At 43.0% G+C, this 60,948-nt stretch overlaps 1 protein-coding gene across 1 annotated transcript; it reads right to left on the bottom strand.

Annotated features, from left to right (window-relative positions):
• Positions 1 to 2,207: 2,207 nt before the first annotated feature.
• Positions 2,208 to 55,044, bottom strand: LOC144782393 (zinc finger protein ZXDC-like). Its single transcript, XM_078661720.1, has 10 exons — positions 53,935 to 55,044; positions 39,336 to 39,488; positions 39,126 to 39,204; positions 38,006 to 38,136; positions 37,484 to 37,654; positions 31,757 to 32,427; positions 19,394 to 19,478; positions 8,837 to 8,997; positions 6,717 to 6,818; positions 2,208 to 4,624 (listed from the first exon to the last, which is right to left on the bottom strand). The coding sequence occupies exons 1-10, from the start codon at positions 54,929 to 54,931 to the stop codon at positions 4,538 to 4,540; spliced, it is 2,637 nt and encodes an 878-aa protein (XP_078517846.1). The 5' UTR covers positions 54,932 to 55,044; the 3' UTR covers positions 2,208 to 4,537.
• Between the last annotated feature and the right edge of the window lie 5,904 nt (positions 55,045 to 60,948).

Here is a 60,948-nt window from a genome sequence, read left to right as displayed (position 1 = left end):
AACTAAGAGAAGGGGTTCATGATTGCTGAGGAAATCCAACAGAAGGAAGGGGCGTCGTAACCTCTTTATGATCTCTACTATAAAGAAGTAAATTCATCCAGATCCCCAGTTTAGATTAAACCAGTTATGCACAGTGCTGTCCAATTTGGGCAAAGAAAATGCAACAGCTGACAAAAACTGATAATTCTTCATGCATTCTGCTAAGAAACGGATTGTTAGAATTATATGTGCACCACTGGAGACCAAATATGATATATAGAATTCCACCTGTATACTAGCCATGGCAGGGATGAATAAAAGCAGAACGTCATCAAAATACTATTCCAGAAACATCTCTAGCCAAATCCCAAAATATAACATTTCATTTTTGCTTTTATGGACGGTTTCCTAGCATGGATATGTTGTCACATTGTGAAATGCCAATAAATGTGTTCCTCTGGAAGGTTGGCGAGGAGAGGATTTTAAAAGCTCCACAGATAAGGAGTCATGAAAGACTAGGGCTCTTGGTCTACAGGAAAAGATTTCCCCTCACCTGGAAGGGTGTAGCACTCACTGAATATAAAGAACTGACACAGATTATGGCCATAGGGCAACCCATCAGAATAACCAAAGAATACTTTTTCAATATTATTACTAACCAAAGAAGGACCCTCATCCAAGAAAAAGTCACCTAGGATGAAAGGAAACTTCTTTATCATTCAAGGTACAACCCAAGTGCACTCAACTGGCTGGTGTAGTATCCTAAACATATGCACTTATGAGCCATCACAGTCGTCTAAGAGTTGAAGTGGTTGTAAATATCAATAGTCAAATCCTTACCCAGAAGGCGGATCATTTGCCCAAATTTCAAATCCATACTAAGGGAAAAGTGCAAAGATAGAACCTGAGCAAATTTGGAGATTTCGGCAGAAATTGCCAAATAAAATAAGAGCTCAAAGACAAGGAAGAAATTATCTGTAACCTTTAGGGCAGAGAAAGACCTGACCACCAAGCAAGTCCACTCACAGAGGTCAATGTGCATTACAGGTAACAGTGGATGTCCAGCACGGAGGGGATGACATTATGGAAGACCTGAGGAATGGAGTTTAAACCAGCAAATCTCAGAAACGTCTGCTTTGAGTTACAGATAGAAATGGGGATGTGTCCATCTCCGAACTTAATAGGGTCTGAAGCCACGGACTACCAAGGACAAAGTTCGAGGATTCACTGGGATTGCTCACCGGTCAATGGATGGTTGGAAGCCTTTGCTCTTCCCGGGGTTGGGTACCCCACAATCACCTTTAGGTCAAGAAAAGTAGATAAATGAGAGGAACGCGGACAATTTCAAGAGATCCTGCGGTCACCTGTCAAGCCCAGTGCTCAACTTCAGCTGTTTACTTCAGCAGTCCAAGAAGCTTGATCTGACTGTGGAGGAGGACCCCAGACAACCTGAAGTTTTCTGAAAGTGCTTTTCTTTAGATTTGCCAGATACCTGGTAGTCCTCTCCCTTTGACTTACACTAACGGGTAGCCCTTGTAGCTCCTCTCCATTAAAAAAAAAAATCATAAAACAGTAAAAGCAGGCTTGCTTGACAAGCCAACAATCCACGTGCACAGCTGTGGCATCATGATCAACATTTTATAGGGCATGGCTGAGCAGAAAAATATTTGCCATATGTTGTCATCACTCATAGAAAGCATTGCGTACCACTGATGCTTGAATCAATGTATTTGTATCTTAATGGAGGGTGAAAATGAAGACAAAGCTCAGTGCTGCTTAGACTGAAAACAACTGTGCAGGTAGCTCGAATGAACAATCAAAAAACTGGCCCACCAGAGTGTTATGCCTGGTGTACATTTTCTATTTTATAACTACAACAGAAAGCAAATTTATCAAGATCTGTCAGCAACATAATGTCCAGTTGTAAGGGAATTACAGTCCTTGCACATAACCGGAGGAGCCATCCTTCAACCCTGGCCAAATAAGCCTGTAGTCTGGAATGGCATGAATGACAAGTCATTTGGCTGGTTGCCAATACCCAAAGAATCCAGTTTGTAGTATGACCCTAGGTCATCAACCATTGGTGTATCAATAAAGCAGTGTCAACACAGGGAAAGTAACTTGTGGGTTTACCCACAGGCTATGATCAAGTTCTTGCACAGAAGGCCCCTCAGGGACATTGCTCATGGTTTCTTTTTTGCTTTGAAGCCTCATCAGGGCACACATAAGGGAATCTGTGTATCTCAAGGAAACACCAAAAAGAATAACATACTACAATCTATACCGAGGCTCAGGTAGCAATTTCCACTTTGCAGAGTTCAACTGTCCAGAAAATAATCTTTGGGTCGAGCTGCTTGGAAAAACAGATTGTCTGACCAATCTCTTCTTCTGCGGGGTGACGTCCTGGAGATCCCCTAAGCAGCAAACTCAAAAATCAAGGTCCAGCAAAGACATTGGTCAAGCAGAAAATAAGGTGAACCACAAAAAGTCACAGTATGGCCATGGACTTGTTGGGACGGGCACTCTAGACACACACATAATGAAGTTAAACAGGGCAGACAAAAGCAGTGTGAAATGAAACCAGTTATGAAATAATTTGCAGACTTGTCACTGTGGGAGGCACTCTTGACTCCTGTATTTTCCACATGGTGAATCCCTTTATTTATTGCAGGGGGAGGGTGCCCCACAAATTCCTCTGCTACCCCCCTCACACCACGCCCAGTGGCATCTCACCGCCTCAAAAAAACAATGTTGTGTAATCAGACGCTGCAGTGCAGGCAGCGAAATATCAGTTGGCCGTAATAAGGTGGTAAAAAGACCTCATACCTTATGAATTACGGAAACTATAGGCCAAATCAGAAATTGGTAGTCTGCGGTGAAGGCCGAAGACTATCCTAGAATAAAGGAAAAGTGGGGGGGGGGGAAGCTATGCATAGGACATACAGCTGCAAGCAGTGGGTGACAAAGGCAGGTTGCATTAAAAGGGCAAGCTCAAAAGGAGGGATGTTTGCCAGGCTAACATCTAAACTATTTTACAGAGCAGAAGATGTTCTAAATCTTCATCCTGCAAGTTTGGCCTAGTGTGACCCAAAGAAGCAAGATCAAGTATCCTTGCAGGCCCTTTGCATTAAATGTACGCTTATTCAAGTTAAATGAGGTAAGACTGTCATCCCCTCCCAGACAATCCAATTAAAGATTAACACAAATGCTCTACGGTGGTCAACATAATAATAATAGGTACAGTTCAGAGACAAATATACTTCCCTACCAATCGATGAGGCAGCCTGCTGTACAAAACCGTTACTTACTGGTAGGAGTAGCTTTGCAGCTTGAAGAATTTTCTTTGTTCACATGCTGCGCATTATTCTGCCATCTAGTACCCCAAACATTGGATGACGGTATAAAGCACAGCATGTGAATCCAGAAAAAATTCACACTGCAAAACATTGCTTATTTTAAGCAGATACAGAATATTCCTGAATAACACCATGAGTTGTCCAGGCACCGTGATGGGTTGGGAATTAAGTGCATGCAAGTGATAATCCTTTTATGGATTAAAAAATAATAATAATCAAAATACATTAATAAGACTAATTCATCGCTAACAATTAACTTTTGAACAAGTTGGTGCAGAGATGTCATCTTTTGTTTGGTGCAAAAGAATTCTGTAATGTATATTATTTTTTATATTCAAGTAACTGAAAGAACTGAACAAACAAAAAAGGGCCTACTGACAAGAAATTAAAGAGTGAAGAGCTTTGCATAACTAAGAAAAACATGGCCTGTGGTATCAGTTTTATCTGCGCACCCTGTTCCCTTTGCTTAACACACTGAGGCAAACACAGAGGTGGAACCCATATTTAGAAATCTTTTTATGCTGAATGCAGCAGGAGTGTGGTGACAATATGCTTATACTTTGGGGGAAAAAGAGAGAAAGCTACACCATCTTAGAAACTCACAGGTGGAAGGTTGTAAAGTGCATTTGATGATAACAGCATTCTTTTAATAACATTTACAATAATCCCACCGTGGAGTTCTGCGAACAATGGTGCATTGCTTCGAATACTCTTGACAACAGGAACGCTCAAGTTAACTCACGGACTACTACTTTTTATGGTACAACCAACAAATGACAGCATTTCAGATGAATAGAGAAGAATTCCCAGCTGGCTTCCAGGAAGGTGGGACAGTAGATGCAAAGGACAGGCAAAACATGAGCAACTCTACCAGTCACGGCTACAAAAAGAAGGTTCTTCAGGATGGAACAGTTGTGCTCTGGACAGCATACCTGGATCACTTTTAAAACACATTTTAAAGTCCATTCTATTCCTCCTTTTGTAGCCTTGTAATATCGTCCAATAAATACCCCATCCACCCACGCGAAAGCACACAGATGAACACCCTCCACCACGATCATTCTGTAGAAGTGCACTTTTCTATGTGTATTTTCCCATGTCAAAACTTTGCGCAGATTTATCTTTTGTGCTTGTAGTCTTTATATAAATACCAATATCAACATGATACAATTTCACCGCTTCCTTTTCCTACTTCCAATGGGTCATTGAAGATCTTGTAGGTTGATAGTGCTTCCAGTGAACTGAGAGCTGGTGTGGACAGTGGCCTCTTCTGTGGATGCTGGAGGCTCCTGAAAAAGCAGGGAAACAGGTCACTATTCCACGTCACAGCACGTCGCTATAAATAGAGCATGCAGAAAAATTGATAGGAACTCCATCATATCCCACTGCACCCAAGCAACATTAGAAAAGCTGGCACACATGCTCTAGTCACCAGCAAGTTAGACTATGGAAGCACCCTCTACACTAGGAATACTCTACTTCGGGATCTCCAAGCAACTCATTAGAGTACTACAAACCATCCAGAACTCAGCAGCCAGACTTATCCTTAATCTCCCACGCAGAACTCGCATCACACCACACCTCAGAGAACAACACTGTGCTCAATTCGAACTCCTCACACAAACATTCAAGGCACTACACAAAATTGGCCCGCCTACATGAACAATCACATTTCTGTCCACCAACCACCCAGACACCACCGCTCCGCAGGACTCCTACTCGCACACATCAAATGCATTTACAGAACCAGACTAGGACAGATGTTCTCTTAGATTGTTCGTAAAGCATGGAGGGACCTCCCACTGCACATCAGAGCCGCCTCCTCTCTTCTTAAATTCGGCAAGCGGCAGTAGACCTTTTCAATTAACCAATCTACCATAGGCACGGCTTTGCACACACATCTGCCATGGGCTAGAATACCCTCGTAGACAGTAATGTACTTTACAAATACACATAACTTAACATATATTTATATTTACACATTCGTCAGGTGTCACCAAATGTTACTGTGAATCTGAATGAAGGCAAGTTTACAGATCAGTTGCAAGTCACAGGGTTGAACAAAAATAATGCGCACTTGGGGAGGGGGGGGGGGGTTAATGGGGTGGGGGCTACAAAACATTTCCTTCTCCATTATGGGAGCATGAGGATCAACTGGACTGGCACTTTATGGCAGCTTTAACGCTCAGCAAATCAGTTTTCACAACTCAACAAAGTAATGGTTAGTGAACATATGTACTGACCACCAAAGTAGCAGCAACGGATATTATCGCAGCAACGGATATTATGGCAGTAACACCATGCCTAACGAAACGGGCTAGCGGAATTTTGGTAATGAAGCTATATGCAAAGATATATCAACCAATTAGGAACATGGGCCCCAGTCCCTTACATTGCATACAAACAAAAAAGTGTTTACATTTTTTCAACTCAAGAGTTCTGCATAGGTAATATTTCACAGCTTGTTTGACATCATTTGTATAAAAACTTGCTCTTCAAAGGGTGTGGCTTGCAAACAACACGAGTAAATGAAAAGCTTGGTTCATATGCAAACGTGAATGTTTTGGATGAAAATGGTGCATATGGAATGGTCTCTGAATTAACATTCATGGAATACCTCACCACCAAAGCAATTGGTAGAGTTAATTTTCCAGTGCTACACAGGTTTAAACAGCTGATAAGATATATCACTTAAAAATGGCCTGAGACCTTTGACCTGGCCGTGCAGTTGCCTTGCAGAGTTGCCTTGCAGAACACATGGCCGAAAGTTATTTGCATTTAAATAAAAGTTGTGTGCCAACACTAACATATGACCAATAGTAAATGATCTATGTAACCGGGCCAGTTTCCAGGGCATGTCGAAAACAGCAAAAGGAGAGACAAACATACACGAGTCGCCAACGAAAACAGAATTTCGAAAGGCACATGAAGGGAAGAATCAAAAGGGACGGGAGTGTTGAAAGCCCATACAGTAGATACAGCAGGTCTTGAAAGGCTGCATAAGCGCGGCCTAGAGCCCTAAAAAAGTAGTTCCATAAATACGAACAGTGCAACGACACAGGTAAAGAGTCAATACTCCAGGGGATGGGTATTCATATGAAGGAGGACAAGGCACGCCAATTAGAGTAATAATAAAGCTCATCAATGGTAATAATGAGCAGGATTTAAAGATCTTTTGCAGTCACACAGCTTGCACTAAAATTTAGGCTCAATCTAATAATAAGGTATTCTCTTTACTTTTGAAAGTTTGGAAAAATGAAGGTTGGATAGGTAAAAAAAAATAATAATAACCCTTGCTTGTCAAAATTTTGTGGGACTTCTGTTTCTGGAGAGTAAAACAATGAAAGGAAGAAAGCTCATTAATGTACATTAGAACCATACCTGAAGGATGTGCACTGGCAGATCAACTGTCAACTGAGAATGTGAAGAAGATGCATCAGAGCCAAGTGGAAATGGCAATTCTCCATTTCTTGGATGGTCATCCTTACCAAGAAAAAAAAGCAAACGTTATTTCTATCTTTTCTGATAGAACAGCCTTTTGGCACTCAGAATACACTCCTGCTGCCAGAAATAACTAAATAAACAGTCCTTCAGTCTTTAATAAAACATATATATTTGTTTCATTGCATCTCTCTCTTTCTCACACACTCTACACTTCAAGGTGCTTTCACCAACTTCACAGAGTCCACTGACTTAGGAAAGAGTCTGGCTCTAGTAGGACAGCTGACTGTACAGGAGACTATTACAGACTGCTGTCTGCAGAAGAGAAAAACTTTATAGCAATTTATGAAAGTGCTACACAATATTATATAGAAGGGCCTGGCAGCTAAATACTTCGGGCTTGAAAGTTAAATGTATGCCTAAAATTCTGTCATGGTGATGGATTACTAGATGCAGAAGACAGGCTGCCATATAGAGGGGTGTGAATGGATACCTGTGATGTCCTAGCTTTTAATGTATTTGGGTTGGAAAATAATCCTTTCTTTCACAAGGAGCCACAAGGCATGGGACAGAAATGGTCTTATTTGAAATCAGTGCTTAGGCTGTTCTGAATGTCAGATAGCTCTTTTGGCCTGCCAACAGAGCACACTGGTGTAGTCCAACCTGCTTCTGTGGACCAACCACTGCTGGGTTTAGCTCTGTTTCGATGCAGGAGAAGGTTTCCCTAAACTGTAATTTGAGAAGTGTTTTAATACAGTGGAAATGTATTAGGATAAGTTCAGTCCATCTTTCAAGTACATTCTTAATTCTTTGAGTACAGGGAGAATCAGGCCAAATGGCTAGTGGTGAAGTTCCTTTGGAGAAGGAGGGATCAGCTGAGAAGTTGGTGTGGGCTTTTCTTGCCCATCCATTTCTAAGGCCCTTGGCTAAATCTCGTAATGTACCTGCAAGCTATAGGCCTTTATTCAGTGGATATTGAAGACAATCTCAAACGGAGACCCTTCAATCCTTGAGTGTTAATGGAAACGGCAAGACGAAGTAAAAAGGTATTGAAAGGGAGAGATTAAACAAGAGAGAAAAACAGAGTTGAGTATTTGAGCTAAAATGCATCACAAACGGGCAAACCATTAGGCTGGCCATTATGCTATATTGCAATGGCATTAGTACAGCAGCGCACATTCAGCCATTGACGTGGACATGGAAAATGTTCAGGAGCCTGGCGAAGCCACGCTTCCCGAGTTACTAATGCACACTGGAGTTCAAGTCAGCTTCTGATGCATTATGGTTATGGTGTTTCAGTCACATTCTCGGTTAGGTGGCTTTGTCTTTTTTACAGAGGAGCTAATAAACAATGCATAATATGGCAAGTAATTCAGATGTATATCATCAAGAATGAAGCTAAAGTTAAAGAAGAATATGGGAAACTTCTGGTAAATGGGAAATCTGGCAGCAGCGCTAGATGGTTTGATGAAAGCAGGAAACAAAAACAGACCCACAATAGATTTATCAGAGAGAAGCAGGTTTAACTAGGTCTTCCTCCACAGCAGTTTGTATCTACTGAAGGGAATATTGCTCTTTCACGGGGTGTCCGGTCTTTCAGTTGAGTAGAAGTTTCCCACACAGTTAACTATCAAGAGCTTATCTTAGAAACATGGAGAGGCTTCTCTGACATGCCTGGACCGGTTCACCTCCTACCATGCCAATCACCACCAATTCATATAGAAGGGTTGAACAAGGTTCAATCCTCCCCTTAATATTTTTCTATCTCCATATGGATCCCACTGGATCTGTAGTCCGAGACATCAACATCCATCAGTAAGCCAACAATACCCCAATCTACCTCAAAGCATCTACAACCAATGACAATCTGCATCTCAAAACTTAAAGCTGCACTAAGATGGACTGCTATCATGAAGTAGCATTCAGTGGCTGATCTTACAAGTCTATGCTAAATGTCAAGTTGTGATTTTTACCTGATGCATTTTCTTGTATTAAAGCAAAAACCATCAATAAAATTGTTTTAGATAAAAAATGAAAAGAAAAATAAATTGACATCCTACCTGCAGTAACTGTATCTTAGCACATTGGGATGCAACTTCCTGGTCATTTACTACAAGACCCTCACTTGGCAAAACATTGGCCAAAAACTGGCTCTGGTTACCAGGTGAAGGAGTACCCAGAGGACTGATGTCAGTTGTCTTCTGTGTTTGGCCTGAAGAACCTAAAGAGGAAACAAAGAGATCATACTTTTGTGTAAGTATTTTAGGAAGGATGATGAAGGATTAAAACAAAAGTGATTTCTGAGCAGCAGTTTCCAGTGGCTCTGGCAAGTATCTTTACATGTGCATTCTTTACTAAAGCAAAATAGCTGGCAAAATAAAAACTGTCATTACCTAGGCCAGCCATTGCATTTTATTTAGTTGAATTACTTAACCCACTTGCAAAGTGATGTTCTACAGTTCATAGTATACAGATTGTGCATTCTACGTTAACAAAGGAGTAGAATCGTAGTGGTGTGAGGTGAAACTAGACTAGAGAATTCCATAGTACTAAAATGTAAACAACGGGGATACAGCCTCTTGGTGAAATTATGTTCACAGGTGGCTGAAGAACACCAGTGTTTGAAAGTACATTTGTGACCTGCTGCTGCTCCATTGACAATGTGAAGCTGTTATTTATCACACCATTATCAGTTTAGTGCTAAAGAAAACAAAGGGAGGCAGGACAGAAAAAGTGAAAGGATAGCTTGGATACAACATTTACAGAATTAAGTACAAGCACTGGCAAAGCCAATAGGTCTCACCTATGCAAGAGCTGCTGGCTTTGGCAAGGCGTTGAGTGGAATGCGGTAGATCGGTGTAGAATGGAGCAGAGTGAGGTAGATTGAAGTGGGGGAGTTGTGTTATGTTAATGAGATTTATTGAGCACGCGAATACCCGGAGGTGTCTTGGAGCTTTGAACACAGTAAGCCCATCCTGGTGTCTAATTCTGGAATAGCCAGGGGTCTAGCCCTTTCCTGAAGATGGTGAGGGAGCTTGCACTTCTGAGCACAATTGGCAGCATATTCCAGAGTTTTGCAGTACCATAGGAGAAACTTAGGCCGCCTCAACCTGCGGATCCAATTCTCTGTACTTTCATGAGTCTCGCACCTGTGGAGCATAAGTGTCTGGCCAGTTCATACCAGACAAAAAGATTTGAGAAAAGAAGGTCCTGTGTTGCTCAGTACCTTATATGCTAGACAAAGTGACTTAAATTTAATTTGTTGTGCTACCAGGAGCCAGTGAAGTCTGTGGATCTCTTTAGTTACTGATTCGTACTTAGGGATGTTTGCCAACAACAGAGCAGCTGTGTTTTGAACAGTCTGAAGCTAGTTTAGATATTGCTTCTGTATGCTAAGGTAGAACCCATTGCAATAATCCAGTTTTGATTGGATTAGTGCTGTTAACACCGTCTTTCTAGAGTCCAGGGGAATGTATGGTAGGATCTTCATTAATTTCTTTATAGGAAAGTGGGAAGTAGAGACGATGGCATTTGTCTGTTATGAGAGTGCTAGTTTGTTATCAATCCATACTCCCAAGTTTATTGCCTTTTGCCCTGGATTTGGTGGTTCACCCATCTCCGCCAGCCACCAGAGGTTGTCCCAACTGGGTTGCAGGTTACCGAAGATTATGACCTCGGTCTTCTTGGAGTTGAGTTTAAGAGAATGTGTCCCCATACATCTGTTTATTTCTCTGATACAGTTATCAAACTGTAGGGCAGGAGATGCTTGACATCTGTATGCTGCTACTACTACTATCTGGGTATCGTCAGCATAAGATGTAAAGCTAAAACCAAATTCTCGGATCAAAGGGGCAAGTTCCGAGACAGCCATTAAAATGAGATGGGCTCAGAGATGATCCCTGAGGAACTCCGCAAGGGAGGATATATGTATCCAATTGATACAAATCTAACATCACTGTTAGTCTCCTTTCATTCAGAAAGGAGGAAAACAGGGCTAGTGCCGCTCTCTTGACCCCTAATTTCTCCAGCCACTGCTGCAGGAGATTGTGATCAACAGTACCAAATAGGCTGATAAATCGAAGAGAAGGGCGGCTGTGCCCCCTCTAACCATCACAGCCCTGATCTCCCCAGTGGCTTTAATAAGAAGTGCCGTTTCCGTACTGTGCTCATGACGGAAGCCAAACTGAGAATGATCAAGCAGTTCGTTTTCCTGGATGTATTGGGATAACTGTTTGTTCATTATTTTCTGCGACTATTTTGGCTGGGAGCGGCAGCTGAGCTATGGGACGATAATTGTTCGGGTTAGACACATCCTGTTGGGTTTTTTTCAACAGTGGGAGGATGGATGAGTCTTTCCATATAGATGGGAAATTGCATACGAGTTGAACACAGAGTTGAAGATTTCTGTGAGCTCACAGCACTTCCGCTATCTCGTTCAAAAAAGCAGGTGGGCAAGGGTCAAAAGGAGTCCCCGACTTAGCTTCTCTTATGTATTTTTCCACTGCCTCCAATGACATTGAGGAGAAACAATGAAGGGTGTTTCTGTGGTGGAGTAGATTGGGGCAGATCAGAGTGGGGTAGGGTAGATCGGTAGAGTGGAGTGTGAAATATTGGGGTAGAGTTGAGTGGGATATATTGGGGTAGAGTGGGGTGGACTGGGGGGAGAGTGATGAGGAGTAGGGTAGATTGGAATGGAGTTGAGTGGAATTGTATGTTGGGTCATGGAGTGAGTCGCCTAGATTGGAGTGGAATGGAGTCGAGCGATGTGTCATAAAGTGTTGTAGAGGGGAGGGACAGAGTGCAGTGGCATGTTGTAAAGTGTAGTGGCGCAAAATGGAGTGGCGTAGCATAGAGATGAAGAGAAAAGAGAGGAGTAGTGTGGAGTATGCATGGAGTAGTAGAGCACTGCCATTACAGACAACTATTTTTCAAACTAAATGACCTTTCACCAGACCCAACATTCAGGTTGAAAGCCACTAGTAGCCGGAGTCCCAGAAGTCTGACTCTTCTATTTCAGGTCAAAAGTGTTTAAGTTCAGAATTGCTATATGGCAGGCAAGTTGCCCCAGGGCTGCCTGGCCCTTAAATCAGTCTTACCTGCAACAAGAGCGTGTCCCCTTCACACACTCCTCCTTTGGCATGGGGGTGGGGGGGAGGGGGGTCACCGACTTTCTCCTCCCCCCCCCCCCCCTACACACCGGCAACTACTCATTCGGTGAAGCATTCGCCGCCTCACACCTTGGTGAAGGGATCCAATTGACCGAACCTTCACTTGACCCAGCTTCCAACCAGGTTCCCCTCTTCCTCACAGGATACACAGATTTTGGCAAACAGGCAGGCAGGCACCGGTGCGCCAGGGGCAGATGGCCTTGAAGTCCCTAAGGTGATGTCCCCTCACTAAGCTGAGAGGCCTCCAGGCCTGGTCAATGGCATAAGTCTAGCAAAGCTTTCCCTCCTATAGCCAGCCACACTGCTTGACAGTTGACAATTTTGGGGGCCTCAAACGCCCTTTCTTATAGTCCATTTCCAGACATCAAATGTGATTCAGAGTCTGGGTCTTTGAAGTTTAGGATGATGGCATGCTTTCTTTTGAAGAACCCTCTCCTCTGCCCTGCCCTTCCTACACAAAGCAGTCTGCCAATGCAGGAGTGACTCAAAATATGATAGCCCCACAACACAGGCCATGGGGGCGACTAGACGTTCATACCTGGATGTCAGCCACAGTGATTTGTATCAAAACATTACCCCAGGGCCTCAGCCCCATTCTTTAGGATTAGCTGGTCAGTACTATCTACTTCCTGAGATGTGCCCAGGTACTTTATGAGTGACCTTTCTCCAACTCAAAGATCACTCTTTGAGTGCACTGAAGAATCTTGTGCTCCTTTTCTCCAGGGGGGTTGTTCTACCTCCTCGTGTTCCTCCGGTTAGCACTGGGTCGATCTAAATGGAACACAGCATCTTTCATGTATTGTACCATTCACAGGCATACATACACCCAGCACGTGTGTATTCACTCACTGCGCAGCACTCCACACCAAACCAATATAGGCAAAAAGTGAGTTACACAGGATCAGAACTTTAAATGAGGGAGTCTGTAGGCCTCACTCCAGTGACCGGTTAAAAAGGACCTGTTCACTCCCAAGGATCACTCACTACATAGTATGCACAACGACTGCGCCCGAGCTAACTCCTGGCAAAGGCAGCAGCCTTTCACCACTAGGAGAGTAGCGCTTTGGGCGCCCCTCCATGACAAAAAGACAGCAATCGGTACGACAGGCCTATGTCATGGCACACAAGATTGATCAGTGTTCACCCATGAAACATGACAACAAACATTAGCATTAGGGATCCAGACATCATTACATTTGGGGGCCTCAGTACAGGGGTGCAAGTCTATCACCATGCGCGGGACTTATGTGTCACCATGCAGTTATTACATACAAAGCATTAGAAAATACTGAATAAAAACTAGAGAAAACTACTGTAAATTATCTAGTTTAAGACATTTTTATAAAAAGCCAATGTCATGTGTGTGCTCATGAAACTTCAAGCAGCTAAAGCAGCCCGATAAACAATCACAGCTGCGTGCAAGATAACCACTTTTTTGTGGAAGCTCACAACTATCCAATCAAAACATGTACTCCTGGCTCCCAACATGTGGGTGGAGCCACTGGCCCTTTCTAGTGAGTCTCACATAATTGTCTAGCAACAGCTGTGCTGTTAAGAGATCATAAAAATTAGAAGTTGGTGGTGATGGCGATTAATTGCTTCTCCGTATATAGGGTGTTGTACTTTAGCCATCAGAAGTGCACGCCAAACTGCATAATCTACTGTAAAAACGGAGGGAGGTTTTTAAAATCGGCTGACAGTGTCCAGATGTCTTCTGTTTCACTGCAGACCCCAATATTAATGAAAGCGAAATGAACTTTTCTGGAAATGGAAATATTTTAACTTACAGTGAGAGGGAAGGTGAATTGGAAAGTTTACAAAAACCCAACTTCAATGTATTAGCAACCGATAGCATGGGAAAATACTTTCAAGGGCAGAAGGCAGCTGGTGGAAATAACATCACCTTCTATTATGGCATATCCAGTTCAAGGAACTGATCAACTGGTTTCCAAATGGGTAAAACATCTCCTTCAGTCCCATACCTACATCTCACAATAGGATAACATTCTTCTGATACCAGTACGGGGGTCTTCTTTAACATCATAATTATTAGCACTGAAATATATATAACAACTTATGCCTACATAACAGTGATGTAAAACAAAGCAGCATTAAATTTCAATGGGCCACAAAGATATAGAACAGGCTTCAACATTTTGCTTCTTTGCAAGAGTTGAGTTCTTGAATTTTAAAAAGCTTTCTATGCAGCCACATATGTGCCACTTACACGATGTAATATACGGTTTTAAGTTAAAAAAAGAAAGCTCTGAGCAACCCCTACATGTGAAAGAATAACCCAGACATCTTCAAATATATTCACGGAATAAAAGACATTTTTATTACTACTAGTCAGTTGCCCAATCATGCCGTATTGCCAATTTATGGTTTGACAAAGTATGTAGAGCAGTTAATGATTCTTTACGTAGGGCCTTAAAGCAAACTCCATGGGATCAGAGTATGATTATAACCAGCAGAAAGATATAGCAGCAAGCAATTAAGAGAAGGAAATCGGCCATGAAGGAGGAGCAATGGAAGATCATTGTTGATGCCTGCCAATCTACAGACCCACAAGCTTTAGGAAAAGCAATGCGGTCTGTGTTATCTCCCACATCACCCTAAGATAAAGTAACAGTTCATAACTCGACCGAGGCTTGGTTGTCGCGTTTCTCTGGGTTGTATTCTACTGACAGCAAGGCTGGCGATGTTTTTGTGCCAATGATTCCCCAGTGTTCAAACCTTGTTTTTAAAGGAGAATGAAGTTTTTAAAGCGATTGTAGACAGTATATGTAAGAAGGCCTCGGGTCGGATGGTATTCCGCTTGATTTATTTAGGGAAGAGACAGTGTTTTGGACTCCGGGCCTCACTTCTGTATTCAGCTCTGCCTGTAGTCAGGGAGTACCCAAGTCGTGACGCTCATCAATAATTGTCCCCGTTAAAAAAAAAGAAAAGGAAAAATGCATGATGTTAAGTGTTATCGGCCAATATCCCTCTTAGACTCCGGTGCGAAAATCATTGGGAGAGTAGTTCTGGACAGTCTACTTGACTGGATTAATATTAATAGTATTCTCGCCCCAATTCAGTATGGGTTTAGAAAGGGGCTCGGGACCATTGAACAGTGCCTCAATCACCATCTTATGGTGGCAAAATACAAATACAACAAGGGAGTTTCCACCACTTGGCATTTATGGACCGGTCAAGCGCCTTTGACTACGTCTCCAGATCAAAGCTGTGGGCCATCCTAGTGAGCATGGGTGTGGATGTGGGGTGGTTGTATTTTTAAGGCTTCTTAATCATGACCTCATAGCTTCAGTTAGGTTTGGGAGCCCAGGCAATTGCACAGAGCCTTTCGGCATCAAGAGTGGGGTGCGCCAAGGTTGCGTCCTAGCCCCAATCCTTTTTCTCCTCTATACGAATGACCTGGAGAAAACATTGGTATCTGTTGGGGCGGATGTTCCGTATGTGGAGAAAGGAGCTGTGCCCGCACTTTTATATGCTTTCGATGCGGTCTTCTTGGCAAGGACGGCCAATGGCCTTAAAAAAAGTATCATTAGCTACGTCAGTTTTATGAGACCTGGAGCCAAATTTAAAGAAAACATTTACTATCATATGTGGCCCAAGAAATACTAAAACCCTTACCCTAAATATTGAATGGCAAATCCCTAGTCCTTTCCTTTCCATACTTAGGCCTGGAGTTTGAGGAAGGATGTACTTTGCTTACTTGTATCAAAAATAGAATATCCCGATATACTCAAGCTGTAGGTACTACTTCCTCACTTGCCATGTCTATTGGAAAAACGCCTATTGCTCTTATACTGGAGATATACAACCGGAAATGCTTGCCGATTCTTAATTATGGAATGGGTACTTGGGGTTGCAGGGATGCACATGCAATGCAGACAGAGGAGAATAGATTCTGTTGCTGGTTACTAGGCGTTACTCCCTCATGCCCGCATTTCTCCCTATACCTGGAGCTAGACATGAGTATGTCCAAGATACCATCAATGCTGCCCCTGGTGCTCAATTTGGTCCAATAAAGAATCCAAATTCAATCAGGTAGTCATTAGAGACTGTATAACCTGTGCTCATTGTTTGGCCATTCCATGGTTACAATATTTAAAAAAATTGCTTCTCTGCAATTGGCTGTGCCACTTTGTTCGAGCATCCCGAGTCCTTCCAGAAAAAGGACAAAAATTGGGTCTGGGTCAGCTTTCGCAAGCACAAACAAGCCATTAGGGAAAAAATGGAAGTGGTTAAACCTTCAGTCAGAGATTACTGTATTATTCAAGCAGTCCCAACACTGATGGCATGATTTAGACTAGGCTCCTTTCACTGGTTAATATATTTTCCTTAGACCAGTATTTCTCAGACACCAATGCCATATGTCCTTGTGACGAGCAATCTACCAAACTATTTTACATTTTGCCTATTTTATCTGCCATACACTAGGAAGTTTATATGCACAGACATAAATTCGCAAAGTCGCCCTCTTTTATTTATTGCAAATTGATGATTATAATGTTTGCTATGCAGTTGCTAGTTTTTTTAAGTGCACTTTAGCTAAAAGAAGGAGTTTGCTGTTTTGATAAAAATAGCCTCAATATTCTCTTTTAAAAATAATCATTGATCCAGCATTTTTGAGTGTATATTGCTGCTTTCAAATTTTATTCATTAGGCACCTTGTTATACTAGCTATGACGCACAGTAACGGTGGGTGCCATACAGTGTGCACACAAACCCCTAGTATAATTTGAGGGGACTATACATTTGTTTGGGGAGAAAGGAAGTCAGGTGCTGTTAGCAGAAAGGGTCCATCGTCTTGCTTTATTTTTCATTTTTACTAGCTATGACGCCCCTGGAATCAGACCATCTGCAATGTCACTTTATTCAATGTAAACTAACATAACGATTTTTCCTTGAAAAAATGTGGGAGTCTGTAATAATTTTTTATTACCATACCAGACTTGACACACCTGGAATTTTAATTCATGGACTGTTACTCTTATAATCGTAAATTTGCACAATGTATTATATCTTTTTTTAAATATGTGGTTGTAACTTTTTAACAAGTGTAGTGTGTTTATTTTTATTGTATCTTTTATGATTCTCCTTTGGAAGACCGAATAAAGACAACAATTGAATTGAACAATTGAATACTACTAGTTAGGCATATATACGTTCTGCTGAGACCATTCTCTTCTATACAAATTATTTTATTCTGTGGTGCCGAAATGGTTGAACAATTTAAAATAATGTCTATATACCTCCCATGCAAGAAAAATATATATACATTATGGTGCATTATATTTTGAATAGTGTTTTCCTAAAACATTGCAGTTGTGGAACAATGCCTTTTCCTGTCCAAATAGTATAATAAGATCACGCCATGGAAGATGATGTTTAGTATTGCTTGTAACAGAATACTATGCTGCACCATTTGCCAATAGTTTCAGAATATGTTTGGTCATCCAGCGACCCCAGACTATATTAGGGCTTTTGGAATCCTCATACACAAGTTGGCACACAGGTTCTTAATTACGAATATTGGCTTATCAATTGATAAGATGCATCTTGTGGATTGGTGCTCAAACCTTTCACCAATAGGATGAAATGAATTACTTAATACCATGGGCTCTTTCCACTTGAACTAGATCATGAAAAAAATCAATTCTCGCTGGGAAATCTTGCTTTTCATACATGTATACATTCTTGTATAGGGAGATAGAAGAGTACTATGGTTCCTGTCATGAAAAGCACAAACACAGATTCGGAATAACTAATTCCCGCTGCCTGCAGACTGAGGTAAAGGAAACACTCCTGGTGAAGGCTTGTGGTCAACTTAACTATTTCTTTGAAGATACCTCTAGCTTATGATTAAGGTGGGTTGCATCATCCTGTTGAGGTTTCCCCAGAATAACCATTAGATCCTGTTTCTAGTGTAAACTACGTACATATCAGTATTTGACTGAAGTCCTCACTGACATCCATGGTAAACGTAGCTTGGCTACATGAGACCGCTCTTTTTTCACACTATGACAAACCCCAGCAGGTAAATGAATAAGTAAGGGAAGTGACCAGAACACAGTTTATACAATCTACCAATTCCCTTTTGCTATTTATTTGTCTTGTTAGGTTCCCAAATAACCCCCGGAGGGGTATCTCCGCGCTGCAGGGTTGCTACCGAGGGTCATAAAGAAGGATTCCGAAGAGCTCCGTTTTTAGAAGTTTACGGAATTGCACCGGAGGTGAAAGGGAAGTCGATTCCAGTAAGAGGGGGCTAGATGGTAAAAGGCTTTTCCACCTATGCGAGATTTCTTTACAAGTGGTACCAGGAGGAGTGATTTAGAACCAGACCCAAGAGTTTGGGTGGGCTGATAACATTTGAGTCTATCTGCAAGATAGCTGGGGGCATCGCCATGTAGTGCCTTGTGCACAATGCAGCAGATCTTAAAACGGATCTGCTTGCGGATGGGTAGGCAGTGAAGACCAAAGAGTAGCGGCAAAGAGGCGGTCCTGGCAGGAGCATTGGAAACCAGGTGGGCTGCAGTGTTTTGGACCACCTGAAGTCTATTAAGAGAGGATTCGTTGGCTGAGATCAGGAGGGCATTACAATAGTCATGACAACTTATTATTTCTACTTTATACATGCCTCACAATGTTTCCTGGTTTAGCCAGTAGACTGCAATTACGACCCAACTCAAAGGGCGTTCCGCCTGTTTTTGTTCTGACTTGAAGAGTCATCCAGAGGAAAACAGAACATCTAGTTAAATTGAAAATAAAATAGGTTTACTTACCTTTTATTTTGGGTGCAAAACTACTAGGAAATATGAAAATGGAAGCTATCAGACAACAGGTGTAGCCAGTTTTTCAAGGTCCTACTGCAAAGGGAAATCACATTCTACTAGTATGTTGGTGTCATTGTTCAAGTACTGTGAGTTGAAAACAGTAACCTGTGGCAAAAAGCACAAGCCAACATTCTGACAGCAGAGGAAAAAGGCAAGAACGAGGCTCTCTGTACATGCTGATACAATGATAATACAACTGCATCCCTTGTATATCTGAGAACTTATCTTTTATGTGCATTAGGACAGCTACCAAAAAATATAACTGCTAACTGGGAACAGCATCAATGGTGAAATTACTAATTACAGATGTAACTGGTACAATGTATGATTTGTATTTTGTTCGAAAAGCCTGAGAGTTAAAAGTCTGTATATTAAGCAAGGTTACTACTTTGCAACATGAAGTAGAGCAAGTCAATATAAAAGAAAGATACCTTAAAAAAAATTGTAGAAACTTAGATCTAATATTGAGATTCCACAATAAAATGCACTACTCTGAATAGTAGGCATCACAATGTGGATACATAGAGTTTTGCAGTTTAGGTATCACGACATTCAGTAGGTAGATTTTCCCCTTCAATACTTGGGGGGGGGGAAAGGGATTCCTCACCTGGGCTACTTTCACACCCTTTCTGCTTTTTGTTCTTGGCAAGCTGAATGGCTCTGTAATCCGTCCTTGCAGATCCCCCACTTTCCTAAAGAGATTAAACACCACAACTCAGTTAGAGAAGGCAACTGTGTGCACCTTAGAGGCATAGCAACTCAATGTTGGCTCTGCAGAAGACAATTAAAAATAATAAACCTTGGAAGCAATAAAGAGTAAACACTACCTTTACCAATACCTTTGTAGTCATACGGCTGAAATTGAACCAATCATTGTTATCAATCGGAAACAGGGTATTTTTGCCACTTATGTAGTGGGGAAGGAAGATAGGGTGAGGTGGGAACCAGATGCAAGACAACGCTGTGTAATACAATATATGAGTAGAAGAACATACTGCGTCTATGTCCATTATCTTTATTTCATTAACAGTGCATATTACTTCAATGCATAATAAGGCATAACACTCAGATGAGGATATATTAAAGTTTAAGTAAGAAGAAGCAATTTGGTTTGTTACAGCTGTGCTAAATATCTGGCATAAGTATCACTACTGTGTACGGAAAGGAAAGAAAGTATGAACGGAGCTAGAACATTCAATTGAGAAATGATGCAAAGTAAGCACATTTCTCACAAATATCAAACAATGCTTATAAAGATCAAACACTGCAGCCTTCAACATGATTGCTCTTAGAAAGGGAAACCAAATAGTGCAAGTCTTGCCAAATATTCTCTTTTATCGACTTATATAAAATTTTGTATGAAAAGGAATCAGACATGACTACCACACAACTGGAGACTTCAAACATTACCTTGTTAAGAGTGTTAACTGTACCTGTAGAGGCAACATTTAACTTGTGATACATATTGCAAAGCATGCCCTCACTACCATAGCGTTGACACTTTCTAAGATGTGAGATTCACTTTCACTTAAATCAAAAAGTCAAATGAATTAACAAATCAACGGCTACAATTAACAAGGCACCATCTACACACCGAGGTTGCACGACTCATGGCAGACAGCTTTTGAGCAACCTGGGGCTGTGTAACAAATGGAAACAAACTACCTTCATTGTAACCAAACAGTAGTGAAATAGCTCCAAAATCCCAAAGGATGTAAACTTTAAGGCAGATGAAGAAAAGCCAAGGAAATCTAGGAAAGTAATATGATGCTGGGATTTGCAGATCTCAAGTACAGTAACCAGGGTGTTCTAAAATGAAGATCTGGTCATTGGTTCACTCCACCTTGGTGAAGAGGGTGCAATAGTCATTAGAAGTAATTGCAAACCATAATTGCCAGAGCCGCAACAGTACAATCCAATGAAAATAAAACTGCCCTGCTGATCAGTGCCGAAAACTGATGGCCTCCAAGGAAGTATATGAGAGCAGGTGATTTTAATGTATACACTGCCTCTAAAATGGCCTGACTATAAAGTATTCCGCGATCACTTTTGATCTAACAAATACAAATGATGCTATTCAAGACGTGCACTAACATTCATTTTGCAATATATAGAAACTTGCTTATCCATTTCCCTGCAGTCAAAACGAATCACTGGTTAAATTGTCCATTTAAAGTATGGTATTATAAATTAACCATTATTATACCAAGATTCGCAAATACACACTACATAAATAGAATCCAAAATGAAGATTGTTAATGGAGTAAATATAAGAATAAAGTTAAGGCTTATCGTTGGTTCATTCACTTTTTGCCATACACAAGCAAAGTACTTTTATACGTTTTAACTGGAAAAGATTCAGATTTCTAAAGATAGAAGTGTTCTAAATCAAGTGTGTTCTACAGGCATACAAGTTAAATTACATCTAACACTTTATAATAACTACATATGTCATAAAAATGACATCTGAATACTGAGAGAGACAGGATTTTCAGAATCAATGTATCTAGTCTTGAAAATAAACTTTATTTTGTACGGCCAGTCAAAAATATGGCAATTACATCATAAAGAAGCATACAACACTCCCTAGTTAAAAAAAAGAATAAAAAAACATCTCTTGGTTTGCAAAGCCAATGAGAATGCATGTTATTAATCAGACAAACATTCATACAGAATCAGAAAAGCAAGTCGTCGTATACACCAAGTTCTGAAGCACATAATTCTTGGTCATTATTACAATTACATTGGAGTATGAATCATAAATTCATCTTCCATTGTGTTTCTAAACCAGATAAAAAATTGTAATCTACTATTCAATAATAAAAATGTGGATAGCCCGATTAATTATTAATGCTGTAAGTAACCAAACGTTTTATTATATCTGCACACTTCCCGGTGTTATTAGCATTAGTGCATCAGACTTGTTATGCTCTCTAGCATCATTTCTACGCAGTTTGTGGGTTTCTCACTGATCATAGCCCTGCTGATCTGGTGTCGCTGCATTTGGTCACCAATGATCTGTGTGTTATTTATGCATTGAGCATTTTTTTTAAGCACTGCTTTTGTGTAGCCTATCTATACATGAGTAATTTATTGACGATTCATAAATGTAGATTTTCTTATGCACATCTGGCAAAAAAGCAAATAAAGTTTTGGTCATGTTTGATATTACTCAGGTTTTGGCGTCTCGCAAATAAAATTATAAAGAAGCCCGTTGCAATTTAGATATTGCTACATTTATATCTCTGCAGAGCTAAACTAGATTGTAGCTATTCTTGAGAACCCTATCGACTATATTCTATTGTAGCTGTTCAATAGAGATTTCCTAGATTTGAAAAGGCAACAAAATGCTTTACAGGAGGTCAAATAAAAACGACTCAGTTTGTTGTGCATGGTTGAAAGGCACAAGAAGATGTCAATTATTAATGTTTTGATGTTCTGCAAGCATTACATGTACAGGGCTACCCGAATGGGGAAGAGTATCTTGTGACACTAGTGAATCAAATGTGTATCTGAGCGCTATTACCGACCGTGCGATGATTATTGTGAAGTGCTGGTATAAAAACAACACACTCTCCAGATACAAGGAAGAATTTAGTACTGTGTACTACCAGATGTGCATACATAGAAAAGACTATTCTCCAGTAAACCAGATTAAATTTTCATAAGCACTGCACCTTGAAGTATGATAGGATTAAGGGCCTGATTTACAGTTTGGTAGACGGAGGACTATGTGACAAATGTGACGAACATTGTGTCGGCCTTATTAGATTTGTTCTGCATGTAATCATGAACACGGGAATAATCTGCAATGCATTTTGAATGATTATGTGCACTGCCCTTTTGAGACACCATATTTACTTTTGTCCAAGTCCCAACGATATACATAAATAAGATATATTTACAGGAATGTACGTTATGGCTATAACATACATGCCTTACGATCGCCCCATAGTTATATGAATCGTGGCTTTTGGATTACAAAGGACCCGCTATAGATGCGTTATGTTGGTGTATACGCCTTTAAACGATCATGGTACTAGCGTATTTCCACGTAACGCTATGACCTCACTGGGCCACAGGTGTAAGGTATCTGCCTTACTGAGCCGTAACCACCTTAAAAGCAGGATCCCGTGGCTACACACGGTTGATACGCATCCTAACGGTCGGGAGACGCCAGCGGCTACATCCAGCCTGTCCGCGACCTAAACCCGATCTATCTCGTCGGAGCTCGATAAAAGGTAAGACGTGCCCTCTTAGAACGCCGTCCTCTTGCTGTGAGGCATTAATTTAGATGAAACTGAGCATCCGCTTTGCAAATAGTGGGATTATCTTTAAAACTAAATATAACCTCTCCCTTAGGAAATACCGGCTTCCAGAATACGCTGAATAAACCGGGCTCCAAGAGTGGGAACTATTTTTATTCCGCACTCGGAAATAACCAAACCGTCAGAAAACGAGTCTTGTACTTTAACTAAGGTAAGTGAAAAGGACATTTTATGTAACTAGCTTTAATGCAGCAATCATTATACATATTAGTTGTAATACATGTAGTTATTTCCGTTTTTTTATTGACAGTTTTGGCACTGCCTATCATAGGAAAGAATGTAAACAGCTGTCCAAGTGGAGAATTAAATAATAGAAAAAGGATCGGGGAAAAATAAATCTAATGGTGAGCTCCTAGCTTTTCTATGATCTCTAATTCTCGGGCAACATCTTGCACACTACGGTAGATTAGGATAACTTGTCTGATCTCTTAATATTCGTTAAACAATAGACTAATATATAATACGCTACTAATCGGGGGATCCGGCATCATTGCAGAGTTGAAAGGTCATTTTTAAGTCAAAATACAAAAGGCGCTAATGCATAAAGAAACTTCTCTAGGCTCGCTTTAGAAGCCTGTAACCGCTAGTTACTGCTGATGGTGAGCGTGTGCTTGCAACTATGGGAATAAAATATAGGCTATAACATGCCCCCCTCCCCTCTCTTTTTGACAATTACAGACATAAATTGACATCTCTTGTCTAAACAGAAGTGGAGTGCTTTATTTGAACACGAAATATTCTGACCATGGGAAGTCGTATTCCTTTGTCTTTTAAAGTAAGTAGAACCTAAAGGACGACTAATCATCTGCAATGTACAATAAACTATACATCAAGGGAAAGCCCTGTGTATTTCTAAATATTAAAATGACTGTGGCCTTTCACTAGGTAGTATTCTATAACTACTATCCGGTTTCTCCCCTCTATTGTCACATTCTAAATTTGTAAATCAACTGCTCTAGAAGCCCATCATGAACTGAGAAATTTCTCTCTTGTAAATAATTAGTCGATGTAGGATGAGGAAGACAGCTGGTGAAATATAGGAATATGTTGAATAAATGAGATTTGTGGTTCATGGTTCAAAATAGATGCTTATGATGTAAATAGAAACCTATGTAACAATGTTTGAATTAGGAGGGAATACGTACATATGTTTTTTTGAATAATGATAATGAAATGTTTAAGAGTGGACAGAAAGTAAATGTAAATATTTCTTTCTTTCTTCCTTTCTTTTAAAGATTATTACAGTATAACCTTGTGTCTCCTGAAGAAGGCGTTTGTGGAAACGCGCGAACAGAATTTAGTTTTCTGGCCACGTTTTATGTTCTTGTGAATATGGGTTCTTTATACTTTAGGATTTAGAAAGAACTTTAGTTATTCACAGTTGAAAGTCTATTTCATTTGTCTATCTGTATATTTTAAATATAAATTGATACAAGAAGGTTTTATGAATTGTGGTTCTTGTTCACTTTTTTAATTACTGTGTTATAATAAATTCTCGTTGTGTTATATACATGTGTATTAACTCCCTCCTTCATTGTGTTTTATAATATTTTGTTGTTTGATTGAATTCTATACAATTAATTAATATTTAGTAATTTTATTTGAAATGTTTTGAATTTTTTGGTGATTACATAGAATGCTGATGAGTCTATACATTAGGTAAATTATTTTCCTACCCAGCTGTCTTGTCTGTTAGCTATTTGTTTTCACAAAACGGCCTTATTAGAAGTGCATTATATCAAATGTCCATGTAATAAAACAGATGGGATATCCATCATGTTTGTGACGAACTAACCCATCCGCCAAAATCTAAAACCGATAGTCAAGAAACTTGGGATTCAGATTAAAAACCACAGCTTCATGATCATCATTACAAGGTACTCAGCATTTTGTACACAAAAATATTAGCTACTGTGATAAGATGCAATCCAGCTGCTCAAGGTGGACAGCATTGTAGGTATAGTCTGTAAAAACAGATTGATAAAACTATTTATTCAAGACGCATGCAAAGTGGTACTTAGAATCAATTTTGAAACTTTATAAAAGCAACTGACCGAGGTAAAATGCCCAATTTAAAACAAACAACAGGGTGATGGATTAAATGCTTGAATTATTCTCAGTCACAAGCGAACGCCAGGCGCATTCCAATGCATAATTTTTAGGCCACTATGCCGCCTTAGTTTGGACCCTAGCCATCTGTAAACCAGTCCTGACCCTACACCAATGGGATCAGTCCAGCCTGAACTGCCATGCCAGGCCCTCTCTGGCTCTTAATACAAGCAACCTAGGACCAGTTTCGCCCCGAGCTGGCATGTTGTACAAAATAACTAATTGGGATGCTGCCCCGAGTGATTAGCAGTGGATGATTTATTCAAGCATGTTAACAATAGGTAAAGCGCCTGGTTATGCCATACGGAGTATTCCTGCGCTATGATTCTTGCCCTAAGATGGTCAACAACTATATGGCTACACCAAACATTCCATCCATCACTATTTTGTATACTTAAGTTAAAACTAAATCGTTTTTGTATATATGGTCATATTTTCAGAAAATGCATCTACAAGATCATTTAAACTACGGACAATAATTGAAGATGGCCTGATGAAGCGTGCAAGTATGAAATGAAGTGCAGATCAAAAGGTTTACATATTTGATTAATTTGAAAGGCTCACAGTATTTAAGTACATAGTAAAAGTGTTAAACACCACAATAAACAGAAATAAGCTACTCATCTGGATAAGTATTGTTACCAATAACCCCAAGTTGTTACTGCAAGTGTTAAACACTAGTTATTGCTCAGAAAGATTTATCCGTATAACAAATTTATTTGAAGAGGATTATGTAATAATCAAATGTACAGAAATGTTAATACTTGTATACTTCAAGTGTTAAATACTAACTATTGCTCCGAAAGTTTTATCCTATAACAAAATGTATCTGAAGAGATCGTGACTCAAATGTAAAGCAAATGTAATACTTGTATACTACAGAACTTGGTGGGGAAAAAAAAGAATAAAACTCTGGAAGCAGTTCAAGTGTGTCGAGAAACAAACAATATCAATTACTGGGTGCTCTAAGGTTGAAAGAATGGATGCATGAACAACCTAATACATCAGAAACCTTTTATAAAGGATGGTGATGAAGTGCCATGCGCAGCAAAAAGTAATCTCATTTACTATTGTGATAATAATCAGATGTTTCTTAAAAGTAGAAACCTCACACTACTTTTATTTTCATATATCCAATATGTATGAGAAATCCAAAGAATCCAGATACCCTGATCTGGAGGAACTTCCAAATATTGGGCACTCTGCACCATTCTCTCATCAGCTGTATAATAGCTCATGGTCCTTTCCCAGGAAAAGACGGGGTCTTACTATACTAACATTAACATTTTGGAGCCTCCGGCATCCTCAAGCTTGTTGGTTCAGAGTTGATAAAAAGCCCAATCGATTTCAATGACCAAAAACCGAACTAGTTCAAATGATGAAGTTGCTGAAAGCACCTCACAGCCCGTGATATGTCAAGTTCACCACGTGTGGGTTCTCTAGTGGAAAATTCATCTCTACAAATAGTTTACATCCCTCAGAAATGTACACAGTTTACGAACACTACTGTGCTGAAGAAATCTACCCACAGACCAATTAAAGAATAATCCTATGTGGCAAAGCCCCTAAAAACAGTAGTGAGATCCCAAATATCACTTCATTTTGAAAATAATCAGGCTGAGCAACTATCAACCTTTATTTTGCTCGTTGAAGTACGAAAACCACACTAAGGGACATGAGAGTAGAACTTCTTAAAAATAAAGATCGGTGGCAGGAAGCACATACTCTTGACTTCTTAGTAGCCTTTAGCTTGACAGAGTGCAAGGCATTCGTGGATCGCCAATGCACTGCAATACAAGTAACAAGCACACTGTAGAAGTGCTATTGGTTTCTTCATACACCCTGCGCTCATTAGGTCATATGCCACTTCATTAGGACCTCTACCTATCTTATACTATACTATCCTTCACGTGATCATTTCCCACAGGGAACCCTGGAGGTGAGCAACAACGTGTGTAAATCAGTCCTTGCAAAGGGAAAGTGCACCAAATCTAAGAAATATCTTAAAATTGCCAAGAAGATAACAGACACAGCTGGTGCTTCCACGTAGTAGACCTCCACAGTACAGGCTTACTGCAAAGATGCCAATTACAAATATTTTAAACATACATTAAGTAATAAAAAAAAATGTAGGAGTCATTCCAACTTGCTATCTCGTGATGCATGTCATTCATTTACGCTGTGATGTGGTGAGTGTATCTTGGATTTAATTGTTTTAATATCTGTGTGTTAGATTTTTCGGACAAACGCATGACATGTCACATTCATAGTATTCTTCACAAGATTTGCTTGCCCTCTGGGAAAAAAAATCCATTTCACAGTCAGAATCTGCCTATCCATTCCTGCCTTACTTTTATTGAAATAATTTGAAGATACTTGTCCTAGGACAACAAAAAGGGCTTATGTGTCATTGTACAATGACACATGGAGTCAACTAAAACATGAAATGTATGGATTCAAGGAACAATCAAGATTAGATTTATATTTTGTCTAACAAAAGGAAAAACCTGAGGCAGAGTGTCTCCAGACGGATTACAACGGGTGAGGGGCAAAAGTTACTACGAAAAGGGGATTACTGCAGACTTAACAGTTTTCCTGTGTCCGAAAACTCTTGCACAGGCAACATGTCAGAAATTGAAAAAGAGAATTCTCAGAAATGGATGAGCAGTCTCTTTTAGGGTCCACTACCAGTGGTCAAAACGTTGGTCAACAAAACTAGTGAATAAAGATAAAGTTCTGGAGACTGACTCCTCACCAAAATATACAGACTTGTCTAATGGAAGAGGCCTGCAAGACAATTTAAGTGCAGTCACTGTGTAAACTAGCAGATGAAGAACATCAAAGACTTTTTGCTAGTACAGGATACAAATAAATAGGAAATGTCAACAATGCTCTTATTAACAATCTACACAAATTAGTTAGAGCACGAGGAAGTGAGACAATGCAATTTCTTTATGGAAGGTTTACTAAATACACAAAGTCCCCCTGTATTAGTCACTAAGGTGTGACTGACAAGTCGACTATGTTTTGCTGCAGCAAAGGCTTGCACAAATTCTGGAGAGAAGCTTCTCATTTTAAAGTACGTTTTTTGGCTTGTTGTTTCATTGTGCTAATCAACGAATTAAATTATCTTATTGTGTATCACTGACCCTTCATCTGCGCAGTGGGACCATACACAATCCAAACCCAACCTCTGCATTGCTGCTGCACTCAGCTACATTTAGTCAATTAACCTGGTACTTGTGCATTTACAATGTAGCATAGCTGGCCTTTTAAAGACACCTACACCATGCCAACAGCACCAAAAACCATCCTTGTTTCTCTCACTTCTACAGCAGTGCATAACATACAGAACTAATGAAAATATCAGTGACTACTGGGACTAGAAAACAACTCCCTTTGTTTTATAAAAAGTATTTGAGAGATTTAAAAAAATATATCAGGACTGTCATTAGGGAGATTCTTGGCAGCATACAAACAAGAAGAAAACTTTTGAGATTAATAACTACTCTTGATGAAAAACAGTAAAAACTAAATGAAGGCAATACTTTCACACTGGACGCCCCTGGAAAAAATTCATAGCAGCCAAGACATTTTCAGCCCTTGATAACTGAGGGTTTAAAAAAGAAGAAATTGGAAAATGCAGCAGAACGATTTCAAGATCCTGAACTTGCTAAACAGAACACCCTACTGAAGAGGATCTTAGGCACTGAGTCTAAAGTATTACAAAAGGACATGGTTATCTTGGGGACTCATTTACACTTAATCCATAGTTTCTTCCTATTATCAACCTGAGGTTATTTCTGTCAGCTAATGCTGGCATCAAAACTCCTTCTACAGGGGTTTTAAATCCACAACTTTCTTTCCTGGAGTCATGAAAGGCACATCACCCGGAAAGAATATGCACCCACATCAGTCCCTTTGCAGCGTGGTTTTTAAAGCAGTGGCAGAGAGTTGAGTGAGTTGAGTGGACGGGCATTGATAATGGAAAACAGCCTATGGTCTAAAAGTAACTGAGAAGTCAAAGTTACAACGGGCTCTATCACATTCAAAACCTCCAGGTAGACTGCATACTGACCCATTAACAGAATAGAAGAAAAGGTTAGGCCTTAGTAGAGGTTTCACAGAACTTCCATAACAGGTTGAATCACCGTACATGTGCGCTAGCGCATCTAGCTGCTGAGCACACGCCTCCTGCATGTCACAGACGCCAACTTAGCATTCATTCTAGCCTCTATTCAGTGTCAAAGTGGAGTGCATCCAGACATTATCCATTTGTCGAGTGTGGCCTTAAAAAAACATAATAGGAGTAGTATCCTTTTCCACAATCTGAGGAAGGGACTGACGCAGTTGCAGCCAAACGCCTAGCGACCTTCGGCAAATGCTCTTAGAAGTACATATACTGATGTAGAGGCTGCAAGGATGGCGGTGAACAAGTCACAGTCTTCTTCAACACTGTGCGGGCCCGTGCATCTTTGGTTATCAGGGTACTGTGGTGCTAGGGGAGAAAAAGAGTTCCTTTTCCACAAGGCCCATTCTCCTTACCCATCAGGAGTGAAATAGGCCTCTTAAAAGGTGTAGAAGAGAGTTGCTAGTCCAGGGAGCAGACTGTGGAAAATGCTGCAAGTAGGTCTGTTCTTGCTCATGAATCATCTGTTCTTTGCTCTCTGCTTCTGAGAACGAGAATGCCCAATAAGAATGAATTTGGAACACCCTTGGCAGCAGAGGATGATGTCTGGCCAGCAATACTTGCAATGACAACAAGCAATATGGCGTCACCATTGTATTCAACTTTAAATACACCATTCACAGAGGGATTGAACAATGTCTTCCTGGCAAAGGGGAGGTCGATGACTTCTGAGCATCCAGCTTCAGTTCAGAGTTATTGAAACACGACTGCAGGTAAATGCCCAGATCAGAGTTAACAGACCTAATGGCTGTGTCTAGGGAGATTCGGTTGTGCAGTTTCCTCATACAGGTTAAGCATGAACCTATACGCTGGTCAAAGTCCTAGAGCAAGAGACCGTAAGGTCAAATTTATGCTAGAGCAATTAGCTTGACTTGACTGCACTGGACGAAGGAAGGGGTAACTGGAGCAGTTGAACATCTTCCCATGACTTCAGACTCTTTAACCTTGCAGGAGGCCAACGTTTTGCCTTTTATGGAAAACATTGCAATCAAAAACGTGAGCTAGGGTATTCATGGACACAGGGTTTGTTAATCCCTGGGTGATTGGTGCTCAAGAATTTCTGCACTGAAGGGCACATTGCCAACTCTTGCTACTCCTGGTCATGGGTTGGCAAGGCAGAGAGCGCTTCATATATTTCTTGGTATGGCGCACCTCTGATGAATAGTGACAATGAATAGTGTGGTTTGGTTTCCAGGGTAAACAGCTTTTGAGGGCACCTCGGAGCTTTACATTTCTCTTATGACGCTTTTCGTCATGGAGGAGCCTGCTTAATGCTCTTCAACTCGTGCTGAGGCTCTTTGCTCTTTGGCTAGATGGCACTCCGCAAAGCCAAATTCACACTGCAGGACTCAAAGTACATTGTGGGGACCGAGTGAAGCAAGGGGGCTACCATAGGAGATTGGGACAGCAACAGAGACCACTTCAAAGGTTTAACTATCCCGTTACCACTGCAAGTTCCATTGGTCTAGGATTATTTTCATCTAAGATGTACCCATGCGTACGCAGTATCCACACACTATTCAACTCAAACCGGGAATTAGGTTTTAGTCCTGCCCCTATTTGGCATAAATATTCACATGATGCATACTGGCAAAAGCTAGGACATAAGAGTAAAAACATGGTCTTTTGATCCCGTAAAATGGAAATTGGTTCACTATTAAAAATAGCTGATACAAACTGGTGTACAAAACGGTACCTTAAAATGTTAAATAATTTCACAACGTTTAGATCTAGAGGCAAATGTGGAGGCATGAGAATCTCAGTGCTTCTACACAGAGAACATAATGCACATAACGTGTATTTGGAAAGTGCACATTAACCCAAGGGTATATTGGCGCGGAATAATAGATGTTTATTGTTACCCAACTTAATGGTACTCATTTTATCGAACTCAGAAGGATGAAAGGCTGAGTGGACCTGCTGGGATTTGAAACTGTGACCATGAGGTCGAACACAGGCCACTACAGTGGACGCATTAGTTCACTAAGCCACCTGACTAGAAGTAGTGCCAGAGTAATTGTCTTTAACAATATGAAGATTATTCATCATTCCTCCATTCTGCTCATCCACAGTTAACTAACAGACTAAAATTCTTAATAAATAATTTATTGCAAAGAATAGTTACTTTCTCATAAACTTGAAAACTTTAGGTTATTTCAGCCTGGCATTCAATATATTTTACCAACATTACTAGCTCTGCTTCTATCATGAGAAACACCTATTGCAATAAATAAAAAAAAGTTCTGGTCGTCAGCCTCATGACAAAACTGCAACTTAAACCAAGCTAAGCATGACTCACTTTGCTTTAGTCATTGGGAGGTAATGTGATATACTTATTCCGTACCAAAAAAGAACTTCCAATCACTGTGCTAAGATCTACTTCTTTCTGTGCACTGTAGGTTCCGGTAGGGTTAGGGAAAACAAACTGTGTCACTACTTTATTTCCTTCTTGTTGGGCCGCAACATCCAAGCCATCTAACAGGTTTGGTTCAACTTTAACAGTCATTAATAGTTCAGGCACTGCATTACTTCCAGCCAGGTTGGTCGATGTTGTCAACGTGGTGGTGTCTATCGCCAAGCCATGAAGATCCCGGCTGGGGCTCTGCATTGACAGAGCCGCCATGGAGCCCAAAGCTTCTGCGTTCACAGTCTGCACATCATCCAGATTTAAAGTGCTTTGCTGAAGACCAGAAATTGCAGCTCCAAGCAACAAAGTGTTGTCCAGGCTATGTGGCATGTCGTTATTACCAACTATCATCAAAGGATCAACCGGCTGTCCTAAGGAACTGTTGACAACAGAAAGGTTTCCTCCAAGAGTGGAACCGACAGAGGCAGCATCGATGGTTAGGATTCCTGAGTTGACAAGAGCCATGTCTGTAGCGATGCCAGGACTGCTGGAAGATGTGCTTGAAAACAGAGATGAAAGGTCTAAGTTGTTGAGGTCATTTTGTCCAGGACCCGAGAGTTCGCTGCTGGGAGTTAAAGAACTTGCTCCTTCAAGCTGGGCCAGAAGATCTAAAAACATAAAAGACTTTATGTTAAAACACTTATATAATCAAACACAAATTTGTTTCAAGTATTCATTATTTACTCTACAGAGAAGTTGCACTCTATACACTTACTGGACAGTTTACATTTAATCTATTCGAAAACATTTACAAACCGTGCAACACACTACATTGCTGCATCGAAGCAGTATGAAGGAACATTAATTACACAATATTTGGTTCTCTTATGGAACATTGTATGCCAATTCTAAACAGCAGAGTATGGCACATCTATGAGATCCCAAGACCTATTTTTATTAAATAGCTATTAACAATTTTGAAAAGATTCTAAAGAAAATATATCTTCCTTTAAAGAACAAAATATCAAATACAACCAAACATAATCGAATAAAGTACATACTCTGCCACTTTCAGAATTCTAGGGGCTGCATCATCCCATAATACCATTCACAGCACGTTGGGCCATTGGCTGTTGAAGTCAGTCTGAGAAGTGCAGTGCAGAGACCAAAACACAAACTATGTGCTTATGAATTTGGAGAGAATACTAATGATGGAGGACCTGGACTACAGTTAAATAACCTCTCTTTCTCAACAAGCCAGTCTCTCCTGTATTTAAAAGCAGACCATGGAAGTGGGACAGTGTTGTAAGCCAGATAACGGGCATGGAAAGAGATAAAACAGGGGAGCCTACCTACCAGCCATTCTTGTATACGTTTTAACTGCAATGGTGGAAAGGGCATTAGGGCTAATGGCCATGCTTGCTAAAGTCTGCTTAGAGCAGTGATACTCTAAAGCGACCCCCCCATAAACTTTACATGCGGCGTTCTACATAACAAAAACACCAATTTAGCAGCAATTTTAAAATTAAGCTAAATAAACGGGCAAGCATTTATTTAAAGGTTAAATGAAGTTAAAGAAAAAGCAACTAGGGTGTCCTGCACCACTAAACTTTAGGAACACCTTCATTTTTAAAGATATCTTGCAGCAAAAGTGTAAAATACAGTAGTCGGTTGACAGTTCAAAAAGTGTCTTTCATTAACATGCAGAACCTTTTAACCTTGGTACATCATATTATACATTTAGATGTATTTTATTTTTAAAGCGATAGCTTTCAAACATCAAATCTGAAACATTCATGCTTATCCCAACATGACAACAATGCCAATAGCGAATTAAGAGGCAAGTCAGTTGTAATGTGCCTGGATTGCTGTTATACAATACTAACATTATAGTTTATTAAATAAACAACAGGACTTTTGTACAGCGCGACATGATTTAGTTGTGTATTTCGAGGTCCTTTTATGTGTGATAATGAAAAAAAGGAGGGACATTGAGATGAAACAATTGCCTAGGATCACACAATTTGGTCAAGTTGGGAACCCGGGACTGATCCCACGTTTTCTGGTTTTGCATTGAACAGTTCAGCCACTAGATGCACATGCATGGGTCCCCCACCTTACTCCAAAGACTGCCATCATGCTGGCATCAATGCGGCCCTCTGTCATACCACAGACAAACTTTTTGTTCCCTGGGAAAATGTACGCGAGTACACATGGCTTAGGGGAAGTGAAACCAATTGAACAGCTCTACACTCTAACAATAAGTTTTTTATTTTTCTAAGCAAAACACACTCCGAGATTAGGTTTTCTAACCCACTGGAAAAAGTGCAGACTTAACGACAATTTACCACCTGTAGACATGAAATCAGGTGGACTGTAGTCCATGAACTGCCTAAGCAATCTGGGCAACGATCAGGCCTCAGGAACTAGAAGATTATTTGTTGTTAGTGAGTTTTGAACCTCTTTTCACCATGAACAGATACTCCAGAATAAGCAATAGGAATATGCTTTAGGATTTTTTATTCAGTTTCTAAAGTAGCCTCGCAACTGCATTCCTTAGCAGAACAGACATGTTGTTTTGAATGAAGAAGGGCGTTGTCTAGCTCTGTACTCAGTAGCCTTGGTATCCCAGCAAGGCAATAAGGTCAGGCTGGCTCCAATGAAGATGAATGAGGCCTTCAAGTAGAGCGCTTGCAGCTTCCACTTGCTCTGCTTCAGTGGTCCTCTTGGACTTTTACTTGTCTGTACCCAGCCTAAATACACTTTTCGAATGATTTTGAAAAGGGCGGTCCCTATATTGAATGATGTCTAATGCAGGAATTAGCATATTAATCTTGTTGGACCTTCACATAATTCTATAAAACTTCATTAACCTTGTAATATATGTGAACTATTGATAAAATATCAAAACTATAACAAAGCAAATGCTATACATTATAAATGCGCAAACAATAAATGCAAAGTATGTTTTAAGGGAGAAAATGTGCACTCAAAGTAAATGAATATATGAAACAGGGGGTGCATAAGCAGAAAACACAAATATTACACCATGGCAAAGTTTTGATTATAGATTCTGATTTTCTCTAAGTAATATTTTCCGCTCCCAGTTATTAAGAAACCCGGTAATGATTTCTCTTATTCTCGCTGACTTTCAAAAGGTAGCTCCTGGCTGCAGAGGGGATGTAGTTGAGCTCTGATGCCGTCTGCTTCCCAGGGCCTAGAGCAGACAGTATGACACTGCCACTATGCACAAGTGTGGAGACAACAACTGTCATAAGAGGCACCAGTGGGGGATTACTAAAGGGATGGGACTCCCGCCACTCGACCCGCACACCCCTAGAGACCACAGCCTAATTTCTAGTCTCTCGTGCCCCAGAGCTGCTCAGGTTAGCCCCAATCAGGGTAAAACCTGTCTGTGATTGCTTGTGTCCAGTTCAAGGAGGACCTTAGCCAGGTAGTTCGGGCTGGACTGTTCCAAATGGAGCCGAATCAAGGCTGATTTGCTGCATAAGACTCAGTCCAAACGGAGTTGGCACGGTAGACTGGAATGCTGCTGGAAGTGATTGCTACTAGCTACCTTTTGTAGGTCTGAGGCTAGCCCTAAGGTGCCCTGGTACTGTTGCCACAGAGAGAGCTACAGGGGCGTTGCTCCCCTTTCTCCACTTGTGGTATCAATGCTGTGGAGTTGTCAAAATCTAGAAGGCTTTGTATGCAAGCTCATTACAGTAGATAGATGGATCAGATGATGATGTGGCGAGAATGTGCTGCAGGGGCAGAAAGATATCTAGACCACCCCACTTTACACTCCTGTAGCTCCACTAGTAAACCTTAATTGGTTTCACTGGAGCTGCCAGAGACTGATAGAAAATACTCCTTGAAACTGAATTAAACAAGGAGGGGTGGGGAGAGCCAGCCATTTATTATAACTAAAAGTGACGCTGCATGTGTACACTGCCATTTACTGGGGCGGGCTGGAACTTCACCTCCATTCTGGTCAGCTTTCTCTTTGCTTTCTATAGCTACTGAACGACTACAGAGAACTAATATTCTGTACACCTCATTTTAACTTGATACCTAATTGCAGCTGAGGCAGACTCTGATGAACACTGTACTTAGTGACAGGGAATATCCAATGGCTGTCACTTTCTTGGCCTTTCCTCAGCTAGTGCTAGATTACATGTCCCCACAACTACCATATGGCCGCTTACCTAGAAGTCCTAAACCTGATGCCACCACTTTTTTCTTCTTCATGCTGAGGATACATTTGTGTGTCTGTCCACTGCTCCGCCTTAGTCCTGATGACAGTATTTTGTGCCTGTAGTGAGTTGCATACATCGGCTGCTGGGTCAAATTCAACCCTTCTGAATACCAAGCGCATGTTGAAAAAGAACGTAAAAATACCAGACGTCACTTTAGAATCCATCTTGAAGGTGTACTCGCTCATCAGCTCTGCAATGGGCAAAATTAACTGACAATTTCGGAGATATCCAGAGAGAAAGCATATTCATTTGGAGCTCACTTTCTTTCACTCCCCAATAGACCCTGCTGAAAAAAGGCTCCATGCTTTGTATGCGAAGTTAGACTCCACTCATATCTGGAGCTAGGAGCTATAACACATCCAACAAAAGTCATGTATTTGGGGGTGGTTCCCACAGGGAAATCATCTGGCTCCAAAGTATCAGAGATACTTGAAAAAGAAGACACATGGATGGTTTCAGCTGCCTTCATCCTGTGTGTCTTACACATCACCCTTACAGTACCTCTGGAGTTTCGGAGGGCAGACGCACTAGCCAGGAATGCCAATATAAGGACCCAAAACACAACATATTCAAAACATGCCAGGGTGGTCTTTCACACTGGTCCCTCACAAGGACAATGGGAGAGAAGTAATAAATATTATTGCGTCACAAATTCTGAATTATTAAAGGAATTCCTGTCTGGCTGGACAGCGCAATATAGATCTAATTAAATGTCTAGATTTAGTACTTCTGTCCCATTGTCCTTGTGAGGGACCACTGTATTTGTAGCATACTGATACCCAAGTTCCCTGACCAATTATTTTGGGTTCCCTTGTCTGTACATATATAGGATGGTCTGTCAGGCTACCAGAAATCAAGACAACCCATTTCAACTGGATGGGATGTATATATTTGTGTTAACAAGTTTTTCTCACAAGACAATTTAAGGTATTCCAAAAGCACTTCCATGAGGGGTAACCATGCTTGAGCCTCCGCAGTTAAAATAATCTGTTACCGTTCCAGTAGGTCTAGTACAGCATAAAAATACGTAAAAGAAGAGCAGAGCATAAACTGAAGGGAGTACAGAGGTGCATGTGTCATCATCCGTACTCGGCTCATAGTGTAAGCACATTTTACACTATCTACAAGATGGTACTATTTTCTCATGTTGGAAAAGTTAGGTGATGCAAAACCAACAATGTAAAGGGGAGTTCCTAACTGAAACCCTACACAAACTAAAAACAAGTTTCAATTTGATTTTCAAATGAAGTGGTTGATGTTTTAATCACTCAGCTGAAAAACATGACTAACCATGCAATAATCAAGTAGTAAATCGCGCTAGGTTTTTTTTCGTTTTTTAAGCCAGTTATGACATTCTAATTGGCTTCAGAAACATGAAGTGGATATATCACTTCTCCACCTATTTGCATTTACGGTTTGAATTGAACATTTACACGTTAAACGTTTTCTAAGTTGCTTACTGTACCTTGGCTAAAGTTGTGCTCTTTGACCATATGAGTTTTCATACTGTGCTTGGAGGTGAATGCTTTATGGCAACTCGACACTGGACATGGTGCCTTCAAAGTAGTCACATCCTGCAGGTGCTTTTTGGAGTGAATGTACAAACTACTGCGTGCTGAGAATTTTGCACCACATCCTTAAAAATAGAAAAACAAGAAAAAAAGAAAATCTAGCATGAACATAAATCACTTCAAAGGAATCAGTTGCATCGCATTAAACGAAGGTTTCAGATCACTCTGAACAACTGCAAACATATCTTTGCAGGTACATAATGAAATGCAAAGGGGAAGAAGGCGTTAAAGGAGCAAGAGTGCGCTTATTTTAAGACTGAAACACAAATAGGTTTTTACACAGCGCTTGTGGCGCTTGTGGCTTATTCTGGCATAAAATATTGGCAATACTACACATTTTAAAAGAAGGTAAACAATCACAAACGAGTTTTTCTTTTTCCACAGTACAGAACACAAATATAAAATGACCCAAATACCTTCCACTGGGCACTCAAAAGGCTTTGTACCAAGGTGAATTATACTGTGACCTTTCAAGTGCTCGGCTCGAGTAAAAGATTTTCCGCAACCTTCTATGTGACATGTAAATCGTCGGATATCTGCATGCTTCCTGAAAAAGCCAAACAAGAGTGTGTCATTTAAACAATAACTTTTGATAAAAAAATTACGAGTCTGGATTTTGAATGCTATTACTTATGTGCAATTATAAACTGGGCTCTGGAAGAACGCACAAGTTATTTGCTTACGGGCTGTGTATTTGCAGCAAAGACTTGCCATGAGGAGCCCATGGGTCCAAATTTTGGTTTCTGATTAATATCTCATCCATTTGCTCATTTGGTAAGATTAGTTTAAGGGCAGACAGCACCGAATGCTCATTTAAATAAGTTTGGGGGTTCGGGGTTGGAGGGCAGTGACATTATCGAGGGAATACAAAGTAAGCACCTGTAAACTCAATTACAATTTCCCACAGATCAGAAAAGGATGTGCCACGGATTACTATCCAATTATTTTTGCATCTTAGATTGTCCGTGTTACTCATACAGGGTCCAATAAACGTGAGAAGTCAGACAGTTGTGGGCCGGACTGGGATCGTCCATCGTTCTGAGGGTCATAGGAGCATTTTGCAGAAACAATCTATATTTCCAATATTCGACAAACATATTAAACAGGTTCAGTTCTTGGCCATTAGTCTTTTTCAGTTACAGAATGTTAGTAAAGGAAAGGAGAATAGAGAGAAAATTAAAAACCTAGCAGGACGCTGTACAGACTAAATAAGACTTTTTGAGCATAACACAATATGAATTATATTTGTAAACGTAATTGATAGGCCTACTTGTGAATACACCCAACTATTTTGCAGCTGGTAAACTTTTATACAGGGAACAGTAAATTATATAAGAGGTTGTTTTGGAGTGGGGACATTTTTTTTAAAGACATGCACCACTGACTCTCAAAAGAGCATAAAAGCACTCAAAGGAGCAGGTAGCTTTGTTAATAGGAGCTGTAGAAAAAACGCTGTAAAAAGTCACCCTAACTAACAAAAACCTTAGAAAATTGTTCTTACATTAAACATTGCCATACATATGAAACAAAACATACCTGTTGTGTCTTAATAGCTTGGACATGCTGGTAAAGGACCAGCCACACCCCTCAAAGTCACAGATAAAGGGCCTTTCCCCTAAAATAAAAATATCCTTCATTAAAAACAGCGACCAATAAGAACATTTAAACTGTGGTTTAAAGAAACCATAAATGTGTCTCTATAAACTACATTATTTACCCTCCATGTAGGCAAAAGGTATGGAATACCTGTGTGGCTTCGCATGTGGATTTTCAGGCGGCACGCTTTATCGTACTGTTTATTGCAGCCAGGAAAAGAGCAGCTGAACTGTTCGATCTCTCTGAAGTGAGCACGTTTGTGTGAAAATAATGCACTTACAGTGGTAAATGTCTTCTCGCACTCTTAAAGAAAATGAAAAAATACATATTAAACATTAAGTAGGCATTAAGACTAACATGTTTCCGCTTTTCATTTTAACAATAAGAAACAGCATTCAAAGGCAGACAACAGCTAGCGAAGCATGCAAATATGAGATCGGCTTTAGGTTTTCTATGAAACTACGGGTAGAGAGCCCAAGACTGTAGACTGTATGATTTCCATTCCCCCATCTTCCAGTCAGAACATTTTCAAAAGAAATCCTAGTAATATTAAAAAAAAATCTATCTATAGATGCAGCAGGAGAGGGTGAATGCTAGAGGCTACAGATAAACTGTCTCAAGCGATGTCTCGCGCATCAGTTTGGAGTACATTTACAGTCTAGTGAACGTCTGTTAACGAAAATATTGACCAAAGTTAAAGGGTCCAGTTTGCAGTGATTAAAGATAAGCAAATGCGGCGAGGAAAAAAAATGGAAGCCACATTTTCTTTTTTGGTTTTATACAATGGCAAAACCTACATTTATATGAGAGCTTTAATCTCGTGACTGGAAAGGATAAATTCTGCAAAGGTGGTAATATTAAACCGTCACACCCCACCACCAGCTAATGAATCACACGCAACGCCATAAGATCTCACAATTGTGCAGAGAACAGTCTTTTGCAGCACCCTTCTACTCAGGGAAACTGCTGACAACCTCAACAATGTGCTCAATAGCAAAAAGAAGGGTAATTTCTAAATATATAAACTCCCAGATATTTACTAGGAAGCTCTGCTCATAGGAATTTGTATTTATGTAAGCACTCATTGTTCAAAGAAAGCTGTGCAGCAATACGCTATTAAATTAAATTTTCCATTGGTTTTATTAAAAAGAATTGTAATACAATATGAATATCATTTAAAAATGCCACCTCAGAGGAAACAAATGGTGACAACCAGTAACTCCGCTCTGGAACGCTCTCCCCTTGAAACTCCGGACCCTTGGCGACTTGCTTTCCTTCCGCAAGGCCGCTAAAACCCTTCTGTTCTCTGAGTTATGTTAAAATCCATACCCCCATTTTTAAATAATATTTTCTGTTTTCTGTTGTGTTGTGTTCGCCACCTTGTCGGTGCGCCGGGACGCTCCTTCGCTGGAGCAGCCGTGCGCAATACAAATAGCCCTAACATAACATAACATAACATAATGTAGACATGCAAGACTATGAGAGCGCTGGAGGGTATCGACTGAAGAAAGCAGACACATCTAACTAATGTTCCTCTGCTTTTATAGAGGGGGAGGGGGGGGGGGAATCTGCAGCAACAATTGTATGATCTTCCGTTGTCTACATGTCCAATGAAATAAGCATTAAATTATTTCAGTCCAGATGCAACCAAGACAAGATTCTGCATGTTATAACACTTAGAAGGCTGTTGCATATGTGAATAGAGTCGATGAATGAGAGTAAGAGACATCAACCCAGCAGAAATGTATTCAGCGTCGCCAAATAATTTAGTGTCATACTCAAAAGAATGAGCAGTGGTCAAACAGTAGCCTTTACAATTCAACAGGTTACTACTTCTTTAACAAAAGAAAAGCAAATTGGGATTCAGTATCAAATGATTATTCTGGAAGGTTAATAATCCACACTTTTCTGATGAAATAATCTGCTTTACCCAGTATCACAGGTTTTCTTCAAGGCTGGACATTACCATTCAGCCAGATGTTGTGAGGAGGATATGGAGTTTGGGTCTTTGCAACTCACAAATTTGACAGAACATGAAATGCAAATGTACCACAAGCCAAAAGATCCCACTACGAGAAGTGTGGATGTTATGGGAGATGGCGAACAGGACCGTTAATAATTGTGTGTATTTTAATCCTTGTGTAAAGATGAACTACTCAAACAGGGAATGGATCCAAATCTAAACTGTTATTTTTGCAAAGTGAAAATACAAATCTTAAGAAGCAGATGATAAATATTCCTTTGTGTCACAATGACACGCGCCATCGTTTGTATCAAAGGATTTGTTAAAGTCAACAGAATTCTAATCCCAGGATATCTTGTCATGCAAGCTCATATGATCAGTAAAAGGCTGCCAATCAACACTGGTTCAGTGGTAGGTAGAGTTTTTCCCATCGCGCCCCACACCGTTCCAGCCACAGTCTTATTTCATTCTTCATGAATTAGATAATTTTTATTAGACTACCCAAGCCTAATTTTTCAGGGATATTATTGAGCATTTAAGATTCATTCAAAGTAAAAATGTTAGGATAAAAATGCCGTATCCTGGAGAATCTGGGCTCCCTCTTCTCCATTGGGGTACTCACAACATGGATGGTGTGATGCTTGCTAACTGGAGAACACCTCTGCTTCTGACAAGTAAATACAACGCAAGTCTGGTTTGGCAACACAATTGGAGCATAAGTCTCCGAAGACTGCTGCAAAAGAGGATTCCAAAGTAGCAGCAAGAAAAGCTGAACGATAGAGTCAGCATCCAAAAAGACGCTGTTTTCCAGCCACAATAAAATGTTACATGTGTGTGAATAGCCACAATGATCACTGTCTGACTAAACCACTTTTTCTGTTAAATGTAAAAGAGCAGTACAGGTCAAAATATGACATCCTGAGAGACAGAAAAAAACTCAAGTCGACAGTCTTCCCTTTGACATGTCAGAGGAACGAAACGTTCCGCCGACTCCCACTAAAACAAAGCATTGTTTGACTTAACCAGATTCTGTGATTATCACTAGGCCTGAGCAGAGTTTGCTGCGTTTTGCTACGTGGAACTCAGCAGTGACAAAAGAAATTCCGCCGAGCTACGTGGAGTTCCCGAGCGGTTAAGTGTGTTACCTCACGCTGTCCACACCGATTTATCACGCAAGGTGTTGTCGTGCGCTGTGAAACCAGTGCGAGCAGCACCACACGCAGCGCAAGAAGGCACTGCTTCTTTCTGCTGCTCAAGTAGAAGTTATACTCAAATGGCAGCTTCCTCAATACAAACGGAAGGTTTCTCAACACGAGCGGTCCGTGACCACCTACATTGAGAAATCTCGCTATCAGCACGAACGGCATCACACGCATGGCAAGAAGGTGCTGCTCCTTTCTGCTGCTCGAGTAGAAGTTCTACTCAAGCGGCAGCTTCCTCAATGAAAAACGGAAGGTTTCTCAACACGGGTGGTCCGCGACCACAATTCCAAGTTAGAAGCTCAAAGACAGCACTGTAAATCCAATTGTTCAGGTCAGATTTAACCAAAAGACCCATAGCGAGAAGACAATCTGTGTTGTAGGATCTCAGCTGTGAAATGCACTATGCCCAAATCCCAGCAAACAACATGACCTGCCAATATTAAAAAAAAGAGCACCGGCAAATCCAACTGGTCTTACATTTGGGTCTTGCCAAATATGGGTGGCAGTGGCTCGGGGTTCAAGGGCACAAGATATGGTAAGGTGCTTGGCATTATAAATATGGAGGCTAGGAATTGTTCTTATTATTATTAACCAATAGCCGTTTTTTGAAAAAGAACATGGATGCTAAACCACACCTGCTGGAGCACTTAAGTTTAAATAGGATACAGCAGCACCATGATCAATCTTGCTCAGTCTCGTTCTGGCGTTTGGAGCTGCTCTGTGTAATGTGTACACTTATGATGCCTAGGGATTATTTTCCCAAAAGCAAAAGGAAGACAGACAATGTTACTGAGGGCAGCAGAACGTTCTACAGAGAAAAGGATTGAAAAAAGACGGATGTGGTGAGCAGCAAAGATGACATTTTCAGCATAATGAAGTGTATAAATATACTAATTGTAGGGAGACGAGTTTTGCTGGAGGATAAGCATAAGAGAGACAAAGGAAGATCAGTCTTTCTACTACTTTTGAGAAGAAGGGAATGTGCAAGAATGGGTAATATGGAGGAGAAATAGAGGTTTGTTTTAGTAGATAGGAGCACTGTCAATAAGAGACACTGGTGGTATGTACCCTAGTAGAGAAACTTATGGTACAGTAATATAATATAAGTAATTAAAGAGTTATGATCCAAATCATCAAATGTTCCAACAAAGCACGCAATTTTGGTGGTGGAGAAAACATTTAGCTAAAGTCTTTATAGATGGTAAGAAAAGCTTTACATCTAGAGCTGCACAATTTGGAGGTGGAAATTCCAGTGAAATGAGTGAGAGGCGTAATACCAAGGACATGGTTTTCATAGTTAGAAATGTTAATGATGATGTTTATAGTGCTGATGATGTAGGGGACTCCATACGCTCACTGTTTGCTCTAGAAATCAATCTGGAAATGATGGTTGACTTAAGGGCTTCCTACAACATTACTACTATGGAAAGTAGTGACAAAGCGATGGGTCAAAAAGTTAAGTAATTACTTGAATCCCATGTGAAAGCAGTTTCTTTTGACGGTCAAACTACTAACTTTATTGGGTATTTTGCCAATAATACGGTTTCATGGAGAAGATATTTGGCCCTCAAACATGGTTGTGTATTAGGATTGAGATTGAAAACTCTTGAGGGGCGTGGCCAGCACCATGGCGAGCTAGGACGTGAGGCTCAGGAGCTCCCGGAGAGCTGAATCAATATCCGCCTTACATGACTGATATACTCCACCCAAAATCCTACCGATGCAGCGGCAACACCCCGGGATACTGTGGCGTCGACCCTCCTGCCGCGCAGCGGCTCACATACCAGTAAAACGGACTTTGAGCTGCTGCCCGGGAACCTCTCTTGGTGGCAAGATGGCGGCGGCGGTAGCCAAGCGTCGGCTGCGGCATTAGGATACAGCTGGCAGGATCTGTGTTGGTGTGCCACGGTGAAGGACGTCTGAGGAGGTACTGTGGGGCATCCGGTGGGTCCGGTACGACGGGATTCGTGACAAGAGAAACCCCGGCCCCCGGCTGCCCTTCACCAAGATGGCGACTGACGTGAGGCGGCAGTGACCGGGAGCACCGGTGGTTCATCCCTCACTGCTCCAGGACCGGGACAGTGTGGCCGGGAGTGAGGATAGAGGGCCCCTGATCGGGAGTGGGGCTCTGGGACTACGGCTGCCTTATGAGCATCGAGGCGCCGCACTCACTCTCTGGGAACTTTACCAAAATGGCGGCCCAGACCGCGAAACGGTGCCTGCAAGGGCTTCGGGCCGGTCCACGAACACAGTGAAACACGTAGCTACTCGCCGGAAGCCGAGACTGAATGGCACCGGCCCGCGGGAGATCCGGAGCGGGCGGAATATCACTCGGTGGTTGCCCCTCTGCCCTACAACTGGACAGGCTGCTCCTGCTTCACTGGGGGTGGTCCCCACAACATTGGAGGCCCAGAGGGTGGGGGTCCTGGTGACCTGCCCCCCCCCGTTTAAACTGAATGCTGGACGTGGGAGAGGTCCGGAGGGGGTGAGTCATAGTGAGTGCTCCCACAATAAACACTGTCCCCGGCTCAATGAGGAGGAGCAAAGAAATGACGCCACAGAGGTTTCGGTGAACATTCCCCTCCCCCCCCAACAAAAGTCTTAACCGAACACAATACTGAAGCCCTATAGGGACGGCGGAGTCCAGAGCTACACCTGAAGGAGGGGCGCCCGGCGGCGGGGGGTCGTAGAGGGCGGATACTGGCCAGCACGGACCCACCGATTACACCCTGCGAAGACAGTAGAAAGTAAGCAGGGGGCACCCTGAGGGCTGTGACAGGGGGAAGGTACGGACCTTGCAGGAATAAAACTCGTGGCAAGCTGGGACGTCGGAGCGGAGAGGCAGCAGTACCCCGACTCTCGGAGTACAAGGCGCAGATCGAGGGGGCTACCCCCGCTTCCTCAGGACCACTGAGTCCGCCGCACTGAATACGACCCGGAGCCACTGCGAGAGGGAACAGCACTGGCACTACTAACCATGGGGAAGAAGGACACGCTACCCAAACAGGGTCCCATGGATAACTTCGCGGCACCGCAACACCCAAGCGAGACCATCCACACAGCCTCGGGAGTGAGGACGGACACTGACCGGCTGATGGAGGCCATTCAGGCGTCTAGAACTGATATACAGGAGTCCCGAGCGGCCTTGGAGGTCAAAATTGGAGAAGTAGGCTCAGAGGTAACACTGCTACGGCAAGACTTCCGAAAGTTATCAGACAGGGTGACGGTGACTGAAACCCAGATAGGAGAGGCAGAGGACGCGGTCTCCACCCTGAGAAAGGACATGGCGGAACTCCAAGCATCCCATCGACAATTACTGTGGAAGGTGGATGATGCCGAAAATAGAGCAAGACGCAACAAACTGCGCTTTGTGGGCTTTAGAGAGGGAATTGAAGGACCGAATATGGCATCATTCCTCCACTCCTGGTTGACTGAAACCTTCCAGTCAGCGCAATTCTCGCCGTGCTTCATCATCGAGAGGGCGCACAGAGCCCTACTGGCGAAACCCCCGGAAGGTGCGAGACCCAGACCGGTCATTGTGCGATTTCTCAACTTCGCAGACAGGGATCTGATCTTACGGGAGGCTAGGAAAATGGGAGAGATTAGACTGGAGAATACGACCATCATGATCTTCCTGGACTACAGCCAAGAGGTCCAGAAACAACGGCGCTCTTGATGCCGTGAAGGCGAAACTAAGGACATTAAATATCTCCTATATGCTCCTTTTCCCTGCAAAGCTCAAGGTACTGTACAAGGACAAGTCAATCTTCTTCACGCATCCGGAAGATGCCTGGCAGTGGCTAGAGGAACACCCAATACTTCATGGTAGAGAGACCGCTGGACGCGAAGAACGGGACAGGTCACTAAGGCAAAGATCGCAGTGGGAATTGCCAAAGCCACAGAGAAGAAAGTCGTGAAGGATAAAGACACAAACGCGGGCAACGCCATACCGGGGACATGCCTCAGGAGGCGCACGGAGAGGGCGATCGGAGTCCCCGGGGGACACCTCCGTAGCTGGATCCAGATTTAGCTGTTTACGGCACCATATTCGCTCGTAAGGAGACGACGAGGAAGAGTTGGAATGCCGGGTATCGGGGGGGGGGGGGTGGGAGGAGGAGGGAGAGAGGCAGGACTCCGTTCACCCACTGGTGGAGGCGATCCGCAACCTGGAACAACACTCATTGGGACGGAACAGCATTACCGTCACGGATACGCAAGACTCACATTCATAAACGTTGGTGGAATGGGTTATTGGAGATGGCAGCCCGGTGGCCTGAAGCACGCAAGTTGACACAACCCCTTATTTTTGCAAAAAAGTTTTTAGTGTTCTTGGGTGTTCCTATTGTGCATGATCCCACGCCCTCTTCCGCCCTGGTGGGGAGGGTAAAGATCAGTTAAAGGGAGGGTTGCAAGGGCGGGCGACAGACAGACTCCTACAGACAGTTCTGTCCTGTGTTGGGATGAGACTGGAAGGGGATGGAGGTGGGGTGGGGGGTCGGGGTTGGGAAACTCCAAGTTAACTCAGGTTGGGGAACGGGAAGGAAGAGTTGGGGGGGAGGGGGGGGAGTGGTTGGGGGAAAGCAGTCATACACTTTGATGCCCCGCACCGCACATCTACTGCAGAGATTAACCTCAAATAGGTATCCCATTCTACAATGGCAAGTACACTAGCGACACCCCAGGTGGGAGACAGGGGAGTTAGCATCCTGACATGGAATGTCAATGGACTGGGCTCTAAAGTTAAAAGAGGTCTAGTGAACTCATACCGTAAGAGAGTAGACCCAGATATCACTTTACTACAGGAGACTCATCTCAAGGGAACACAATGTGCCTTCATAGCGAGAGGCCGCCATAGAGTTCTGGCTCACACGGGGTATACCTCAGACTCCAGAGGGGTGGCGGTCATTATCAAAAAAAATCCCAGTTTTGCACCACACGCACCTGGATAGACCCTCAGGGTACTTATGCGGGGGTTCAAGGGACCTGGAATAGACGTACATATACCATAATCTCGGTCTATGCCCCGCCTAAACTGCAGTCACGTACATTCAAAGCTATAGCATCCATTCTCCTAGACACAGCGGACACTATTCAAGTCATGGGAGGCGACTTTGATGAATACTGTGCAGGACCGATCTGTGGCTGCAGATAGAGGGGAGAGCCAGACTCCCCTGTCCCATCAGATGGCCACCATAGGACTTACGGATATTTGGAGGTGGCTACACCCTACTCAGATCGCCTACTCCTACTATTCAGGGGCTCATAGGGTGTTCTTGAGATTGGATTATATATTCATGTCTAGACAGTACCTGAAGGTTGACGACCTGGCAGAATACAAGGCTAGAGGAATTTCGGACCACTCGCCGTTGTTCGTAAAGGTAGGACATTCCCGGGGCAAGGTTGGAGCTTCATGGCGTCTCGCGGCATGGGTCCTTCAAAACGCAGCGATTCTGCGTGGCCTCAGAGCAGACATTAAGGTCTACGTGGCGGAAAACGAGGGGACAGTTGACTCGGGGGGTCACCTTTTGGGAAGCCATGAAGCCCGTCTTACGGGATAGAATACAGAGTAGGCTGGGGGAGGAACGACGAAAGCTACAAGCCGTGGTTACGACCCTGGAAGCCACTATCTTAAGCTTAGAAAAGGACTACCAGACCCTAAAGGATACTGGGACCCTCAGAAAACTGCTAGATGCCCAAAGGCAATATAGGGAGGTGGTTTCAAATGAGGCGAAGACCCAATCCCTGGCAACCCTCCACCGTCTGTACGACGTGGGGGATAAGTCGGGCAGACTTCTAGCATGGCTTAGCAAAAAGGAATGAGCGGCCAGATGGGTAGAGAAGATTAGGACAGTGGAAGGGAGGCTTGTTAACAACCATTGGATGATAGCGGACTCGTTTGCCACACATTACGAACTCTTCTATGCGGCCAGGGACTTGGGGACAAGAGAAGCTGCTCTTCAGTACATGGCACAGATTGACTTACCTACGCTCACCCCAGAGGCTAATACGGTCTTAGAGGCAGACATTACAGTGGAAGATATTTCGGAAGCCATAGCCAAATTGAAACCGGGTAAGACCCCGGGGCCGAATGGTTTCCCGGCCGAGTTTTTTTAAACGTACAACTGACCTCCTGACACGCCATCTCAAAAGTCTTTTCACGGAAGCGTACCAAGAGGGGAGTCTACCGCCGGACCTTGCCTTGGCTGCTATCGTCCCGATATACAAACAGGGCAAGCCGAAAGAGGATTGTGCCGCCTACCGCCCCATTTCCCTCCTCAACATGGAGGTGAAACTTATCGCGCCTATCCTGGCGGGCCACCTAAGATCGGTTGTTCCGGACCTTATACCTATGGACCAATCAGGTTTCCTGCCTGACAGGGCAACGAAGCTGAATCTTCAGCGCACCCACAATTGGCTCCAAGAGGTTAGGGGTAGGAAGGACCCACATTGGTTCCTCTCCCTCGACGCCGAAAAGGCGTTCGATGCGGTACACTGGCCGTTTCTTACGGCGGTGCTTCAGAGATTTGGGTTTGGCCCTAACTTCCAGAGGTGGGTTCAGCTCCTCTACACAGCGCCAAGAGCGCGGGTGAGAGTGAATGGTAGGCTGTCGCGTGAATTTCGAATCGAGAGAGTACTCGCCAGGGGTGCCCCCTGTCCCCCCTCCTATTCACACTTACCATTGAAATCCTGGCGGCTAGGATCAGGCAAAACGAGAACATCGCCGGCTTCTCAAGGATAGACACTGACCCCGCGCAAGAAAATATATCACTCTACGCGGATGATGTCCTGCTATTTATTACGAAACCTGAGACTACTTTCCCGGAGTTATTTCGAGAATTAGACCGCTATGGTTCGCAGGCGGGCCACACCATAAATTGGCACAAATCTATTATTTATGATCCAGGGGGGGTCAGGATCGGTGGGGGAGTCTGCCAGAGCAACTTGTGATTACCACCGAAGGTTTCCAATATCTTGGGATATACATTACCCTGGATAGGGCCCTATCTTTCCGTGAGAATCTAGAGCGGATAATATGCAATGCAGTGGCAGATATGGACCGTTGGAGACAGCTGCCTCTCACCCTCCTGGGCCGTGCTGCTATGTATAAGATGATCATTCTCCCTAAGTTTCTATACGCTCTACAAAATGAATATTACCCTCTCCCGGCCCCGACAATCGCCAAAATCCACGCTGACCTTCGAACGTTCCTGTGGATAGGTAAGCAACCACGGGTGGCCCTCTCAACGCTCCAACGGCACCAGTGTAGCGGGGGTATCTCACTCCCCAACTTAGAGGCCTACTACTGGGCGGAACACTTGACGCCGATAAATGACTGGTTGCACGCCCCGGCGAACCACCCGACCTATGCACTAGAACGGCTTAAAATGTCATCAAAAAAACCTATTGTACTACCTCTACGGGAGCGCTAGACGCGCACCTCTCCTCCCGGCAACCGCACTCACTCTGAATGCGTGGACTAAGACCACGAGGCGCATGGGGTGGGATAAAAGGCCTACCCGGCAGACGCCGTTATGGCACTGTCAGTGGTTAAAGGAACTTAATAAACTGCGTTGCTTCCCAAGGTGGGACGATATAGGCATCTCGACTTTTGGGGATGTGATCGCCAAAGGGGAGCTAAAGTCCTTCCAGATACTTAGCACGGAATTTGGACTGCACCACTCACAACTCTTCAAATACACACAGCTGCGGCATGCGTGGCGAGCCAAAAATATCCCGCTAACGGACATACCTGAGTATGCACCACTAGAAGGCAGGCTCCTTCAGGAGCAGATACTGGGACAGGCGGTCTCCCTCACCTACAAAACATTAAGCAATAATATGCTAGGTGACCTGGCGAAGCTCAGGAGTGTGTGGGAGGCAGAGGTGGGAGAAATGGAAGACCTAGACTGAGAGATTGTACTGATGCACCCCCGGGAGGTGGCGATCAAGTTGAGGCTGCGTCTCATTCAACTAAATGTACTACATAGAACCTATTATGATAGGGTACGACTCCTTAAAATGGGGAAAGGAGACGATCCATATTGTCTTAGATGCCGCCAACTTGAAGGGGATTTCTACCACACTATTTGGGCATGCGACAAAATTCAAACTTACTGGACACACATATTCACGGAACTGGGGGAGGTCCTGGGGGTAACCCTGTCACAAGAACCCAAGCTGGCATTGTTGGGCATGACAAATGAGGTGGATCTGACACGCTCTCTCCTCACATTTCTGGTCCTTGCATTAGTGGTGGCTAAAAGGGACATAGCAAAGTACTGGGGGACTGAGGAACCGCCTGGAATAGAGGAATGGAGGAGGGGATTGGACTTATACATGGCGGCCGAAAGAGTGACTTATAAAGCAAGGGGGTGCCCAAAAAAATTCCGAAGAGTATGGTCCAAATGGAGACATTACCATGGGTTGGATGGGGGGTTATGAGGGGTGAAACCTGGGGGCTGGATTGACCCACTACTCGTGAGCGGAGTGTAACATCGATAAGGAGAAATGTTATGAACATCACACGGAGGCGGGAGGGAGTTGTGTTCCTGATGCGGTGTACTGTGACACAACCTTTGGGTTTTGAGGTGGGGGGGTAGAAGTGTATGTGCAGTGTTTTTCATGACTGTATTGTTGAGTTTTGAAGACAAAAATGCAAATAAAAATATTTTAAAAAAAGATTGAAAACTCTTGAAAATAGTCCTAAATGCTTGTACACCAGAATGGATTGTGTAATTCGAGAATCGGGCTTGAGTATTCAAACTTGCAGCTCATTCTCAGGGGTATTTAGGGACACGGTGAAAATAATTAAAGGCTTTATCAAAAAAATTTAAAGAAAGGTGCTACGCCAGATAAATGTTATATGCAACCTCCATCAATATTCACAAAGACTGAAGAGCTGTGCTAGAAGGTATGGTACAGAATAGCAGGGAGAGAATGCTCTACGTGGGTTTCCCAATTGCGTTGACAAGTAAGCGTGATGGCAATATACATTTGTGAGTATTAAATTCTTCAATCATGATGAACAGCCACCATTTACCAAAACCAATGGAGATATTATCCACGTGAAAAGATCTACATTATTTCCTTATCCTGACTCGGAGTCCAACGGGTCTGAACTAAAGGACACCGACACAAAGACACCACACTACTAGAGTTATACATTTTCTTAAGGAAGCTTCAAGTAAAAACAAATTCCCAGACAGATAGATCAGGACCTGGCCTACTTAAAATATCGGCTCATGAGTCACAAGCTTCAGACTTGAGGATTCTAAGACTAACCATTAAAGACTCAATGAGGAGATGGTAACGGAAGTCAGATATCTCTGTATCCTGTAATTAATAATCTAACAGATGTAACTGTAAAGAATTCTAGTGATCTTACTTTAAAACAACAGACTTTGGCTCCAGACCGCAGAACTATCCTTCCAATTAGATGGTGCGACGAGGTTCATGCAAACAAAGCACAGTGTAATGTCAGTATCCATACTGCCCGACAGTATAACGCACCATGCCAGTATTAGATCAATCTTGTTCTGGCATCTAAATCATGCAGCACCATACCCCTTCCCTTCCACCGGCTTCTGGAGAAGCAGATCTGGTACATATGAATTACAGATGTGCCAAGGAGAATGGCCATCTATTCCATGTGATATAATCTCCTTACAAGAAAACACCACAGCATTTTCTGTGTGGTGTCCTGGTTAGTCACCTGGTAACAATGCATAGCCACCTTGGTAGGTACTTTCAACAAGCAATCCCTTTCGCCAAAACGGACTCAGCTCTTAATCAGAGCCGCCTCCTCACATTTTGGTTGACAACCGCAAGCACCATAAACATTTTAGTTCTCAATGGGACCTGTATTCTACGGTTTGATTTCATCCAGTCTTTATGTCAAGTGAATGTTTATATCATAGTTCAAATACATTTTAACCAACTGTTATTCTAGCTTCACACTTAGTGTCCAGTGAAAAAAATGTACAGGACTACAGTAGGCATGTTTTGAGTTCCGTTTGTTATCAGTCCTGGTGTTAGAGGTCAACAGATGACTCAATCACTATGGATATAGTACATTGTCTGCACCCCATTTAGGCTGGAAGGTGAGGGCGGGACGCAAGGAGTGTCAGCCCACCTATGTAGCATCTATTGCACTGTGATTTATACCTGCAATCCCACCTAGTTTCAAATGATGATCACATCATTCCACCCCCCTGCCCCTCCCCACCCCCTCAGGCATTCCCAAATATGCAGCTGTTCATCAACCTGGAGGTATGCCTGTCCATACATGGCTAAGTGTGCCAATACAGTGGTTGAAGTATCTGTGCATGTGGTTTTGTCTCCTTGTAGTGCCAAGAAAACCCTGCATCAAACACATGCTTTTAATCCCTAAGAATATGATCTAGGTCACATAATGGTACTTATATGATAGCGATGTAAAGCAGTGGAGTATTTTGGCAGGACCTGGGAAAGTGACGTTACTACTATTATTACAACGACTTACCACATCTATAACGTTCATGTAACTCCTAGGGGTGCCCTCTCCGATTACGCCCTGTATGGCAATACCTGGCATCTGTGTGAATGAAACATGGAAACGGGAAAACAGATGGACTCAATGTGTACGGCACACAAGGGGAAGAAAAACAAGCAATGGGGAGTAAATGGAATGAAAAAGAAACGTGTCAAAATAGGGAAACAAAGGAAGCTAAATAAGGCAGCACTGTTTCTATGCCCTTCCTGCGTCTAAGTAATCAAAAGCGTAGTACGGTTGGTTTTAGGTGCTTTTTATTATTGACTGGGAGGCTTCCACCGAAAGTTTTTACCCGATTCACTAAGAACATTGAATGAAGGTAACTTGTGACGATCTGTTACGTTTACAAAAATGCGGGTGGTTCATGTTGGGAGCTTCTGTGTGCTTAAGGAGGGCTGCCCGAACCATATATGCCCACCTGGGCCACGAAGACCAGCAACCTTGGGCATCATATACCCAAAAAGCAAAATACATAATACAGGACACAACTGCATAATGTATGAATCAATGAGGAAGTGATGTCTGGCAACGGAACAACATTTTAAAGATCAGTAGCTTGAACCACAAACACACAAAAAGTACGTCTACTGATGGGGTCACAGTCAAACTCGAACTAGATTATCCCTATTGCAGTAGACATCAACTGTCACTTACGTAGTTGTAAACAACAGGACCCGTAATCCAGGGCTCTCGCCCGCTGTTCAGCTTCCCAGATATATTTTCTCTGCAAATCATACACATTCACGTTAGCCTGATGTCGTTCACTCTGATTACTTTGCTCACCCCACAGCTAGAACAAACGAATTCACAGATACCTCTACAAACGATACATGGCGAGTAATAAAAATAATGTAACCATCAACTTAAGAAACAGTGCTACATGACAAGCAGCAACGTTATGACGAAAGGAACAATGCTGATGTATACTCAATAACCTAGCAAATTATGGGAAGAGGTGGTTGTTGCCACAACCGTTGTTAAAGATAAATTAATTCCCAGAGAGATCAACACCCCAAGAGTGCTCCAGCACCATCTGTGGCTCTGCCAACCTACCGGGAAACTCGCAGACGTAGGGTTTGTGCGGCTCGTAGTGCACCTTGCGGTGTCCGGCCAGCTTGGCCAGGCTGGGGAAGCACTCCCCGCAGATCTCGCACCTGTCCCCGAGCTCGTGGGTCTTGCCGTGGGCCTTGAGGTTGTAAATGGTGGTGAAGGTCTTCCCGCAGAACTCCAGCGGGCAGGTGTAGGGCCGGATGTTCCCGTGGGACTGCAGATGCCGCTTCAGCTTGTAGGCGGTGGTGAAGGACCAGATGCAGCCCTCCATGCTGCAGCGGAAGGGCCGCTGCTCCTCCGAGGTGTGCTGGGTGAGCAGGTGCAGCTTCAGCTTGTGCTTCTTGTCGAAGGTCTTGCGGCACTCCGGCTGCGGGCAGCGGAAGACCACCACCATGCCTTTCCGGCCAAAGTGATCGGCCCCCACCCGTACCTCGCCGTTCTCGTCCACGAACAGGTTTGCCAGCTGGCCGTGGGCGATGCCATTCTCCTCAAAGGTGGCCGTGGTATCAGGGTCCCTCTGAGGGGCATCTGCGGGCACTGGATGCCCATGCATGTCCCCCTGGCCGCCTGGGGTGGTGTCCCCCCGCCGCCCCTGGCTGGGGCTGCTCTTCCTGGGTTCAGACTCGCAGCTGACAAGCACCAGCTGCTCCAGGCCTCCGTGGTCCATGCCGCCGGCGGCGGTGCCCCCTCCCTGGGGCTCGCGGGCCTCCAGGCTCAGCAGCCCGTCCTGGATCCGCACCGTCAGCCGCTGGTCGTCTATGGTCACCGTGCCGTAGAAGGTGCCAGTGCGGCCGGGGGCGGCCTCCAGCTGCACGGAGTGCATCTCCCAGTCCGGGTTCTGGGTCCCCCCGGCCACGGGGCACTCCTGGCCCGGCTTGGCCAGCAGCTGGGGGGCTGCCTCGCCCTCGGTCATGGCAGCGCCGTCCTCCAGCAGGCGGGGAGGGAGCAGCACGGCGGACGAGGGGGTGAAGGCTCCCAGGCCCCCCTCAAGAACCCGCATTGGGCTTCCTACGGCGCCCCGGCCGCCTGCGACCTCCCCGCTGGGGCCGCCGGTGGCTCTTACACCTGGATCCTCGGCCAGACAGCTTCCGGAACAGGAAGTGGACGTGGGACGCGTCACGGTACGCGGCTACGTCACGCGTCGCGCAGGACCCGCACCAATCTGTGCTCTGTGCGTCCATTAGCATGGAGAGGTCAGGTAGGGTGTTTACTTCTCCTGCGGTTGCCTTAAGTCGGGTGTAACCAGTGACATCTTAAAAATTTGGGGGGGGGGTGATGGGCCGGGGCCGGGGCCGATAGTTTTTAGGGGGCCCCTGTTCAGAACAGTTTTGAATGTATGCAGTTTCAGCTTTTTCATGCCCTGTTAGGCCAGGTCACCAACAGTGCACAGGCACACTCGTCCAATTCTGAAGTTGTTACATCTTAGTGATGAGTGTTTTCAATATTGTAGCACAGCAGCAGCTCACTTACATTACTGCAAATAATCTTTGTGACACCCGCCCACTTCTCATATATGAAGTCCTGTTTTGATCGAAATTAAACTTTTTTTATGGATGTTGCAAGAAACAAACACAACATTTTGCTGCAACATCTTTGTAATAGACTTTCACACACCACTCACATCGAAACGAAATTAAAGAGAAACGGTATTTAAAACAATCTGTCAATGAATTATTAAAGGTCATCAGAGCAAGCCTTGCAGAACAGAGCTGGCTTTATCAGCCCCGCCCAACACAAAAAAATGGCTGGGGCCCTGGGCCAGAGACCACTTTTCCCATGCCTTAAAACATCTCGGGTCTGACATTATGAAATGCAGTAAAATTACCCATTGTTATAGGTGCTGTAGGCAGTGTCAGTTTTATTGATCTAATTTTTAGAGAAAGTGCAAATTTTAATGCACACTGCAAGTATAACTCTCCAGTCAATTACAGTAGGTAAGTGACCATTGAGAATATTAATAAGCATAAAAAGGTTATATTATGCCAGAACGCTAATTCCTTCCATCTTACAACCCCCTTCCTACCATCTTTCCGTTACTTCAGGGTGCTTAACCCACAGGGCAGAGTGTTTGCCCTGGTACGCTTATTGGATAGTGCACTAACCCTTTCATTTGCACGTTATTTTATATAGCGCAAATTCGAGCCAAAGGTATTGGAGCACCAGTTACATTACATTTGATCTTAGCATCGACAAGAGTTCTTTAGGGGCAGGTTTGATGTTTATACAACGTCTGGCTACCTGTTTCTGAAGTATTTTGAGCCTGACAATGATTTGGATGGGTTGGGGTTCAAGCCAGTGTAGATGCTATTACAGTAGGCACAGTAGAGTTCTTTTTTTTAAAATATGCATCCATGCTGAGGCAGGCACTTCCCAAACTCACTAAGACCCTTATTATGGCAAGAAATTGCATCCAACTCGCCCCCTAATTCAAACTCTTGGAGAAAATAGCAGCGTCAGTTAAACACCGCCTACGCTGCTTCCTTCACTCCACGCCATTCCAAAATGGGATCATCCGACAGATGGCAATGTTTGCAGGTTCTGCCAACATCTTCATAAAGACTTCCTGCATATACTGTGCATATGCCTAGTCCTACCTATTAACTTGGTGCAAAATTTATCTTCGAAACATCTTCAATTCAAAAGGCTTCAGATCCTGCCACCAAGCAATTCTGTTATGCCTGAAGGAGTCACCTCCACAAGCCATGGCATGCTTTGCAACATTTCTTTTAAAGGCGTACTCTTTCCTCATGCAGTCCACAACCCAATCCGCAGGAACCAAAACAGAGCAGGCACATATGCACTTTAACAGCCTACACCCCTCCCCTATTTATTACTGGATTAAACTTGACAAAAACCTAAATGCACTGCATGTTAGCAATTCTCCGAACATCCAGCTATCACATAACGAAGCAGCGATGATCTCAAAATACATACCGTCAGGACTTGTTTGGACTCAGCATCATATACACTTTTAAACTCTTTTTTACCACTCGTTTTCATGCAGCTGTACAATACATGATGCATGTAATGTATTGATTATGCCTTCTATTTCCGTTTTTAGTCAATTGCAATGGTTTTAATTAATGTGCAAATAAAGTATTCAATTACAGTAGGCAAATCGTGCACAGATGAGGCGATCTCCCACTAATTTAAGAGCTGTTATTGGTCTGGAGGAGAGGGACAATTTTTCAAAGGACAGATCATGGATTTTATATTATACTAGCAGCCCGTCCCGACGTTGTCCAGGTATGAAATAGAATGTGTGTAATGTGTGTATTTGGCAAGGGCAATTTATTTTAAAATCTCACGGTAGACAACATTTTTTGTTTCATTAGAATAGGGACGGAGAAGGCCCAGCTGCAGCCCTGGTTGATGTTAGCAGGCGCATGTAATTGGTGTAGTGATCCGCCGGCTACAGCCCTGGTTGATGTTAGCAGGTGCGTGTAATGTCGTTGAATGAGAGAGAGAGAGTTATCAGCAGCGGGTAAATCCGTTTAATGAGAGAGTTGAGTGACAGCGAGTAGGAGAGGCTGCAGTAATTGTCCCCGCAGACACGCTCATTTGCGTGTTCCCCCGCTTGAGGCCCAGATGCAGGCCTGTTTGATGTTAGCAGGCGTGTGTTCCCCCGCTTGAGGCCCAGCTGCAGCCCTGGTTGATGTTATCTGGCGCGTGTAATTAGTGTACTGATCCGCCGCCTGAGTCCGGCTAGAGCCCTGGTTGATGGTAGCAGGCGTGTGTAATTTAGTTGAATGAGAGAGTTCAGTAACAGCGCGCAGGAGAGGCTGCAGTAACGTTACTTACCAGGCCTCCAGGTGAACGCGTTTGTCACGCCCCCAGCACACGGCCACAGCAGACGATCTTCTGATTAATGTACGACCCACATAGCATGAAGGGCAGAACGTAGCACACGCCCCCAGCGTGCCCCTTGATGCGGCACAATTGCGTTCACATGGCATGAAGGCCGGACACACGCCCCCAGCGTGTCACGCCCCCAGCGTGTCACGCCCCCAGCGTGTCACGCCCCCAGCGTGCCCCTTGATGCTGCGCAGCAACGTAATTGGCGCTTGTATGTATGGCTCACATGGCATGAAGGGCCGACACACGCCCCCAGCGTTTGCCACGCCCCCAGCGTTTGTCACGCCCCCAGCACACGCCCACAGCCCACGATGTGATGGCCGTACCACAGGCCCCCAGCACAACGCAGACACGCCCACAAGGGACTACTTTGCTGGCACGGTTCTTTTACCTTTTAAATGTATAGAGGAGTTGGCCTAACGGCTAAGGCGCTCGACCTCGAACCTGGGGATCTGGGTTCGAGTCTTGGTAACGACGCCAAACATCCTGTGTTTCTGGGCAAATCACTTAATCTCCCCGTGCCTAACAAAAATGAATGTGTGTCCTCTTGTAACGTAACTGGTGCTATGTAAAGCGTTCTGATACCTGATTCAGTTCGGGTCAAATTTGTGTTATATAAAACTCTGCAAAAAAAATAAATATATATATATATATATATGGTGGCCGTCTGCATAGCCTATGTCTTTCTGCTGCAACTGCCCTTTCCAACGCTGTATTGGTGTTGTGATTGGTGCTGTGGTTACTGAGATTACCCGCCTCAAAGGTCTGGGCTCTCTCTTTATAACATTAGTATGGACTAAAGTATAGGGATAGTTATCGGTCATGTAGGTACCTACCCTTCCCTTTGCATTTCTTGTAATGTGTGTGCGTATGAAACCTAATGCACAGCTTCAGAATGCTGGAGAATATGCAGTTTGAATGATTTGGGGGTGAAGTATTCAGTACCTGAGGTGTCGGTGTTATCATTGAAAACTAGTTTCTTATTCTGCATGTCTCTTCTCTGCATGCTGTTTGGCAGCAAGGACTAACATTTTCTAGTCAACATTGAAGAAAGTATAGACCCAACTAACGACACAAAGACAAGTATTCTGCTTTACTTTCCTTTGTTTCTTGTCAGAAGCAAAGAACATCCATATAATAAAACATGCTATACAACTTCAATTTCCACGAGTCTGTAGTGACTACTGTAAACACAATCAACGTTGAAGAAACATAACTCAGTCCACCAATCAGCATTCTTATCGGTCTATTACCACACGGACAAAGAGCTCCACCAAGTCGTATTTTTGTTACAAAAACCTCACCTGAAACCCTTTCATTCAATTTTGCAATCTTAAATGTGGACTCTCAAAGAAAAAACAATAATTCCCGTAGCCTTCCTCATTCTTTCTCCTAGAAATTTCCTGAAAGGCAAGTCAACAATTGGAAAATATCTAGGAGGCAATCATGAAAATGAACTGAATACTCAATACAATAATTGACTTTCATCCTCAATGATTTCATACCAAATTGTTAAACAGTATAGTTTACGTTTGAACACTAGCTCATAATATTAAGAAATGCATACCAAGTAATAAAGCATTATACAAATACTTTTTCCCCTTGGTGTGAAAGTACTCGACTCTGTGTCTTTGAAAGGAATCTATACTTTCTTTAACATTATTTAGTTATGTGATAATCAGTGCTGTTTTTCCCCTAGGGGCCGTATGTAAAAGTCAGGAGGACCTCAATCACCCCCGGGCTGCACTTTGAGTATCACTGATCTAGCAGTATATAGTCAGATGAAGAAATATCTCTATTCAAACACAGTCTGGGAAATGTGAGCAGTTTTTTTGTGACAACAGCGCTAACAGTGTCTGAAAATCTTTTTAAAAAAATCTTTTTATTGCAGGAAAAAGCAATAACACATGGACATTAAATCACAACCATCATAGCATGACAACACAATTATGATTCTGCTGAAGTACAATAAGTCCTGAAACTCTTTCCCTTCGTTTACCTGACCCTGCAGCAAGACATCAGATCCCATCACTAATAGATTGCACCAAGTGAAAAACACCAGAGTCAGTGGGAGCAGTCAAAGTATAAATATCACCTCAGAAGTCATTCCACTTTCCCCATAGTTTGGATAATTTTTTTGGGCAGCCCCATCCTTCATAGACCACCCTCTCTGCCAACAAGCACCAATCCATGTCTTTTTCCAGGCACTCAGACAGGTACCTGGGTGGGCCTCAGTTGCGCTTCGCTACTATCAATCCCACTGTCATATACATCTGCTCCATGCAGCGGAGATCCGTGGCCTCCGAGATGTTAAGTAGTCACCACTTCGCGGAGGCCTCCGATACTGCCCGGACACCTCAGGCAAGCATGCAACCACAGAGCTTCAATAATGCTGAATGACAGGGAAATCCCAGATCATGTGGCTAACGTCCCCTCTTGGTTACAACAACGGTGATACATTGGGATTGACGCCCTATTCATCTGTGCCATGGTGGTACATGCAAAATAGCGGCAATGTAGTTTTTTTTTTAACTGTACAAGGCAGAACCTAGCTCTAAAAGCCATTTCACATGTGTAGGAAACTGGGTTTCTGTTGCAGTAACCCCCCCCACACTTTTTGCCAGAGAGGTGGAGGCATTGCCATGGCTTTCAAAACTTGTTTCACCTGTACTTGGAAGCCTATGGACCTGGTGGGCGCGGAATGCGCTCAATTTTCCATCAGCACTAGCCCGAACCAAACGTTTTCTGGTTTATTAATATACCGCCCTCCTGGGAGTGATTGTGCTTTTAGGAAAGCTCTTCTTGAGCGGGTAAGCTCTCCCTCTCTGCTCACCTCCAATCTCACTATTATTGGCGATCTCAACATCCACTTCGATGCCTTGGAAGTACCAGCGGTTAGCGGTCTACTTGACGATCTTGAAGCTGTACAGTTGACCCAATTGGTCCGTCTTCCAACTCATGAGGGTGGCCATATTTTAGATCCGGTCTTCACTAACCTTCAATTGAATGAGGTCTCCCCCCCTAAACCTATGGGATGGAGTGATCATCACCTCATTGAATTCTTTATTACCACGGCAGCTTGTTCCACCGGGAAGCCTGACAAAACAACCTACAGGCGCCCCTGGAAAAAGCTCAAATTGGAGGATTTCCATCGTGCTTTGA

Source organism: Lissotriton helveticus, chromosome 9 (genome assembly GCF_964261635.1).
Source record: "Lissotriton helveticus chromosome 9, aLisHel1.1, whole genome shotgun sequence".
In the NCBI taxonomy this organism is placed as follows: Eukaryota; Metazoa; Chordata; class Amphibia; order Caudata; family Salamandridae; genus Lissotriton; species Lissotriton helveticus.
This window is presented reverse-complemented; position numbering and strand designations above follow the sequence as displayed.

Bases quoted from the DNA above. Each gene is read 5' to 3' on its own strand.
- LOC144782393 (XM_078661720.1), bottom strand. From the start codon at position 54,931: ATGCGGGTTCTTGAGGGGGGCCTGGGAGCCTTCACCCCCTCGTCCGCC. The intron at 37,655-38,005 runs GTATTTGGGTCA...TCTATTTTTAAG, and splicing joins TTTTGAGTGCCCAGTGGAAG to GATGTGGTGCAAAATTCTCA. The intron at 4,625-6,716 runs GTATGGTTCTAA...CTGCTTTTTCAG, and splicing joins TGCCAGTGCACATCCTTCAG to GAGCCTCCAGCATCCACAGA.